The sequence below is a fragment of the Anoplopoma fimbria genome, chromosome 7, assembly GCF_027596085.1.
Source record: "Anoplopoma fimbria isolate UVic2021 breed Golden Eagle Sablefish chromosome 7, Afim_UVic_2022, whole genome shotgun sequence".
Lineage (NCBI taxonomy): Eukaryota > Metazoa > Chordata > Actinopteri > Perciformes > Anoplopomatidae > Anoplopoma > Anoplopoma fimbria.
This window is the reverse complement of record NC_072455.1, coordinates 17,953,519-18,012,529: the sequence shown is the minus strand read 5'-3', so window position 1 is coordinate 18,012,529 and position 59,011 is coordinate 17,953,519. Positions and strand designations below refer to the sequence as shown.

Here is a 59,011-nt window from a genome sequence, read left to right as displayed (position 1 = left end):
TATCTGATAGGAGTAAAATAGATAATCATACTTAATACAGGCTGCAGACATGTCGTGCATACTACAAAACTACTGCCAAAGGGCACTGAATTAATGTAAATTACAAATTGATAATCCATCAATAACAGCATTAGTCAAATATAAGGGCACAAACAACCTACAGTAGATTTGTGCTAAATAAATATGCCCCTTGAGGAATGGAAATAAATCTTTTTTTTTTTCATGTTGACTTTTTGAATAGAGAGATTTTTGGAAGCTGGCGCAGAGGAGAATGAGCTCTCCGGCTCTAACTTCCTGTTTGGATCAGGTGTGTTGTGGAAGTATACAAAAAAAACGAGTGGCTTGATATTCAGTTCTCTGATTGTTAAAGCTGGTGTTGGCAGCATTGGATAAATCAGCAAGAGTAAGCACAGTTTTTAAAGTATCCCACCAAAAACAACCCAGACCAGGGTTGCCAACTCTTGCCAAAGAAAGTCCAACTCCAAAAGTCGCTAAATCTAGCGAGAATGTCGCCAAGTCAGCAACAAACATGGCTATTGTTAGTTCTCACAATGTCAAGCTCACAGCTTTTAGCAGACTCCAATGATGCGCAAGGAGTTTGTGCAGGTAGGAAGGCAGACAGGCCGGTTTAAGAAAAAGACATAATACATTGTGTTGTTCTTTGCAGGCCTTGACAAAGGGAAGAGTTTGGAATTGCTGTTAATGGGGAGAAATTGCATTCAATTGGAGATCTAAAAATGATAGAAACAATGGGTAAGTAATCTCTTTTTTATTGTTTTATGGCATCTAGATATAATGTATTGAGTCAGAGTGTTATTCATTATGATTTAAATTACTAAATAATAAATTACGTTAAGCTTACTTAACGTAAAAAATGTCAAGAAGGCTTGGGCAATATCGGTTTTTCATAACTGATAATATTTTCTGAGCTCAGCTGCCTGTTAATACATAATAATACACCACATAACTACAGCACCATAGAAAATGGAGTGTCTGTATTTATGACCGTATTGAAAGTCATACGGTTGGGATTTCTTAATACCCTGGTGTACTGAATACCACACGACTGTTGTTTAGCAAAGTTTTTATGTGTATGGCTAAGTATCCATTGTATCAAATGTTCTTTTTCCTCACCTTCCTCTATCTCTTATTTAACAGGCCAATCTTTTGTGTCTCCATTTCCAAATACTCAGCTTATTTAAGATTCATTGGTACCATAATGAACAAGACAAACATGAAATATTGCCTCCACACACTCACTGTGCCTTTTTCATTTGAATCTTCATTTCTAAAATAAGCTTTTTCTTGTAGAGGGGTTTGGTTAAGTCAATTGGGTGTCCGTCTTTGCTGGCTCTGGATCCGTATTTGGCTTCTGCTGTGAGTTTCTCTCAACCAGAGTAAGAGGCACTGGATTCAGTTCAAGGCGTGGGGACTGCCAATGTTGCCATATCTGATCATGTTGCCATATACTTGATTGTTTGTTTGTCCCCATAGAGATTTATGTGTCCAACTGTCAAACGTGGAGCCAAATTGGTTCTGCCAGCTTCTTTTGTTTAAAGCTGCAATCAGTGGTCACTCTCAAGACTGGAATGTTGACCATATAATTACTGTATGTCCTATCTACAGTAGTGTGCCGGTTGGGGCAATGGGGAATGATATATCAGTCTGCGTAGTATGCAAATTGGGGCTTAAAGTCACAGTAAATAGTGATAAAATCTTCTTGAGCTTCTGTACTGTGAAACGGTTATAAAATATTTGAGCGGTGTACAGTTAGAAGAAGGATTTATATCAAATTATTTGCAATTGATTAAACTACTGCAAAGTGAGCGGACTTGGAATGTAGCACGATACGGAGAGAGTAGAGAGGACTGTGACTTCACATAGGGCTGGGCAATAATTCAATATGATAATTATCCACTTCCAATGAAATTGCATCGTGATGAAACACATATCCAGATACTGTGATACACAATTACGTTGTCTAAACTGATATTAATAATCACATACTAAAAAATCTGATAAAACTCAGTTCAAGCTACATATTTCCTTAATCTGATTTCAATGTATTTCTCTTCTTGCATATAAACAGTCAGTTTATTGCTGGAAATATTCATTTATTTTTATATTTCTCTAAAATTGAATTATAGTAGTATAGTTATATTTATTAAATTGCTAATTTAATGAGAATATATATATTTAGTAGTTTTCATTTGTCAAGCATTTCATTCACACATTTCATTCACACAATCTAAAATGTGTTTTACCTGAAAACATGATACATTGTGACAGATACCTTTATCAAGGTATGAAATCACCTATGTGGTGATAGCGGGTTTGGGCCATATCGCCAAGCCCTTGCTCCACACATACATTTTTTCATTAAATCTCGACTTAAAGTTATTTCTATTCAATTTTTTCCTCATACTTAAAATAAACTGTATCTGGAAGTACAGAATTGAATATCAAATGTGATATTTTATCAATTACTAAAACTAGGAATCCAATTTTGATAATGTCATCCTTATGCTCTGCTTCAGGACCACACTGTCTTTTAGAACACACGCAAATGCAAACAGATGGACTCACACATACATGCCACACTCCGGGGGGGGGCGACTCCTCATTATGCTAACTAAGGTGGGAGCAATGAAAATTATAGAGTAACCTGCAAAGGACAAGTGGCGAACAGAAAAAAACCTTGCTTGGACCCCTCGGTTATTGGCTTGTTTACAACCTTTGTTCAAACAACAAAGCTTCTAAGTGCAAAAAGTGCTTTGGACTTGTGCACGCTCTATTAGGTGTTAGTCACAGTTGGTGAGCTTTCGGGAATTGCTTTATATTTTGTCCACATGAGGTTGGGCTGGCCCATCCGCACTAACAAGCCACTCTGGAGTTGTGGGGCTTTTGCAGGGTCCAGCAGCCAAACGTTGGAGGGCCTGGTTCTTTTATCTTTTCCTCCCAATACACATTCAACGCTCCTGTGAAACCCACCATTGACCCTCAAGGCAAAAAAGGAAACATTACTGATAAAGGCAAATAGTGGATTATTTTTTTTGCTTATTTACATGTCATTGTAAACATAAAGACCTAAGTTAAATACATATGGCGTTATGGAATTTGGTATATTTTTAAAAACTATATCCTTTAAAGTCAATGAAATTTAAATGAATACATTCAGCTATGTCCAAACACCCTTCCCGGTCTCACTATCTGTGCCCATGAACTGATAAAGCCTCTCTCCTCATCACCTCTATCTCTACCACGCCTGCTTCTCTCTGCATCCACTCCTTTCAATCCGGGCCCGGTGCTGTCACTGAAATATGCGATGGCTTGCAGATACACAGCGTGCCTTGCAGGCGGTGGAGCGTCTCCAGGCAAAACTGAAGGAGCGGGGGAGGTGCCCACCGAGGAGAAGCTCAGCCTGCTTAAGTCAGTGCTCCAGAGCCCCCTCTTCCACCAGATCCTGGCCTTGCAGAAGTCTGTCCAGCATCTCAGAGACCAGGTAAACTGAAAATGTTGTCATGCTAACCGCTTTTTGTTATTGGTACTTGTAGGTGCAGGTATTCATAATAATACAATAAGCGTAACTACAGGACTATTTTATCCATTAGAAGTTTTAATTTTCATGTAAACAATGCAGTATTAGCATTATTGTAAGCCTAACAGGGCCTTTGAGACTAAATTAGAATGAAAAAATGCTGCATACAAATGAGTGATGCTGGGTTCCTAGGGTGCTAAGGCCCAATGGAAGGTTACAAGGTTATGGTCATTTAGAGTTCTGCATCATTAGCATATGAGTATATGAGTATAAACGACCATCATACTGCGGTAGCACAGAAGTTATTTAAACAGAAGTGGTCATGTTTAATGAGAAATAAGAGCGTGTTTGTCTTTTTTTTATGATCATGATGTTGGATGAGGGTAATATAAAGTGCCAGTCACAGTGTGTTATTGTAGAGAAGAGCTGGAATCTTGCACACAATGTAAACATTAGACACCATTGCATTACCTGTATTATTTACAATATTTTCCATATCCTTTACAATTGCCACTGCCTTTATCTTTCCTGTTCCCCGGTTGACCTCACTGATTCTGTTTTTGGTCTCATCCCCACCCCCCTTAAATCCCCATCCCCAATAGTGTTGCTGCTGTGGCCAAATTGCTGTCAGGGGTTCACACGAGCCAGAAATAATGTGGGTAGAAGAGCAGAGATAGTTCGTCTAAGTCAGGGACTCTTTTTCAAGCTGATTCTCTCCATTGAGAATAGAACATTTGAGTGGAGGGAAAGAGCCTCTTAAGTCACAGTGGAAAGGGGCCAGGGTAAGCGTTTGAGAAATAGAGACGAAAATATGTGAGCTATGCAGTGGGAGGCAGGGATGCTCGAGCTTTTTACCCCTTGTGGAATTTAGATAATAAAAAACCCCTGCTGGCATTTTTGTGTGCTGGTGATTTAGCTTATTTCAAAAGAGGTACATACTGCCTACTGTGTGTGTGTGTGTGTGTGTGTGTGTGTGTGTGTGTGTGTGTGTGTGTGTGTGTGTGTGTGTGTGTGTGTTGTGTGTGTGTTTGTGTTTGCATGTGTTTGTTTTACTAAGCAAAATTTATCAAGCAGCCATTCATCACAAATTCCCTTCAGATTCTGAAACGGACCAAGCCCATGTTGTAAAAACGATAAAGAGATATATTTCAGAATTTGCAACAAATCTTTCTTTTGAAGCTTCCAAACCTAACTGCACTTGTCTGGCCCCCTTAAGCAGAACCAATTTGGAGAGAGGGTGTGTTTTGTTGTGAGACAAGAGCCAGACGCATAAACACACACACACACTCTGTCAGTCTTCTGGCTCTGCTAGTTAGGCCTTGCACAGCCCATGTCGCTATGGCGACAAGGCCCCCACTCTCCAATGAGAAAGAGGCCACTGCATGAAGTGGGGCAGAAACAATTTCTTAAATGTGCAAGAACCAAACTGGAACTTTAATCCTCTTAGCCAGGCCCCAGCTAACAAAGCTCATGCATGAGGACAGCAACTTAGAGGCATGCTACGCTAGGTTAGCCCAGTCCATAGGGTTTTGTTTGCAGTTTGCCGCACTAATGTGTCCTGTCCAATGCAGTTTTGTTTCTCAGGACTAATCTGGGACTGTGTTTAAAGGAGGCGTAACTTACAGTACATGCTTCCTACGCTGAAAGTTGTCCAGTCAACTTCCCAAAATGTCACAAGGACAGCTTTAGCTTGGCAATGCCATATGCCAAATGGGTTGTTTATGAAATTATTGCTGTGTGTTATATCCGTCCTTTTAAATCCAGTTCAGATGGCCATAAACATTATGCCCTTTGGCTAATGGAATTGGAAAAACCCTGTTTTATATAGTTGTCTCGTTCATGTAATTCATCTGTCACACAAGTAAAGTCATTGCAGTAATTAAAACCAAAGCATAATAAGGCATCCAGATGGCCAGTGATGCATTTCCCCCCACCATGATAGAAATATTGTATTTGGAGCCTACTAGTCATTGTTGGAACATCAGCTAAGAGCCATTATACCCTGAAGGATTAGGCTGCCATAGATCCAGCTAATCATGGTGGGATAACAAACTATCTGTCATCCCAGTGGTTTCAGACACCCAGACTTTAGGGTTTTGGTGACTAAAATTAAACTTGCTAAATGTTTATGTCCATAGGAGGAATGAATCATGATGATTTTTGTCGGAACTTTAATTGTCTTTGGCTGGATATTGCCAGTAATTGCTGCTCTCTGCAGGTGCATTTTGCAGAAATTTAAAGCTGTTCTGTAGCCGCAAACTGGAAACCTAACAGACAGCTGCATTTATATTTAGATATTTAGTTGAAAATTCATATTAGAATAATAAGTCACAGCTGCGGTTTTCACTGACACACTAAATGTTTATTTGTCTATTTTTTTCAGGAGAGTGTCCCAGTGTCGAGTGGGAGTGACCTCAGCGATAATGTTGCAGCAGTCAAACCCAACGGCGGCCATGTTCCCTACTCAGACACATCAGCTTCTACACTCATCAATGGCAAGACATCGTGTGAAGAATTTGAACACCTCATTAACTCCATGGCGCAGGTGTGGACAACTATAAAGTCAAAGCAATCATTATGCTTTTGGTGCACCACTTTTGTGTTAAATGTCAAATTAATAACATCAACTAGTGAGTCCCAGTAGATGTATTTAACACACACACATACAAATCAGCACCTCACCTGTAAACAGGTAGATTACCTTGATTAGGTCTTTCTTAACTCAAACCAAATATTCGAAGACAGTCAGAGAGGAGAACTACAGGCTGCACACTGTGTTCTTTTCTCTTGAGGCACTTCAAATAGACTTCTTAAGGCAGCCCACAGCTTTGATGCTTCAGTAAATCAGCACAGAGCCAAACTGTATATATATCTGTGTGTGTGTGTGTGTTAATGACCCAGGGGCGCTCTGTGACACACGTGGACCTACAGAAGCCAGTGTCAGGAGGTCTCGGCTTCAGCGTGGTGGGCCTGAAGAGCGAGAACCGAGGAGAGCTCGGAATCTTCATCCAGGAAATTCAACCAGGAAGTGTGGCTGACTGGTATGTAAGACTCAACATGACATTCTTCAAAGATTAGAGTCGGATCATAACAAAGTCAACATTCCAGAAAATGTTTCAACATTTGGACGTTTGTTGAAGAATTAAAGATTTGAGAAGTCCATTACAGACAGTCAGGGAGTTATACAGATTTTCTGGACTATTACAAATTGGTCTATATTACCAGAAACTTTACTTTTTTGCTTATACTGTGAGATGTTTTCTTCAAATTAAAACATTTCATTACATGACTGCTACTCAAATAGGAACATAATATAATAACTTAATTAGAGAGCAATTTTGCGAAAATACCCGAGGCTTGGACACCATTTAGCGCACCATACCCCTCTCTCTCCCTCACTATGACACTCCATTTCTTTTCTCCCACAGTGATGGGAAGCTCAAAGAAGCTGACCAGATCCTAGCCATCAATGGCCAGCTGCTGGACCAGAGAGTGACCCACCAGCAGGCTATAGGTATCCTGCAAAGTGCGCCAGAGAGGGTGCAGCTCTCGGTGGCTAGAGGTCCAATACCTCAGCTGGCCAGTCCTGCGGTGTCCCGCACGCCCTCGGCTGCCAGTACACTGTCAGCCAGCTCCAGCGCGGTAAAGATACACTCTCACACTAATGTCATTAATGAAAACTTGCATTTATACGCCCACTTGCCAATAATGAAAACAAGAATTGCGCAAACAGATGCCTGCAAGGAATGTGGAATAGGTGCACAATCTGACAAATGTTATTGCGGAAACATACAACAAACTACACACACATGCTTGCTTTGCCAAAGAGTGTAACAAGCATATACACAAAGAGAGACACAACTAAGAATAGACGCAGCTCCTGCAATCCAACATTTCAGTATAATGTGATTACGGCAGACATACAGACCTGTTTCATAGCAGAAAAAAAGCTTTGCTACCACTACTGGCTCAAATTTATTCTTATAATACACTGGACAGCTAAATGTTTTTGTGAAAACAGCATTTGCATTATTCATTCAACAATGTTTATGGATAAATAACAGTATTCCTGTTCAAAAGTTTATTTATTTACTTTGTTGATTTTTTTCTTTTACTTCGCCTAGGTGCAGCACGTGGAAACGATTGAACTGGTCAACGATGGCACTGGACTTGGCTTCGGTATCGTGGGAGGAAAGACCACTGGGGTTATTGTCAAAACCATCCTTCCTGGAGGCATAGCTGATCAGGTAATTGCATTAATGCACACCTACTTTCTTTGGGAATTTGTTTTCAGTGTTGAGCATTGTTAATAGTTGTTTATACAGTGTTTGCCATAAAAGTTTTTTTTTTTTGCTATTTTATGACACTTTCAATGTTCTAGAAAGATGGCTCTTGTCAGTTAGGTATAATGAGAAATGCAAGCGAGCACATAATTAACTGTCACTCTTGTCTTTTGGTTTGGTAGCGATAGTTTCATTATGGGCTCTGCTGAACTTACACAGACTAAGTCAGAAAACATACTTTCTTCTACCGCAGGATGGCCGCCTGCGCAGTGGGGACCACATCCTGAGAATCGGAGACACTGACCTGTACAGCATGGGCAGCGAACAGGTGGCCCAGGTCCTCAGGCAGTGTGGGAACAGGGTGAAGCTGGTGGTTACCAGGGGCCCCGTGGAGGAGAATACCAGTCTCTCTGCTGTCATGCCTGTGGTGCTCCCCACTGTCAATGAACAGGTGAGAGACAAAGTCTTAACAATATGGAAATGTGTCACATTGAAATTGGTTAAATTATTTGGAATATCAGTAAAGCTGTAACTATAACAAATCAAGATGATGATTCAGATCTAAAGTTCAGTTCTATCCTTTCTTACATCAACAGCCCTGAATGAATGGAATTAAGGAAATAAAAGGTCGCCTCTGGCTCACACATTAGATTGCAAATTGTTCTTCACTTGTGTGTAAGAAACCACAGCCAGAATTCTCAAAACTCTAGCCTATTTAAACATGAATGAAATATAGTGACTCACTATAGGAATGACATCATACCTCTTTTATGCACACATTAGCTGTGTTTTTACGGCTACCATGTTCAGAGTGCTGAAAAATGTATTTTGGTGCCCATGTGGTGCAGTCGGATGATTGCAGTGCCATGACTTGCTTTTTCTGCTGTTGGCAAATGTATCATCCTTTAATTTTATTTAGTTATCAGTGGATGTTGACCTCTCCTGACCATTAATCTTTTCACAGGGCTATGAGGAAGAGGAGGATGAAGCATTTGATGTGAGCCTTACCAAGAACAGCCAGGGACTGGGGATCACTATTGCTGGCTATGTTGGAGATAAAAATTCAGGTGAGAAATGGCAGCCTGCCTTTTTTTTAAGAGTAGATGACCATTTCAATTGAAGTTTCATATTGACGTGTATTACTTCTGGGCCTCACTAAATACTCATATAAGTTGCAATGATTAATATTTATTCGATACTACAATCAATGGATCAAGTGTGGAATATGAATATGGTTAGTGGTTGTGATGAACCCGGCATTAACATCCAAGTCTACAGAGTGTTTGAGCATCTTTTAATATCTGATTGTTTTTAGTGAATCTTAGACTTCCAATCAGGTGGACAGAAACACGACTTATATATATATATATATTCCCCTTTTTTATAAAATGTAGCGTTTAGCGATTTTTATTAGCTGCTATATTCTTTGAATCAAATGGAATATAGAATAGCCTTGGCTTAAAAGTCTTTATTTTTCAAGGTTAGCTAAAATGCATTGGGTTCATATCACCATTTTGTAAGAGTTGTGTACTGTAATATTGAAACATGCTCACTAACCCTGACTTTTAACATCAAATTAAAGATTCTGTTTGATTTTCTCCTTTGGTCTTAATGTCAAGATTCATGGCTACGTCCTTCCATCTCTGTAATCTTTTTGTACTTGTTCTGACTCCTCAGAGCCCTCTGGCATTTTCGTTAAGAGCATAACAAAAGACAGTGCCGTAGATCAAGATGGCCGTATTCATGTTGGAGACCAGATAATAGCTGTGAGTATCCAAATTATGCTCTTTGTAGCTATTACTGTTTTCTCTGTCGTCAGTGGCATGAGGTAAAATATGCAGTGAATGTTTAATATAATCTATTATAGTAATCACATTTAGTCAATGGAGGGAAATTCTGAGATGCATAATGAATAATTCACATCAACTGATAGTTCATAAAGTGTTTTTTGTCCTGTGACTGTGAATATAAGACTTGAATTAGCACACTGAGCAATTAAGTTTCTCATTTCATTACTGCAGGACATAAACAATGAAGTTAAACTGTGTAATTTCTTGCATCATTAGAAGCATGAGTTAATGTTGCCCTTTGTTTTCTAAAGTTATCAAAAACTCTTGTTTGTTGTGGTGTGCATGTGTGCCTAATTTAGTTCTGTTCTTAAGCGTCAATGTTAATGTGCTTTGGGAAATTAACAACTGAATTAAACACCTAATTGACTGTGAATTATTTAAAGGTATGCAGTTTTTACCTGTCCATAATGATCTAAATAAATAAAGTTAATGGCTAAAGTAGATGGGAATAGTCATGTGCAGCACTCTGTTCCTATGCCTGCTGGTATTTACAATCACTTTGATTAATGTTGTTTCAATTTCACCTCTATCAAACAAGAATATAAATGTCAAATCACACTCACAATGGCAGCACAAGCTGTTCAGGCCCTTGTTTAATCCTCGGGCTCCCAAATGATCGCCCTCTGCAGGTTGATTGTGTAAACATCCAGGGATACACCAATCAGCAGGCAGTGGAAGTGCTCAGACACACAGGCCAGACAGTCCACCTTAAGCTGATCCGGCGGGGCTTCAGGCCCGAGGAGATCCCCCCTTCGGTGGTCCCCGTTGTCGCCGCCCCATCCCCTTCCACCACCATCCCCACAACCACTGTCGTCATGATGGAGTTAGAGCTGGAGCAGAAAGAGGCTGAGGAAGCTGCTCGAGGTAGGAAGGATGAAGTGAGAGAAATTTAATGAGGACAGAAGAAAACCCATTCCTTGTTACTCGTCACCCTGTCAAAAAAAAGTTGTCATTTGATATGTAAATGTGGCTCAGACAGGGGTTTTTATGATGCAGTAACGAGTGACTCCAAATGGAAATTGCTGTCACTTTCTTATCAATATAGTTAAAATACAGAAACAGAATATTCTCCTGCTGAATATAAAAACACTGACTTGAGTTATACTGAAATGCAGTCCAAATTGATGTCAACATTGTGATTTATTATAGAATGAGAAAGATCGCCCTCTACTGAATGTGTAGCAGGTGTCTTTATTCTTTTACAGAGCAATTCATTTTTTTATATTTTGATTAAATATTTGACACCACTCTTAATACAGAGAAAAAATGATTACGTTTTGCCTCTTAGAGGGCTCCTCCTTATAATTGCAATAGAATGAGTACGCCCACATTACTGGCCATCTTCCCTTCATAAGAAAGCAAAATGCACTCATTATTAATTATCACTGAGAAAGGCCAAGAGGACAAAACTATTTTCTTCAACAATTCCTGTCTGATTATTTACCCTTCTCATTGTTATATTGCTCTGACTGGACTGACCAAACAACCACATTTCTAAAGACAGAACCCAAAGCTTTCCATCATGTTGGGTAGACCTTGAACTATATCCAATAATAAATCAGCATGCGATGCCCAACATTTTAACATCCACACAGCTAAGACATTGACGATTGAGCTACAACTGAGGTATGGGTGTGTGTGCTAGTATCCACCGTGTACCTCCATGTTTTTTAAAAGACTTTTTCCCATTTCCTCTTGCATTTTTCTATGACGTTTACATCAGACAAGATAGACAGAGAGTAAACAGAAGTCCTGACAGGACCTCCAGGCCACTACAGAAGCAGGAAAATAAACTTGCACAAGTTGCCAATAGTGATAGACGGAGCTTGAAAGTGATTTGATCTGGCAACCGGATGTTCTAGCCCAAAAACCTGCAGAAAAACTAGCAGCCTGAAGTCGACAGAGATGGCCAGTATTTTCTTGGCTGCTGTGAAACCTGCACTTTTGAATATTACAGATAATAAAAAGGACTATATAGGTGCATCCCCATATTATACAATGTTATTTCCCTTGAGCTCCCTTGTTGTAAACACAGAATAATTTGGTGAGTAAGAATATATTTTAGCTAATTTACTGGGCATGATATCACGAGTTTGATGTACAAAGTTGTAATGGGTCATTTAATGGTTGGGATTAAGTAAGAAATGAACTACTCACTTTAAATTGTTGTCAAGTCAGTGTTAAGGTTGATGAGCTCCTTCCTGCATACCAGGAGCTAGCATTAGTTTTTATGTTAGCACTTAAAAGGTGCAGATGAACACTGTAGACCATGGCTTTCCCCGGCGCATGGCTAGTCATTTCATGGGCGACCACTTTGGTGCCCTGTGGAACTCCAAAGACATAAACCGCGGCATTAAGTTGTAAAAACCGGACCAGGGTCATTAAACAGATATTTGAGGTACTTTGAATGTTTAGAGTCTGCCATTATGGATAACATCAGCAAGGACATGTATATTCTTTTAAGACCAATCAGGAAATTAGATAGGTGTGTCCTTTGACTAAAGTGATCGCCGTTATTAAAGAGTAGGAGATGCTCAAACTATTTTGGAAGAATAAAGTAGTGGAGTATCAAATAAAAAGAATATGTTCAACATCGGTGTATATTTATGTCTTTTTGGTGTGTGTGCTGCTAGTGGAAAGAAGATGATTTTTCCAAGTGGCTGGGGCTCTACTGTCGTGTGTGTGTGTGTGTGTGTGTGTGTGTGTGTGTGTGTGTGTGTGTGTGTGTGTGTGTGTGTGTGTGTGTGTGTGTGTGTGTGTGTGTGTCACTGCCTACTTATGTCTGTCTCACTATTCATTGTGTGTTTACAGTCACCACAGATGAAAAGCCTCTCCAGACAAAGAGTGAAGGATCTGATGTCAGCCCAGCCGAGGATCAGCTTACAGAAGACAAATATGGTAGGGGCTAGGAGGCAGGGATTCTTCTTTAAGTACACCAGCAGAGATACTGGGCACACAAACTGACAGATAAGGGTCATTGTTGTCAGGAACACACTGACTAGCAAAACACACTGTGAGGTAATATTGAGATGGTAGTTTCACAGACAATGCATACGTTTTAAAGTGTTTAATAAGCACAGATAAAAGTTTTTGTCTTAGAAGGTCTGATCTTGAAGAAAAAAAGAATTACTTTGCAAATAGCTGGCTTATGAATAGTTTATGGCAAACTTACCTTTTATGTTGTTTTGTGTATTCATACTTTTGTCTTGCTATCTAAGGGATGGAGCTAACACCCTTTGAAGAGGAAGATCTAATGAAGAAGTGGCAAGAAATTCTGGGTCCTAGTAATGAAGTTGTAGTAAGTTTCGTTTTTCAAAGTGAATTCCTTTCTCTCATGCATCAAAATGTACTTACCAGAACTTGGTTCCTGGGCATTTGCTTCTAAACTGGTATCTTGAAAACAATGATGACTTTAGTCGTCAAACAAAACGGATTGAGTCATAATTACAATTTGTATCATATGCTATCTGAAATGTGATTTTGTTTCCATAAAAGGTGGCTCAGGTGGAGAAGTTCAGTGAGAACAGTGGGCTGGGCATCAGTCTGGAAGCCAACAGTGGGCATCATTACATCCGCTCTGTTCTACCCGAGGGACCTGTTGGTCGCTGTGGCAAGCTGTTCAGTGGAGATGAACTGCTTGAGGTGTGCCGCACTTAAATGAAAGAGAGCATATAATTATCAACAGTGTAGACATTTTCATATCTCATTTGCCATTTTTGCCATTAACACTTCTAAGTTACTTTGATATACTACATATACCCATACCAGAGCTAAAAGGTGGCCAGAGACATGACTCAACGAGAATGCTAATGTTGCTCAGTGCCTGCTGGATGTGTAAATAGGCAATGGCAAAGACAAAACAAAAAAAATCAATTAACGTTGCTTTTAACCATAGCTACTTGATTAGTTTTTAATGAAGCTAATATTAGCCTCTCCTTTTGTAGGTCAATGGTTTATCCCTGATTGGTGAAACCCACAAGGAAGTAGTCAGAATCTTGAAGGAGCTTCCACTTTGCGTGAACATGACATGCTGTAGGCCCGCCCCTCACCTGCAGACTGACATGGATGATGTCCAACCAGAATCAGAGACTTTGTCAACAACTTCAACATTAAAGGTACCGTACTTACACTGCTGAAGTATAGAACATTTACTCCTATGTATTATTTTTTAAATGTACATTTTTGTAGTGTTACGTTAAGAAAGAAACTTTGAGCAAGGGACTGAATGAACTCAAGGCTATAATGTTCAGGGTATTGCAGCATAACATGCATAAAGGTAGGGTTGGAAACTCCCTGCATCCCCCTCAAAATGCAGTAATGTGAATCATGGCATATTAACAAGGGGATATGATTTGGGAGCAATACTCCTAAAGTCCTCCTCTGTTATTACCCATCAACTGTTATTAGCTTAGCTAATAGCTGTCAATCGCTTCATTGGCTTTCCACATTGTCAGTGATGATGGATAAAGACTTAACAATACACAGGGGAGGCTGAAAGTTTATTAAGACCAATTCTAGTGAAACCTCAGCAGCAGCCAGCAACATTTGCTAGAGATATGAGACTTCAAAAGCAGCTTCCCTTTGGGGGACGGGGTTTTCATCTTTCCAGCTTTATCTGTGATAGGCCCTCGCATCCCAAAGATATTTCCCTTTTATCTACTGCCAGTAACCTGAGCCAGAGACACAACTAGAGGGTAGCAGTCTATGCTGTTGGGAGTTAAAGTGACGAAGGCGTGCTGTTACATAGAGATTTTGGGCTTTTGCTCTGCAGAAACAAATAGACCTGAGCGGCGTACCGGTTGCTGAACACTCAGAGGTGAATGTAGCGGCGGCGACACAGGATAATGTGACAGAGGACGTGATAGGATCTCCTTTGGCTATGTGGGAATTGGAGATCCAGAACATCGAGCTTGAAAAGGGAGAAGGGGGATTGGGATTCAGCATTCTGGACTATCAGGTGGGAAATCTTTGTAATTTTCATTTTTTTTTATCCCCCGACATATTTGTACTTTTAGAGACTTTGTATTTGTTACTATTTTACACCAACATATTTGTACTTTTATAGATTTTGTATTGGTTACTTTTGTACAACAACATATTTGTACTTGTCTGCATTTTTTCCATCATAAACATATGAGGCAGTAACTTCCATCACAAGGAAAGCAATACTGAACATTTAAAGTCATAATCTGATGACTTTTTTGATATTTTGAAGTATTGTTTTTTTTATCTACAAGTATCTCCACAGAAAAAAAGATCAGTGCATAATGCAAACTTTACTTATTTAGGCCTTTTTATTCCTTGTGGAACATAGGCTCAGTTATAATACCAACCAAATACATAAAATTCCTTGTTATTTCCATATAAGTCTAAGGCTGTGATACTTTACCTCTTGACATCTTCTAAATTAACTTTACTGGAACCGGCTTGCCACAGGACCCACTGGACCCCGCCAAGACGGTGATCGTGATTCGCTCTCTGGTTCCCGGCGGTGTGGCCGAACAAGATGGCCGACTGTTGCCAGGAGACCGACTCATGTATGTTAACACCACAGACCTAGAGAACGCCAGTCTGGAGGACGCGGTCCAGGCCCTGAAGGGAGCCAACCTTGGCAAGGTCCAGATAGGAGTTGCCAAACCACTGCCTGTAAGCATTAATTATAATATTTTGACTTTGTATGCATATCTGTTGGGGTTACTACAAGTTTTATACATATTGCTTTTGGGTTTGTTTGTTTTTTGGTAAATGTTTAAGCATGTCAGGGATTTTTCAATGTGTGTATGAGACGTTGTGAGTCCGGTTGCCTCTATATCATATAACTTAGGATCCAGTCATGAGGGTTCAGCTTACGAGGGCTTGAATTTTTCATGCAGGAAAAAGGGTGGAGGTTGGCCGCATGGTGTAGCATTGCACCCGCTGCTCATTCACAGGAGGCGGCCAGCCTCAAATGATCTGCGCCCCTTTTGTTTCATATATAATGTTATTGAATTTTCCAAGAGCACATACCCTCTTGTACATTCAAACACACCAGGGCACCTGTCAAAATATTGGGTCGGTCCAACGGCACGTTCATCGCTCCAGGCACCTGTGCTCTTTTTACGTGATGTTTTCTCTCTGCAAAACTGCTTGCATTTTTCTAGCTTTAGAGCTACATTTCTCTTGTATTGAATCTGCCGTTGGATTACACAGTGAGACATCTGGGCTGCCAAGGTTAGCTGGATTACAGAGCTGTAGGAAGCCTCTGTGGAATAATCCAACCCTCCTGCAGGACGTGGAATGTACCTCTGAGGGGTATTTTGTGCTATTGAGTCTGACAGTATGCATTCTTGGTTTTCTTATATCTGCCTGACCGCCTGCTTTACAAAATCAATATCAAGAGCTACGAAAAAAACCACATTTCTTTTAAGAATTAATTCAAAGAGAGTCATGAACGTGCCGTTTTGAGCTTTTTCTCTGTTTGAAAACTTGTGCAGCAAGTTCAAAATTAAACAATGAAAAAAGTGTATACAAATCTTAGTAATTTCTAACATCTAACATCATTTTCACTCCATACTAATTAATTTGTACTTGATTAAGTCACAAAAAAATAAATAATCAAAAAATCAGCTGGAGACACTGAAAGAATTTCTCCACTTTCCTAGGGAATATGTGGATATTCCCAATCTCCACACCCATATGGTGAACAGGAATTTACTTCATCATCCACCATCCATTCATTTGACTTCAAAAATATTTGGGTTGAAGAAGGAGAGGAAGAAGGACTGACTGAGGGCGTCGTTTACCGAGCAGAGCCTGCATTGGTTAGTTAGCTTTTGGGGGGGAAAAATGAAAAATCATCCTGAAATATGGCAGATTTTACTTAAACTGTAATATTCGCTTCTGCCTAATTTTACCAAGAGAGGTCTGTTTGTTTGTAGTCATGCATAGAGTTAGCTTATATAAAAATGATCCTGACAAATAGATTAAGGGATTAAATTAAGGGATACATATATATGTTGTATTTTGTAGTTAGAGAAGTTGTCTGTGATTAGATAGTCCACCAAATTGATCAACAATTAAGGCCAGTTCAGTGTCCCGGTTGGTTACGTTACTTCCGTTCATTATCACAGATTGACACCTGCGAAGTGGACCTGTCTGATGAAAAGGTGTTAGACCTTACTTACTCTGGGATGGAGGACGACACTTTCCAGGCATCCATGATTGCTCTTCATGGCAGCAGCTGTAGTGCAGACCTGGATTTCCTGCACTCGTCCACGCCCAAGGTAAGCAGCCATTTTTTTAAAGACAGCACAGGAAATCCACAACTGAAACCAAAAGCACAGCTTTAAGTCATACTTTTATTTCATTAGATGGTACCGGCACAGTAATTGTTCTTTTTGAACATAACCATACACTACAACATGTAGTAAATATTATTTTTTTGCTATCGAGAGTCAAAATGTCATTTTTTTTCTTTGTTATGGCAGAAACAACATTATTATTTGTTATATGGGGTTTGTAGCTTCGGCTGCTTTTGTTGTTCTGACTGCCCAAGAGCAGCAGCGACTCCCCAAATAGATATTAAAGTATTAAAGAGAATAAACAAAGAAGAGCAAAGGGGCACACAAAGTGTTTCCCCAAAAGCTCACAGCTGACCTCAATTTTAGGGCCTTCCAAAGAAATGTATATTATAATAGGGCAGCCTAGAGGGACAGACATGGAAAGTGCGGGGCATTTTTTTGTATTTGGGGGGATTTCAGAAAACAGATTTCAAATGTTTGTATGAGGTCAGACAGCTCAGTCTAAGAAGAATTGTCTTTTCCCTAAAGCTCTAGAGAGAGGCAGCAAGTCTGGTGGACTAGCTTTCTTTCAGACTTGTTTCACAGTATCTAATGTGATATTTTCTGAGGAATATGAATCATTTCTTCTTTCTGGTCCATACCTATAAAGGTCAACTGGGTGTTAAAGATCAAATGAGTGAGTCCACAAAGTCAGCCTCCAAGCCACTGTCAATAAAGTGACAGCTCTTTTTTTTCATGAATGAATAGATTACAGTTGTGCTACTTGGAACTACTTAGAAGAGACTCAACCATTTGCTCATGCATTGGTTCTTCTAGAAACATGTATTTGAAGACTGTGCCCTTTTAAAAACAAAGCTACCAATTAGATACATTTCCCAGACCAATAATATCATTTCCTGCCATGAAATAGTTTAACTTTCAAAGTAATTTAGAGGAAAATCATGGATTTAATAGCATCTTAAGCTTTATCTGGGTACGCCTTGAGTGTGAAAGTTAAAGTTTGAATTGTTTTTATGAGAATGACTTAATGTCATGTGTAATTAATTTTTAGCGATGCTAAAGGGAAACTGGCTGCTTCAGCCCTCAGATACTTGCTGATTTTTTTCTATTTGTATCACTGCCCCTCTCTGAAATCCTCTGCACGCTATAAATTGACTTGTACATACATTAAAGTGATGTGATGTACACATTTAAATGGTTTAAATTTACTATAGATATACCATACACTATATACCTACACTACAATACACTGATCCTAACTTAAACATACAAAAATATACATTTTTCACTCTTGACTATAAATGTCCCTTCTATTTTCATGATTGCTGTACAGGAATAGTTGAATACCTTTAGTTGTCACAGACCAGTTCACCCCAGATTTATAGCACTACCTTATTAAAATGAAACATCCTTCTTCTTGTTCTACTCTACATTTATCCTGTCTGCTTTATGGAGCCCCACTTGTATTACATATTTGCATATTTAAACTTTTTTTATACTTCTCTTCTGGCTCCCATAAGGAAGTGCTCGCTGAGATGCATCACGACTCAATCTGGTTCTAATAAAGTCTTAAATGCTGTTACAATAAAACTAAATTTTGTGCATGGCAAGCTCAAGATCACCAGTAGCTTCCTCTGCTCTCTATTGGCCACTGATGGCTTTTTCTATGGCTCATTACGAGGAGGGCGGGATGGCGACTGAGCAAGATTAATTCCCCCTGTTGGGCAATTGTCTAACTATCACAGCGGAACGCTCACTCAGCTGCTATGCTTTGTTTTATCCCAGCTGACAGCTCGTCTGGACTTGTTGGAGGAGCATCCCCGCTTTGCGACGCCGTCCGGCCTAGCGGACGACACGCGAGCGACCTCCCCTGAGGAGTCTGCCTCTTTCAATCCGCCGAGTTTGAGAGGTCACGACCCGACTTTTAATGCCATATTAAGCGGTTCTAATCAGTTCCTGGCACTGCACTCGACACAAGAAGAACCAGTGGAGAGCTCAAACTCATACAGCCCATTCGCTGAAATAGTGACCGGATCGTCTGTCCCAGATGAACCTGTGGAGTCTCTTTACTATCCGAAGGAGCCACCCATGTCTTTTGAAGACATTGGAGATATAAAGATCTTGATGAAGGTAAAATAATCAGTCTAATAACAAACTATGGATCTGGAGGATTTCATGTATAATAAGCTTGTAGGAAAGAAGAAGCGTAGCAATGAGTATTCTGTTTGACTGATGATCAATTATGACTGAGTATAATTGATCGGCATGCGGTGAACATCACAGATATTTTGAGGTGCATTCCAAACACGACCTAATAATCATCCTTGATCTTCTTTAGAATGTAATTTCTCAAGGTAACATCTAACTTCTCCCCAGTCAGACGTGAGACTCCTTTCAAACGAAATAAAAAGTTCTAAGCTTGTTTGTTTTTTTAATTAATTTCCACTGCCAATCAGCTGCACCTACCTTTTTCTCTAAAACACCCCGGCTTTGTTTGGAATCCGGCGTTACGTTTCCATTTACTTTCATGATTCACTGTGTTGAATTATCACCCTCAAGGGCGAGGAGACTGGTGTGAAAGAATCAGCAGAAGCCGACGACAAGGAAGCACTGACCTCAGGGAGCAATTTTGAAAGGACCATCACAGTTGTCAAGGGCAACTCCAGCCTAGGTTTGTGTTAATTTCTTCACATTCTTTGATTTGTTCTTTTATTTATTTTCTTCTCATCCTTCACATAAGTGTAAATGAGGTTGCTGACTTGAAAGGCGTATTGGCCTTTACTTTTGCGTATTTACTTTATTTTTATTAATGCCTGATTTGAAGCAAAATGATAGAAACAATTTTTTTCCAGTCTGAAAGGGTAATTTCATTGCTATACAGGGTATTTCCATTTCAAAACCCACCCATGGGGCTGCTTCCGGCTCAGAGAATACTAAGTTTTAGCTTCTCCACAAAGGTGTTATGAAGACGCTGTTTATAATTCACAGTGCCTCATTTTGCTTTTTAGTACTCTTTGAAGGTTTCTGTTTCATGCTGAATTCAAAATGTCTACCTAATACATTTGGGTTTTGTATTTCTAATCTTTTTACCACGTGGAATTCAAAACCAAATTCCACTTCTTAATAGAACATGTGATGTTATTTCTTCTGATATTTGCAAAAGAATCCCTCTCCGGTGTGCAATGGAGTTTGAAAGTTTTACATAGGCTGGTCTCCAAAAATATTATGCCACACTCTGAAGTCACTCCACTAAGAATAAATTGAAACCCACATTTGTGAATAATATGACAGTTTCTCGGATTATTAGCTGAGATAAGAGGAAGCTTTCCTGCTTCAGAACTGATAACACTATCGTGAATCAGATTTATTTTTAAGTAAGGGTACCTATTAATTTATAATAGTTAGTCCTTACATGTTTATTGGTGGTATTGTGGTTTTGATCTTAAGTGGCTCATTTATCAGTGAATGTTCTCCCATGTTAGATATTTAAACAGTTTATTAACTGTAATTAAAATCCAAGATTATAAGGGTGTAACAGTTTCTTATAATTTACCTCAAAGGGATGACCGTGAGCGCCATGAAAGATGGTTTGGGAATGCTGATCCGCAGTATAATCCACGGGGGCTCCATTAGCCGTGATGGACGTCTGGGTGTCGGTGATCTCATCCTGGCCATCAACGGAGAGCCCACTGGGCACCTGACCAATGCCCAGGCTCGCTCCATGCTTAGACGACACTCCCTCATTGGACCAGACCTGGGGTAAGAGACTTCAATATGAAACAGCAGAGGCCACACATGTTTACACATACTGTATTGTTGAAAGGAAGTAGATGATTGTGCCACAAATGCCTTGAACAGACTGGTAGTCATTATGACGCATTAAGTTTTTGAAACAATACTAATAGTTTGCTTGGTAAAACATTCCTATAACAACAACCAAAAACTCTGAAATGTTGTGAAATAACTCTGTTCAAATGTGCCTAAATGAATAGTATAACAGTACAACATAGATAAAACTGTGATTTAAAGACATTTACCCATTGATTGTCACTGATCACTCAACTCTGCTGGTCCGATTTCATCATTGTCTTCTGATTCACAGTACTCTGTATAATACATTTCTCTTCACAATGCAGTTGTTTAACACCCTTGCTACAAGGATTCAATATTGTTGTCCATTACATTACATACCAGTTTATATTAGCAATTAGAAATCTGAAAAAAAATAGCAATCTGTGCCAGATTTTAGTGACTGAGTTTTCAATTATCTGTACTGCAAACATAATTTGGTTGGTAGTGAATGAGCAAGGTCTTGTGGAATTGGGATCTGCTTTTGAAAAATGAATGCTGGTAGATACTTAGTGTTAGTATAACTCTAGAAACTGGTAGAGCTGCCCTGTATTTCGCCCATACATTTTTATCTCGAGGTCCAACCTCAAATACATCAGGATTGCTTAAATACATACTAATACATTTGGGTATCTGGGGTGCCCTGCCAACCGAAAAACTGTGAAAATAAGACAAACCCATCAGTTTTATTGTTGGTTGCCTCGATCAGAAAACATATGATTCCAAAAGCTATCCAGTTTTCACTCCCTTTCCTATGTCACATGTAGACTCATTGGAATATCTCCACTCAGGGCTGCCTGGGCTTATTCAGGAGGGCGGCTTAAAGAGACAGGCACTAAAACAAAGCCTTTTTAGACATAGGCGGAATACAGATATATTCAGACAAACGGTATGAGAGAAAATGCGTTTTTTTAACATTAAAGCATGTAAACATGTTCTAGTAGAAACACAAAATACAAGTATGACCCGGAAAATGAGCATCCTATGTCCCCTTTAAATGCAAGCCTTACAAACAATACATGTTGATTTATTACGAGCATATGATGTCATAGTTGAATATGCACACCTATGTTTTTAAAAACTGGATGATGTAAAAGAGGTATGTGTAAGCCGCCATTTAACTAAACCTCGAAAGCTTTTCCAAACTCAAATCAATGGTTGAAATGCAGCCAAAAGTAGTATTCAGTGAAGATTAAGCAAAGTTAATTCTGTGACATAACTGGACTTCTTCATTCCTGCAAAAGTCAAATGTTGCATCAAAGGAGTTACTGTTCCACAAGTAAATTGGATGTGGTGTTTCACAAGTTCTGCTTGATGAACTTAACTTGCCAGTTTGTTAGTCTGGGTGCATAAAAGCCAACTCTCCACATTCTAGATCTGCTTGTGCACCTGAGGACGATCTGTGCCCATTTTATGTGTGAGTATGACTAACTTACACACCGGTGGTGGTGTTTTTTCGTCAAGAAACTGCCATCTTCGGTTTCCTTTCCTCTCATTCTCTCCATCTGCCGTCAGGCTTCATCGCAGTCTGCTAAAGAGCTTCATCCAGACGCAGAATTAAGACAGTCAGTTCCATTTAGAGGAGCGTCAAAACAATGACAACAACGAAGGATAATTGATGAAGATGCGGTGCTAAATATCATTTGCATTGTTTGATTCACATTTTAATATTGTTGAAACACTGCACGGTGTATTAACCAACATTTATTTGAAATCTGTCTAGTGGCAACAACACTTAAAATCACACATATAGTCAAAATAATATCTGGATAAATCTTGATCGGCTGCAACACTAACTCACTTAACTTGCTGTATAACTATTTTTTATTTCGGTGACTAACATTTTCAGTTATTACCTGGATGTTTTCTCTCTTACCATTTATAACTCACTTTTTAACCCACTTTCTTTCTATTAACCATTGGTATTTAACCTCTGCCATGTCACTCACTGCATGCTGTGATGTTGTCACTAAACTGACTCATCTATTTAGTTCTTTTACTGGGGTTGGATTTCCTCTCTGTCTGCATGCCATCATGTTGAAAAACCAAATCAACCCTTCTGTTTAAAAATCTGTCAGCTTCACTAAAATGTTTTTAATGTGTCCTTCAGAATCAACTTCACTCTGAATTGTTTGGAAACAGGACTTTAAATAGGTGTCAGATTTTGTCAGGTATCTTTTGGTTCATTTCTTAACATGAATAAGTTATCTGCCCATGAATTAATGATGGGTATGCCCTTCCGATTTGACACATGTTCATTAAACAGAAGGTGATAGAAGACTAGATTTGCTCAGACATTTATAAAGGTAAGCATCTGTTTTTAACAGTCAGAAAATTTGACTGGTTATAAAGAGAATGCTTTTGAAAAAGCTCACAGGAACATTTGCTGAAGTTGAGAAAAACAAGATTCTGAATGTTAATAGGCAGAGTTAAAATAAGCTCTTTTGTGCAGTGAAAAAGGCGGTAGTTTAGTGCTTTCATACGTGTTTGCACTTGAATGCCAGTTCTTCTCTTTTTTGGTTAAATTACCCTGTGAGTTCAGTGAACAGGGACATAATTGCCACTAAGGAAGGTGATGAAAAGTCTAAAAATGGGGGATGCCAAGTTGTTTGCTTTAAGAAATGTTCGACTCATTTGTGTGCATGTGTGTCTGTGATTGTGTGTGTGTGTGTGTGTGTGTGTGTGTGTGTGTGTGTGTGTGTGTGTGTGTGTGTGTGTTCAGCATTACATATGTTCCAGCAGAGTATCTTGAAGAGTACAAGGCCAGCCGAGAGCAGGCTAAAGAAGATGTCTTCTGTGAAACGGATCCGGTCCCAGTAGCAGATCAAAAGTTTGTCCTCATGTTCAATTACAGTAACTTGTGTCATGTGATTACACTTAGAAACAGGTCAATTTAAATTTCATATTCCTTCTCAACAAACCAATTGTGTTTCCATTCAGTTAGCAAAGCACATTTGGCCCCAAACAGTGTGTACGCACAAACAATGTGCATACCAAGATTTTACGCACAAATTCAGGAATCATCAATATTGTTTTACCTGAATTTGTTTGTACTTTGCGACTAAATTTAGAACTGCCTCAGACCACGCGTACGCACAAAGTGTCGGCTATCTTAGAAAATGTAGAAACACACCTGAAATGCGTAGAATATTAAAGCCTCATTCATTTAAAAAGGCTTTCATAGACAACAATATTGAAAATCATTGATTTATAAAGCATTGGCCAAATGCATTACCAATGAAAGTGACGCCTTTTCAATCTCATCAATTATTGTCATAATTCAAATAAACTATACAAACTGTGGGTCCCACTCCTAGATTACAGTGGAAAACACATCAGAATGTCCATATTGAAATTGAACAGTTTTTGTTTTCATTGTTTTTATTGACTTGGGCTATATATTGGGCTGAGCTACTCCCACCGATTTCAAGTGCCATGAAATGCGCATATGTTCACTCATGAAATCCTTTCTTTCTTCTTTAACTGCTTTCGGGTCTATGCTTCTCTCTTGCAACAACTTCACTGCTTTCTCCATGATACATTTAATGGGGGCGTGGCAGTATGCTGATGACAAATAGCGGGCACTTGCCTGTCAATTTAGGATAATTCGGGTTCAGTAACATACGCATGGTGGTAAGAACCAAATTGGCTCGTGCGCAAGTGTCATGAATCACTACTGTCGTGTGAACACTTATTGAGTGAATGAGGCCCTTTGTTTTTATCCTCGAGGTTTTTCACAAAACACTGCAAAGCCAATTTTTTGACGATGCCATGTTTACATGAAAGTTTGCTAGCTAAGCTTCTTTACGCGTTACCGCTACCACCAGTTGATCAGTGGTATAGCATACAAGTGACCCACTTGTCAAAACATTGCTACATAGCACTACTAGTGGTCAAAACCTCCACAGGGTACCTTTAAGTCATGTTATGGAACAAAATCTATTTTACCAAACTATTTCCTTCCATTTTTGTCTATCTAGAGATATTCCAAGCCTCCCTGAACGGGAAGATGGCGAGGGAGAGGAGAGTGCCGCTTATAACAACTGGAACCAACCTAGGAAGTGAGTACTACTGTATTTAAGCATCTAGTCTAATTTTATGAACATTTCCATGACATACATGGTTTGTAGAACTGTATATGACAGAATGATGGGTCAAGCTTGAAGCATTGACATAAAAAAGAAACTTAAGTAGAATTCTGAAATAAAAAAATCTTATTTTCTGTCAAGCATACAGTAAAGATTACGGTAGAGCTTTGAAGAGAAAACGTTAAATATCTAGCCTCCGTACCTTCCTCAGAGTGGAGCTCTTCCGAGCGCCAGGCAAGTCCTTGGGTATCAGCATTGTCGGGGGCCGAGGGATGGGCAGCCGGCTGAGCAATGGAGAGGTGATGAGGGGCATTTTTATCAAGCACATCCTGGAGGACAGTCCTGCTGGACAGAACGGGACCCTGAAGACTGGAGACAGAATCGTAGAGGTAAAGGGAAAATTTCAGGGCACAGACCAAATAGCCTGAACTAGAAGCTAGAAGTGAGATTTAGATTTTAATCGATCAGAAGGCTTTTTTCAGACAAATTACTTCCAATGTTATTAGTTTAATGTGCAGTTCTTTGAGCGAACCAAAAAACCTGTATGAGGGTTTGAAATCCTTAAAAAAACTAATCATATGGAGTGGAGATTGTGGGTACCTGACAGAGTCTGTTCCCTGATATTTTTTTTGTCAGGTGGATGGAGCAGATCTAAGAGATGCTAGTCACGAGGAGGCAGTGGAGGCTATACGCAGGGCAGGCAACCCTGTGTCCTTCTTGGTCCAGAGTATTATTCACAGGCCCAGGGTAAGTCTGTATAATAGCGTCAAACCAATTGGTAGTAAATAATGTAAAAGTCACAATTTCCTTTTCCATTTCCACTTCATGTAGAGGTTCATCTGCACGGCTCATTTTAGGGCACTTTCAAATATTAAACTGTAAAATTCACAAACCCCTTTAGTAGCCGCTTTGCATTGGATTGTTGAAAGCCGTTTTGAAATCTTCTATGTGAGCAACAACAAACCCTGTGTGGCATATTAAATATATTAGCAAGCTTTAACCTCTAATTGCGACACTCATTGAAACCATATCAACTACATCGTTTGTTGTTTGAAAGTGCCCTCAGGCTTTTAAAGCATGACTAAGTGGTATCCCGCTAGGGCTGCAACTGGTTTAACTCCAGTGTCAGATCTCTCATAGTCAATCACTTGCATTGTCATCTATGAGATATTCCCACTTGCTTTTCCCTAACATTCTGGTTACCTTTATAAGCCTTTTAGCAACTCATAATGTAATGTAGCACATGGAGAGGAAGGACATGAATCATACTGGGGACTCCAAAAATATCTTAAAGCAGATATAATCTATATTTTATCTAATAACAACAACAGGTAGCTATTTTGAAAGGAAAAGCCCTAAAATCCACTGTACGCTAAATGCCCGGCACCAAACTGCAGACAAAGTTAGCAACTAGCGTGTAAAAATAGTATAGAAGTATGCAGCTATTAACTAAGAAGCCAGATGTTTCCAATAGGAGCTAAAAGGAGAGCCAATATTGGACTTGCATTTGCCAGCTCACATAGCATATTAATGCTAATGCAAATTAAGAAATCGGACTGTTATGCTATTAAAGCAATAATTCTATAAAGTTCACTAATTTACATGGTAACACAGCATGTTTTGTTACCTTTGGACAGGCTAGCTGTATCCCCCCATTTACCAGTCTTTATGCTATGTTTAGCTAACCGTCTGCTGGCCATTTAATTCATAGCAAGAAAGCAAATTGGTATATTTCCTTATGTCAAGTGTTCATACTTCAATTTTAACTACAGTGACTACATTATGAGTTGCCTCAAACGTTTACGTTCCTCCGCACTGCTTTCTCAGCCTGAGTCAATATATAACCCAGCTCCATCGCCTGCTGTAGAGAAACACACCACCTCTCTCACATGCATGCCACATCGCACATGTCAGGTAATCCGTCTCTCTCTTTTTGCCCCCTCATTTCTGTTGCATCAGCCATCCATCACAGTTAATCTTTGTTGCATTATCTCTACCTACCCTCTGCTTTCGTTTCCCGTCCCTCACACTGTTGGCTGAGTCTCTCTTTTTAACTGCATCTCTGACTTTGATATACACATAATGTGCGTGTTGACGGAAATAAAGACAAAGTAGAATTGGAGGTTCCTTCTGGGGGGAAATAGAACCATGGGATACGCAGGGATCTTATTTAATTTTCAATCACAGAGTCATCTAATACTACAATCGCACGGCCTACAATTTAGTTTTTAATGAAAAAGGCTGAGCAGATGTTAAAATCTATTTTGTCATGGCAATAGCAAGATTGTTTGAAAACCTCTGTGCTGAAGGTGTGTAATGTTGACATTCAATACACATTCGGACCAGATTCCTAATGCAATCTCACCATGGGGGTTATTGAAATTCCATCGCTATATTTTATAAAGGAACTCATCGAGTAAACAATAGAAAAGCAAATAGGGAAATCATTCATACCTTTGTTGCTAGGCGGCTGTTCAAGACTGCTTCAACCCAACAAATACAGGAAGAAGACTTTTCAATTTACTATAAAGTCACTTAGATCGAGTTGCAGCTCCACTTCATAACGATTGGCATAAACAGATTGAAAAAATATTATTTTGATTGGATGATACCTCTGAGTGCTGTAGGCAGGTCAGTAATAATGTTTTTTAAATGCAGCCACTGGGGTCCACCTAGAGAGTATAATAGCACATCCACGCTGACTCCCTTTAAGTTTCCAATCCTTCTCTTGTAAGCAGTGAATAATCTCAACGTAGCCTGGAGGAATCTTTGAAACATTTTGTTAAAATATTTCAGAGAAAGAGGCTTTGCTCTGATTTTTCTTTTTTGATGTAGAGGAATGGCTGTCCTCAAGGAAGCCGCTTGCTTTAATGGTTACTCATTTAAATAAAAAACCTGAGGTGCCTCTGTCCTCCGAACGCTCCCCTCCCTTTTTTTTTTCCCCCTCTCGGATGGCCTCTGATTCAATTTTGTCACAAAGGCTCAGCCGTCATATTAAATATTCGTCATGTTGTCAGCTTGTTGGTCCTGTGTGTTGCTCTTAGAGGCCGCCCCTGCCCTTTCTGCAGCTAAATAGCCACCGTGGGTCAAGCCTTCGCTGCACTAATCAAACCCACTTAGCACCCGCCCTCCCTCAGGTTAGAAAGCTACACCGTGTCTATGTCTGCCTGCTTGTGTTTGGGTATGTCTTTCACTTGACCTGTACTGTTTGACTTGTTAAAATTGTGTTAACAATGAGCTGCATGATATGAGAGAAGAAGCCTGCATGTGCTTGTGTGGAGTCTTTGGTTAAACATTAAAAATAATTCAGTGTCAGTCTGCATGCAGGTTTACCACCCTCAGGGCATTTTTTTTATTCATTGTCACAACAAACTTTATGTTTATTGTTTCAAATAACAAACTTTTATTTTCCTTTATGGTAAACCATGCAGAAGCCCTTCAAGGCAAGTGAGAAAACAATATCTGGTGATCTGTTTTTTAAGTCTTCTTTAAGTCTTTATGACTTAAGAACAGGTAAACAAAAGGCCAATATATTCTTCCTTACTTTTTTTACATTGGTGAAACAGGTTGCTTTTGCTCAATTTTCATTCTTTAGTTTCAATTTCTCAATGCACTCTAAACACAAGAAAACCGGAATGATTGTATTCTTATTTACGTGGGATAGTGCTGCACTTCAGCCGCTTCAGACAAAATAAGTACCAAAAAAAGAAAGAAAAGAAACCTGCAAAACAACGTTTTCGCCTGTTTTCATAGATGGAAAAAAAGTACCTTAGAAAAAAGATCCTGTCAACACTTTTCACAGATAAAATAAGGGCATAGGGAACTGAAAAAAGACTATACGGCAAAACCTTTTTTCTCATTTTCTTAGAAAAATAATTTGTTTTTCTCATTTTTTACACACTCTACACATTACTGTACTATCCTAAATGTTATGTGTGTATAACTATTTTTAATCTATATTTTTCCCTCATCTGATTGCTTTTGTTGCCTTATTTATCCGTCTCCTTCTGGGCTTTGCTGCGTCCTTCTTTTGCATCAAACACAAAGTAAAACCATAGTCAAAGCCATAAGTGAATTATATATTTATTCTGTCCTCAGCTTATGAAGGTCCAGTTTTTCCATAATTATCCATCAATCATTGTCCCAAGTGTCTCACTGCCAATGTAAAGAAGACAACTTGATAAGACATTATTAAGTCCATATCTTTTTTCAAAATGCCAGACTTTTTGGCAAAGTCCTTTAAGCTCAATCATTGCAGAGAAAATGTTCAAGCTTGGATGGAGTTGGAAAAGCTCTTTCACTCAACGCGTCAATATTTTGGCGTGTTTGTTTGCGTGAGTGATTAAGATTTTGCCAAGCTTTTTTTTTAATTTATTTTTTAAGAAAAAAGTTATTCTTCAAGTCTCTCTTTATTAAAAAAATGTGGCTTTTTCCTCAGTAGAATCATTTCTAAACAGATGGTTTTTCGTGATACAGCATATGGTCCAGATTTTATTCATTCAGAACAACTAATTAGTATTAATGAGATTCAAACATGATACAGTATCCTTTACTGTACGATATTATGAATATGCTCTCCATAATGCGTCTGATGTAGAGTAGAGTGACTTACCTTCATGTCCGTCTTATACACCGCAGTCATCGGTAACAGACTCCAGTGAGGAGAGAGCTGCAGCCAAGACAAGGGACAACAAGGACAAGGTTGGTGTTTTCAATTACCCTCCACTGACAACTTGAATCAGTGTTTTTGTATTTGTCCTTGTTCCGCTGTCAACTTTCGGAAAGTGTTGCTCACCGCGATGGAAAAAACAGGTTTGATTACAACAGCACTTGTGTTCAACTTTTCACCGAGCACTCAAAATGTTGTCAGACCCAACGCTGTCATATGTCTGTCAATAGCTGTAGGAATCTGTCAGAAATGTGCCGTCCTCTAAAGTTGTTGCCCCTTTGTCTCTTCTCCGTAGGAGGGTTACAGTCACAGTAGACTTTTCCTCCGCCTCTCCCCAACTAACCCTTTCACTCCTACCCCGTTTAAGGTTTGTGGGTCCCTGTGTTGTGCTTTCCACTTTCCCCTTTCTGTGTCTACTCGTGCAGATATGTTGATTTAGCATGATAACGTTCATGCAAATCAACAAAATATTCTAACGTGCTGCACACGTATACGCTCTTACATGTCCTAACGTCTCAAGCCGTCTGATTTTGTTTGTGCATTTTTGTGAAATCAGAACATGTTTGTCCTTTTTGTCTTTTGCTGTCTGTTACTTCCTTTAAAAGGACAAAATAATTGGTACTCAACTCAATGAATGACAAAAACAAATTTGTGATTTTTTTTTTTAAGCTTGATATCTTGTTTTTACATAGATTTTATATATATAAAAAAAGTAATCAAGTGTAATTTGTTCTTGTTTTTCAGGTAAGTGAATATATGATTGTTATATTATTTGATTTTAAATACAAATTTGATGATAAGTTAATAAATCTGTAATAATTAAGTAATTAAATGTAGCATTTTTGACTCAGTAAGCACAATTTTAATATAAATTGAGCTATTTTCCAATTAACCTAATTGTGATTTGAGCCTCTGGCATCTATCTGGAACCATATCATATAATTATTTCTCAGCCTGAAACTAAAATCCTGCTAAAAAGTGATAAAGCTTTTGATGTAAACCAAGCAAATGGCTTCTATTGATTACATCAACAGTGCTCGTGCGCCTTCCTACTTCTGTAAAGCTCATATCAAGTTGATTCAAACTTAAAGAGCAAAGACACGACCTTCTTCTCTCTCTTTACCTTTCACTAATAAACCGTTTTTCAACTCCATCTGTGGCGTGACAGCCTGTGAAGCGTGAAGCGGCGAAGGCATCTCCCACCAGCCCTGTCCTCCTCCTGCCAGTGGTGCCCCATGTGGGAGAGACTGATACAGACACGCTGACGGAGATTCCTGGCGGACCTGCTGAGGCAGAGGAGGAGAATGAGGAGGAGGTGGAGGTGGAGGATGAGTTTGGATACAACTGGAGTGAGTTCAGTTTCTGTTTCTCTAAGGTTGAAATTATATTTTCTGTTAGGAATCAACAGTAGATGCATTTATTTTATTACATTTTTGGCAATGCTATTTACATTCACACTGGTTTATTATATATTAATCCTGGTTTGTGTGGATTCTTGGTGTTAATGTGACTGGTGACAAAGGTGCGGCCATAGAGACTTTCATTATAAACCCCAGGAAGTTTCACCGAAATAGAATCCATTAATGTAGACTGAGAGTATATAAATGTACTTACTTTATGCATGCTTTATCACCTGACTGCCACTAGAGGTCCTCCAAGGTTCATTTTGTTGTTGAATTCACCCAGAGTCTGCAATGAAAAGTTCACAAGTTCACGTGCTTTTGGTGGTTGTACCTCAGCAAAACCTGAAGGACTCATTAGCATCCTGCAGACACTCAAATGTCAGCTGTAGGACGAAGTCACCGCTTCAAGGAGGAACAGGTCACACAGTCAGTCCCATTCAACTCAGGCAACCAGCATAAAGAACAGACTTCCAGCCTCCCAAACACCTGGGACTGTGGTGAATGTGTGTGTCTGTGCGTGAGGCGCGTGTTCCCATCCTGCGGGGATAAGATTGATGAGGTTGGGCCCGGGTAGGTTGAGTTGTGGAGATTAGTACAGGACTGATGGTCCAACAGTGGCAGGGAGCCCAGAACAACAGGATCCCATTGGTCTGAACAGAGGCTATCTAACACACCAGAGACAGGAGAGGTGGAGAGAGAAATAAAGGGGGGACTGGAATGAGAAAGGTAAGGATAACAATGGAGACAAGATTGAGACAAAAAGATAGAAACTCAGCAGTCTGACATTTAAAACTTTTACTATTTACATATTGTGCCTTTGCACAAAACCCAATCTCACCCAATCCAAACGCATGCTCCTCTTCCTAAGCAACAAGACATAAACGTATAAGGAAGGCCAGTCTCGAAACAAATCTGGCACTGTTCAGCAGTATTGTCAGCTTACATCTGTCTGCTACGTCTTCACCTGCCTCTTTCAGAGAACATAATCCAGCGCTACGGCAGCCTTCCAGGTGTCCTACACATGATTGAGCTGGAGAAAGGCAAGACAGGCCTGGGCCTCAGCCTGGCGGGGAACAGGGACCGCTCACGCATGAGCGTGTTCGTGGTGGGAATAGACCCCAACGGGGCGGCCGGCAGGGACGGACGTATGGTAGTGGGAGATGAGCTGCTGGAGGTAAGACGTGTGTTGATTGTAGTTCTAAACTGAAGTTGGTTTGTAAACAAATTTTGCAGGATATGTGACCCCTTTAAAGATATATAATCTATTGTAGAACATGTATCAATTTCTGATGTATGGCTTTTAATTGTGATTTATATTGCATAGTTACTCTTGGTGAACAAGTGTCTATAATTATATTTTTGTATCCTGTCAGATCAATGGGCAAGTCCTTTACGGCCACAGTCACCAGAATGCATCCTCCATAATAAAGAGCTCTCCATCCCAAGTCAAAATCATCTTTGTCAGGTATAAAAACACTTTCTTCCTACTAAATCCTACATGAATACATTTCCATGGCAACAGCAACTACAATTTATTTGTCAGACAGCTTATTATGAAAACTGACCTGAAGAAGGTTCAAGTCTATTGTAATGTTATTCAAATTTCTATAGAGGGAGCTATTGTAATTGAAGAGAACGATGCAAATGAAGGCGAAGCGTTAGGATCCATATTCAGTGCTAACTAAAAGAGTCTTCCTCATGCACATATCAAAAAAGAAGAAGCATATTTATTTGCTCAAACAATGTTTCCCTCCAGTAATTTATTAAATGTTTATACAGAGCATATGTCAGCATTTATATAAAAAAATGTTTGAAAGCCTTAAATCAAGGTAACAGCAATGATTTACTAACTGCTTGCTTAGCTCCTGGAACACTTAAACAATGTATTCAAAAACAATATTCAAAAAGAACATCAGAAAAACATATTGCTCTCTTTGTTAGGTGTTGATTGAAGTGTTGTAATATTTCCTGTTAAGATAAAACAGTGAATGCTCGTTGCTTGTACACTAACTGCAAAAACAATACATTATAAAGATTAATGTTTCGTTTGCAGTTAAGTATAAAGTATGGAATAGGAACATTGCAGCTGACACATCGGCACAGAGTCGGACACATTTGACCCTTGACCCTTCCTTAAACACCCCTCTCCAAAATCACACTACTTAACCTTCTGCCTAGCTCACATCCCTTTCCTGACCCTGTGAAAGAGACTGTGATCAGCCCACGTAAATCACGGCTCCACTGTCCCAAAGCAGAGGAGCAGTGATTTATGTTAGTTATGGCTCCCTGCAACAGGAACATGGAGGCGCTGGACCAGATGGCCGTGGGACCCGTGAGAGAACACGAGGGAGACACAGTGGAGCCCCACACTGAGGTAACACTGCGCTCACGGCCACACACATTCCACACGTCACACACATGCACAAACCGCAACAGACAAAGATCATGGAGTAGTTAGGGAGTGGAGTTCCGTCTGCATAACAAGCAATGAAACTCACACACAAAACCATTATAAGTACTTTGATTCTACCCTTCTGCAATTTACTTTTCATGCCAGAATTGTTCTCATGTATGTTTGCACCTAAAAGTCTCTTTGTGTGGTCCTGGAGTTCATTCTCCCAAGCCTGTGTGTAAATCCCAGGACAATCAAAAGCCACGACACACACTCAGTACTGTACTCCCAGCAGCCAACATACATAAACACAAATTGCACCTATTTACTTCATAAGTTTTCAACTACTGCCTACTGTCTCCTCACAGGTAGAAACCACTGCTGCTAATGGGGATGGCGATACTTCAAAATATGTGCATCACAGCATAGACCTGCAGGTGAGAGACACTGGACCCCACATATACACTCTCACAGTCATAAGGCAACCCTGTTCTTTTGGAAAAAAAAACTAAATAAAGACAATAATGGAGAGGAAGCTATAATGAGGAAGGTTACACACAATAAAGGTCAATGGGGTATGACAGAGAAAGAGAGGGTGGAGCATACAGGAGCAGTCAAGTCTGACAAGCTGTCAGCAAAGAGAAGGGAGAAAGATAAAGGGGTGAATAAACAAAACAACAGATGAATGGGAGAAGAGCCGTTCCAATGGGACATAAAAGTTCAGTTTACCCAAATAATAGAAAGGGGAACATATTTTTACCCCTCATGGTGTTTACTTACTAATCATGCAGATATTTCCTGTTTTATTTGACAAGCTATTTAGATGTCAAGCGTCGAAAAACATCCCACTTGAGAAACTCGCAGCAACTTGTCTCTGCAGAAAACAGTTCTCAGAGAAAAATGCTTACAGTGAAGTCTGTGGAGTTTTTTTATTTCATTTTTTCATACTGTGAGCACCACCAATAACAACATCTATTAAGTTTCATTATATAGCAGAAGGGTCACCGAGGATATCTCAACTCATCTTGCCTATTAAACTGAAAACATTTGCACGACTCCATACAAAATGGTAATTGGTAATTTTGACAAACTTGTTTTGTTGTGATCCCAGTGAACTGGCCCTTTAAAAAGAAACCTAACTATAAAGCTAATAATCTCTGTCTGTCTTTCTGTTTGATCTTTGCATATCTCGAGAACTGCTCCTCTGATCTACTTCACATTTTTGTGTTTTGCTGGGGGCCCCATGGAGTAGAATAAGGATAAACTTTGAATAACCAAAAACACATCGCCGTATAGCAACGGGGGTGGATCTTCAGGGCCTTGCAGACCGTCCAGTATTTTGTCCGCAGCTGGCAGTCGACTAACCCTAACCTGAAAGTGTGTTTTCTGGGTCGGATTTAGTGATCTGGGGCCAACAACCCAGGCCAAGCATTCGACCTGGTCTGAATAGGCATGTTTTTAACGGGAACTGCACTAGTGAGTGAAAAAGAGACTTTGATGGGAGTCCCAGTTTGGGACTATCCATATGGTATGTTGGGGGACAGGGAATGACAGTATAAAAGGCAGCAGCATCTGGGCAGCTCATTGATACGAACACACAGATACAAAAAGGCCCCTGCTGGGAACATAAGATCAGAAGTGTGAAGGATGTAAGGGGAAGCTGTGACTAATTATCTTTCTGGAGATAACTGGCATCAGTAATGCTTGTGTTGTTTAGCTGGTGCAGCTCTAATGTGTAGCAAACGTTACAGCTATGCATCAGTCTGCATGCTAAGTTTAGATGTACTCTACTAAATGTTTCAATTAAAGAATCCTATTCACACACTAATGTTTTTCTCCAATAGGAGGATGGAGCAATTGGAATCACATTTGTGGAGGGAAACACTGAGAGTGGAGATGAGAATCAAAGTATATCTGAAGTGAAAGAACACACAGACAAAGTATGTATTACATTACTGCAGCTGATGGTTGAGTGTACATTATACAGTTTATTTCTAATCAAAATTCTGATCTGTTGCTCTCAGGGGGACTGCACGAAGCCAGAGGACAATCTCTTAGCTGTGAATGGTGAATCAGTGCTCGGCTACGCTGTGGAAAAGGTACTGTGGCTGGAAATAAACTCTAATCATCATATTGTATCTCCTGTAAAGGCAAGAATGTTATAAATGTGTTGTGTCCATAAGAATAAGCTAAAAAAAACCAACAGTCATGATGTAAAGATCAAGCCGGATTAGTAATTCCACTTTAAGTAAAAAACAAATGTCCCTTGAAGCTAACCTTCTATACAAATGAGACCCTCTCTTATTTCTCTCTCCAGTCAACATGCCTGGATGGGGATAGCTCGGATGACGTCTGTCCCAGCCTACCCAGCATGCCTAGTGCCAGCACGAGTACCCTTGGTCAACCACAGGCAGAAGCCATCACTAGTGAGTGCGCATGAGGAGTTTGACTTCTTATTCAGGAAGATAAATAATGGATCGATTGACTTACTATATGCTTCTTCTATTTCAGGTCAGAGTCGCTCTTCGACCCCTTCCACTCTGGCCTGTGACCCGACGACCTGTCCCATCATCCCCGGCTGTGAGACCACCATTGACATCTCCAAGGGCCGCACAGGCCTGGGCCTTAGCATTGTGGGAGGCTGTGATACTCTGCTGGTAGGTAACAACAAATATGAAATACAATATGTGAATGAGGCTGTGTCACTTCTACAAAACACTTCATTTTCTATATTTGGCTGAACAACACAAATAGGGTTTATATATATCGACAATCCTGTTAATTTGTAATAACAAACTTAAAAAAGTTACAAGACTGTACTTTTGGATTACCACCCACCATGCCACCCACTTAGAATCTTTGGTGGTGGTATAACCCAGGTTTCAAAATAGCCACGGCGGCTCAGGAATGTAGGAAATGATGTTGTCACAGCCTTCCTCCTCGTCCTCCTCCTCCTCCTCCTCCTGTCGTCCTCTCCTCAGCCCATCTATTCTGTCTGCTCAGTCAGGCTTGGTGGAGCAGCTCTTTGTCTGGCCTCGGCCGCAGCAGACAATATCCAGCCCTGGAATGTAACCTCTGAACCCCAAATGACACACTCACTGGAACGCAGAGAAAACACTCGGAGTCAGAAACATACACATTCAGAATGAGAATTCAAAACAGTGACTGTCTGCTGTCAAATTATAAAACAATACGAAATATTAAATCTTTCTCTCTACCTTCATGGTCTTTGTATAATTACTTTCCCCACTATATACTGTTGTGTATGCCTCATATTTCCTCCAAATAATTAATTCTTGCTCTCCCTTCATCTCCAACTGTTCCTGTTCACCTTCTTCTCCTATTCTACAAACTCATTTGCACTCTTTTTTCCTCTCACTCCAGGGGGCCATCATTATCCACGAAGTTTACGAAGAAGGAGCAGCCTCAAAAGATGGCAGGCTCTGGGCAGGAGACCAAATCCTGGAGGTGCGGTGCCGTATAATGAGCATCACATACTGTATGACCTAGATTAAAAACAGGCTGAAGACATTTCAACAACTTGAGACGCGGCAGCCTGAGGATCTGGAACATAAAAACTAGGATCAAATAGTGTGAAACATTTGTTGATATACATCTGAAATATATTTGAAAGCTGAAGAATTAAGTGATTCTCAGTAAAAAAAAAAATTAGCTGGGGAAAGTACCGAATGTATGTATTACATGCAAAGACGAGTTAAGTATCCCAGCCCAACTTGGATTTGCCCTCCATTTGACCTCCTGCTTTGTCACAGAGGGAGGGCAGGGGTGGAGCTCAGGAGTTTTGTTATGGTAGCTCAATCAGTAGACCTTTATTGAAAAGCACACATGCGTGCACGCACACATAGACACGTACTTAATGACTTAATTGCCCTCCGCTATTCATTTCTGTCCTTTATCCGGGCTGTTGTGTTTAGAAAATAGGGTCGGAGAGGAAAAGTGAAAAGAGTGGTTTCCCAGTCCACAGCAATGCCATTAGCTGCTATGGGGGGAAAAAATCCTTTGCACGTCCATGGCGAAAGCTAATGGGGTATTTCCCCTCTTTAATGTGGTAAAATCAGCTGGACATCAAACTTTAAACTGACCGCTCAAGACTTCTGTGGGAAAGCTGCGTCTGTTAAGTGAAATCTAAGTGTTGTAACATTTTCATATTATGATCCAGTGTTCCAATAGCTCAGCAGTTTGGGTTGCTAAAGAAGAAATGTAACCTCAGCCGTTGAAGGAAAATTCTGTTTAAGCATTCAATTAGGCTGTTAGCACTTTTTACAGCCCTCTGCTGCATTCACATTATATCAGGGATAGAAGAAAAGAGCTCTCATACCGTTTTCGCACATTTCTGTAAATATGAGCATCATTTTTAACACATTAGAGTGTTGAAATTTAACATACAGCAATTATATTTTTCTGTTGCACTTTTAAAAGAGGTCAATGTTTGCTACAATAGGGTGACCCCATGTTGCACACCAGTGCTTACCTCCTTGTCTGTCGTCACAGGTGAACGGTATCGACCTGCGTGAAGCCAGTCACGATGAGGCCATCAACGTGCTGCGGCAGACCCCACAGAGAGTCCGGCTGGCGGTCTTCAGGGATGAGGCCCAGTACAAGGAGGAGGACCTGTGGGACTCGTTCACCGTGGAGCTCCACAAGAAGCCTGGCCAGGGATTGGGCCTGAGCATTGTAGGAAGGAGGTGAGAGAGATGTATTATTAGATCTACTACTACTTTATTTATAAGACCTGAGAGTCATTTTCATATTAATTACATTGTATTTGGCTCATCTCTTGAGTATGAAATCAAAGTCAGAACAGCTAGACTACAACTAAAAATATTATGTAGGTATAGAAATGGTATAAGATAAGATAAGATAAGATAATCCTTTATTAGTCCCGCAGCGGGGAAATTTGCAGACTTACAACAGCATAGAGTTAAAGTGCACACAAGAGACATAGTAAAAGAAAGACAAGATAAAAATAAAAAATGAAAAAATAAAAATAAAAAGCAAGTATTATAAATTGTATGTGTATTGTATTGGTAATATAATGAACATAACTAGCTAGTAGTCAACATCATTTAAAATAACTGTTTGAATTTTCTTTTTACATGCAGAGCACGGGACCAGAGGTAATTGTAAAAAAAAAAAAAAAACCAGTTTATTTAGAAGAAGTGTAGTGTATAGACAGATCACAAACACACCAGGATTCTCAGATTTACCAATACATGATAAACCATAATGTTTTGTAATCTTATTTTATGGTTGAAAAACAGTTTAATATGCCTGGATGGATTGCTGATATGTTAAACACGTGAAATGAGTCAGCAGAATAGGTTTGTGGTTCTCTGCATCACTTCGAACGTTAAATATCTCTAATGAAACCTCTAATGAGGACATGCAGAGCTTCTTATTAGCCCCCGGATCATTTTCAGTGGCACAAGTGATCATCATGATTCCAGTGTTGCTAGAGACAGGGCTAGGGCTATAAACAACCGGTGCTTATATCTGGTTGTTGTTGTTGCTACTTTTGTTTCCATTAGAGCTGTGGAGGAAGCTTTACTGAAGTCTTCCTAGGACTGCCAAATTGTAGACCGTCTTACACATAAACTCCCCTGAGCTTTCTATACTCCCAGTAGCATTTATGGGTAAAGGCATATGACGGAAAAGGAGCTGCTGGTCCACATGCTGACAGTTCTTTACTGTCAGGTGTGTGGAGTGTAATGATTGATCTCCCCTCTGTGATAACACTTAGGAATGGCTTATACAGATCACACATGCACTTCTGGTTATATGTGTGTATAACTCTTTTTATTCTGGATTTGTCCAAGTGTGCACATGTCTGTGCATAACATTTGGTTCTATGTTTAAATCAAAATACAGGACAACTACAGGGGAAAATAACCAAGTTGGGGTCATGGGTTGAACAGCTTGGACAGCAGTAGGAATATCAACTTTAAATGTAGTTTTCAATCTTTGCCTCTGTCACAGTGGTTTTGCTACACAAGGGGAAAAACAACTAAAATGCTCAGCAGGATGGAAAAGGCAACAACGTAACAGACAACCTAAAACCCTCAGCTAAAATGGAAAAAAGTGCAAGCTAGCAGTTAGTGGTGAGGACTTGTGACAGCCAAGTATCTCTGGCACTTGGGATGTATGATCAAGTTGCCTTGCTTCACAGCTTCGGTTTGTGTTAGTTTTAATCCACGTGGAGATCTGTGCTTCAGATATGCAAAGTCACAAGCCACAATTTTCCCTGCAGTTAACTTAATTTCCCAGAGGTCAGTGCTCAGAGCAAGCACATTCTGTGACTATGCTCATCTTTGGTTTTAGGTTTTAGAGAATATACAGCATGTTCTCAAACAACAACATACTGTATTTTCCTGAGACAAAACCAACTGGTTTGTCAAAGGATGTCTTCAAGCTCGCATTCTGGATACCACTCAGACACACAGATGGCAATCATGACAGATGACTTTGATAGGTGTAAACACCTGTCAATCATTCAATGAAGCGACAAGACATGCTTAATATCTCTTAAACAGATCATTGGTGAAGGAGCATTCTAAGAACTGTCAAAAATGCATATATAAAAGGAAATGAAATAACTAAGTTTGTCATTAAATCATATGTGATAGCTTCTCACTGTTTGTGCTTGACTGCAATATGTCCACAGTAAGCATTATGCAGGATTCAAGATGGCTTACACATTTATTGAGGTCACAGTTGGAGGGTAAACACGCTCTTTGCTGTTAAATATTCTACCCTACCAGCAGTCCGCTGCTTCCCAAGGAGCCTAAGCCACATTTGTGCAAAGGTCCATAGGAAAAAATTTGGAATTGCTGGATCAATATTGTATTATCCATTACACGCTCGACAAGAGTCAGCAGTGTGATACGGTTAAGGTCTACTAGTAGAGGAGAATACAGAACCACTCTTACAGTAATATTATCTCACCGTCTTTCAACCTTTCCCTACCAGGAATGACACGGGAGTGTTTGTGTCCGATATTGTGAAAGGAGGCTTGGTGGACACCGACGGCCGCCTGATGCAGGGCGACCAGATCATGTCAGTCAATGGTGAGGATGTCAGGTCGACCACTCAGGAGGCCGTGGCTGCACTACTCAAGGTACATAGGTGCTTAAAGACACACCTAATTTAAACTGTGTCGGATGACTGTATTAAAAATATCGTGCCTTGTGTTATAGTGCTGTGTGGGGCCAATAACCATGGAAGTAGGGAGGTTTAAGGCGGGCCCTTTTCACTCAGAGAGAAGACTGTCTCAAAGCAGTCAGGTATTGTATTTTCATATCTTTCAAGGATAACATTTTAATGTTGAATAGAAATTGTTCTTACAAAACAGCAAAATAAAAGGACGCAACAGCGCTGAATACCTTTCTTGTTTCAGATGAGTGAAACGGGGAGCAACAAGGCGGCCTCTCAGTCATGTCCCGACTCTGGGAACCTTCCCGGTGACATTGACAAACTAAGTCAGAGTTTGGATTGTAAGTAACCTGAGTCATTTTAGGCAGCCATGAAAAGAAAAGAAAATGCAGACAAGGCATTCTAACATCTTGCTTCCCTCACAGATCCAGAGCATCAGGACACCAGAACAGTCGAGTTCATTAAAATCCCCAATGATTCTCTGGGTATCAGTATAGCGGGGGGTGTGGGCAGCCCCCTAGGCGATATCCCCATCTTCATCGCCATGATGAATCCCGTCGGCCTGGCTGCTCAGACACAGAAGCTTAAGGTACGACATTTACACCTCCCTCTCAGTAACCTTTATGCGGCTTCCAGCTGAATACAAAACTAAGAATTTGCATGCCAGTAATTCTTGTGTGGGATTTAATGTGAATCTTAATTATGAACAGCGAGCTCATTCCCACTCACTTTACTCAGTTTGTGACTCCCAATTTTCAAGAGCAACAGCCTTTAGCAGTGACCTTTGCAGTTAAGTGACAGAGAAACTGACAATCGTAGCTCTGTGTGACAAATACCGGAGGAGGACAATAGCCATTGCTAACACAGATAATAAATCTCCCACTCCTGCATTCAGATCGTAAAGCCAACAGAAGGACTCATTGAAATGAATGGGGGGGGATATTGAATGGTATATTTATGCTGCTTTATCCTCGCAGCCAGAATGCCAGACGAGAACGCCACATAATGAAATTACTCAGCCGAACACAAGCAGTTTTGCTTTTGTGTGGCGTGATGAATTACATTTTTCAAATAGTGTTAGCCACATCCTGTTATCACGCAGAGTTATCCAGACTTTTGTCAACTAACAGCACTGACTTACTCTTTAAAAAGTGGCACCTCTGTGGGGATCCATATGCATTCTGGATTTAGGGAGTAAGGGAAACATCCGAGAGTGTTCGTTACAGAAAAAAAGGTCACAGAGATGTTGTCATCATCGTTTCCAACCCAAACACTGATGTGCCTGCTTCGCTGCTCAATTTGCCAATTTTCTTTTTCTCTTATGTGTCCTTTTGTGTTGTACTAAACTTTCACTTTTCCAGATCGGGGACCGCATTGTCAGTATCTGTGGAACCTCTGCTGAAGGCATGACCCACTCACAGGCTGTCACTCTGCTCAAGAACGCCACAGGCACAATACAGCTGCAGGTCTCAAAGCGCACACATCCACACACACATACACTTCTTCTATCACCCTCTCTGTTCCAATCAGATGAACCTGCAGATACAGTTAGATAACCTGTAGTTAAATATGTTCTGTATTCTTTACTTTATCTGTGTCCAAAGTTTTCACCTGAAAAGAACAGTCGAAGGCTCCCAGCGGCAGCCTTTGAAGTACCATAAAACCTGTCTCCCTCGTCCAGCACTACCACCATGCTATCAGTCTTTGCGTTTCAAGTCTACCATACCATAAAAGGGTGTGGTTGAACGTGTGTGTGTGTGTGTTTTGGTTCACCTGTAGGTGGTAGCGGGAGGTGACACCACCGTGACAGGTCCCTCTCAGGAGCAGGCAGTCGGGGGTCTCACGCCCAGCTGCATCTTCCAGGATGACCTTGGGTATGAACTGTTTATTACACAGAAAGAACATTTTACTGTGTTGTAACATCCATCTTACTCCTATAATGTCGGTCTGTCTAAGGGACTGTCTGAAGGGAATGCAGTCAGTATAATAGGCCCTAACTGTCTCTGTCTTTCCATCAGCCCACCTCAGTATAAGACCATCAACCTTGAGAGGGGACCAGATGGACTGGGGTTCAGTATAGTCGGAGGACACGGCAGCCCCCATGGAGACTTGCCGATCTACGTTAAAACTGTTTTCGGAAAGGTACGTAGCACATTTCTCCGTTTTATTTTTAGCAGAATTAACAAATCGTGTGTTATTAAGCAAAACTCAACTTGTACGTGTGTGTGTGTGTGTGTGTGTGTGCTTAGGGGGCGGCAGCGGAGGACGGCCGCCTGAAGAGAGGAGACCAGATAATGGCCGTTAACGGGCAGACTCTGGAGGGCGTCACTCATGAAGAAGCCGTTGGCATCCTGAAAAGGACCAAAGGAACTGTCACGCTCACTGTGCTGTCATAGACACACATATGCAATAACCCACAAACACACATACACACACTATCTTCACAACTTTTCTTACACTTCTTATCACACCCGATGTTAATCCACATCTATAGAGACGGAAACTTTTAAATAGCAGCACACCTCGCAGGTGTGATGTCGTGTCTAGCTGTAGAAGAACTCAAACCTGCAAATATTTCACGACTGCAAGATTCTGCTAAAATCACCAGATATTCACCTGTGAAAATATGCACACTGAAATATGAATAACATTTTCTATATAATCATGAAGGAGCTTAATGTAGCTTTGAACACTGTGATCCACGTAAGCCTACAGCAAGTAGACTTATGTTTGTCTCATAATAAAACTGCTTTTATCGCTGAAACAGTCACCCAAAATAGTCCGTAAAGCAAACACATGAATTCATAAATAGTTTGCCATGCAGTGTTTTAATTAGTTGTATAAATCTCAAAGAGGTTGTAAATAGTATTAGAACAGCCCAGCTCTGTTACATTCCGTGGCTCTGGATTGAAGTATTCACTGAACATAGTGGCTCAAGTATTTTATTGTTTCCTGTATAGAAATGAATGCTATGTGAGATCATTATTTTACAACAGAGAGCACCCGAGGGCAAAATCTGAATATTTCTATAGAGAAGAAGCCTATTTTTCAAGGTTTTTAAACTGTCTACTTATAGGGGTCACCTCCCACTAAATTAAGAGCATGAAACAGCATGAAAAGGCCCATGAGATATAAACAGATAAGCAGAATCTAGCCCATGGCTGTATTAGCTGATGACAGCATTACATGTCTTTTTACATTGCACTGCTGTTGGCAATTCATCGTGCTGATTTTCCTGAAAGGCTCATGCTGCTGTAACTGGTTTTAATCACATTGTTTTAGAAAAAGTGGCCAATAGAGCATTTTTAAGTGCTGATGGCTCGAAGTCTGACATTGTAAATAAACAGAAATATGTGAAATCCTTAAAACTAAGAAGCGTGGTTGGATTACACATTTGACACGATGAGGAATTGTGCGTGTGTGTGTGTGTATGTATGACCTACTCACTGAAATATAGTGCTGCTAAAGCCGATGTATAAGGTATTATCTCAGTATTTAGATTTTTTTTTAAAGTATTAATTCATGTTCTCTTCATGAAAGTGCGAAAGTAGAGAAAATGACCTGCTCTCTAGGCTTGAGTGGACGTGTTTAATTTCTCAAATTGTTATATAATGGACCTGTGCTCATTTTGACTTTATTGTTTACCCAAAACAAAGTCATCTAGTGTGTAGCTCCTGAAGTTAGTAGGCTTGTGTTGTGTGGTCTAGTTTATAAGAAAGTTGTCTGTTCTCCGTCTTATTACCTTATATAATGTCTCTCTAGCACTGTCAATATGACAGTATTGAATTTATTCACACTGAATTAAATAAAAGTGACCTTTGGATTCAATCGATGTATTCCACTTTTGCATTTTCTTGTGCCTTGCATGCCTAAAGCAGACAGCATTCTTATTTCAGCAATAATAATTGAAGAACACAATCGAATAACAAGCTTGTTAAATCTCAGCAGAGTGACTATAAACTTAAATATGAAAAAATAATGTTCTTAAATAAATAATAGTCGAGCATAGTGAAACGCTGGGGAAGTTTCCAAGTGCACCAGCTGTTACTCAATCTAACTGCTCCTTACTGAATGCTTCGATTATTGTACAGTAAACATCACATTTTCCATCAGTCACATGCATACATTTTCTATCCAGGAGATTAAAGCAATCTACCAACGCAGTAGGTCACATTTAAATGAAAGGCAAATGGTTTGAAGTCAAATTAAAACGCCTCTTAGTTAAATACACATGAATAAAGATTTATAGATATGGGATAATATGGCCGTGTGAAACAGCACGTGTGGATTAGCTTGAATAGACTTCCTGTTGTCACTTGAGACTTAATACAGTCTGGTTAGAGAGAGACAGAGTTCCCCATTAAAACATGGCATCCCATCTGACAAGCACAGCTGCTTCACAGCCAGGCTGTCAGGTGGTTTCTGTTGAGTCCTATGCATGAAGTCCTTTCCTTAAGTCGGTTTACAGCAAACATGGGGGGGGGCCACCAATTAATCACGCGAGTCGCGCAGGACCTTTGAAGCCCTGTGACTAATAAGGTCCGGCAGTTTGTTCAGATTCAGTGGGCTGTTAGAAAAGGGACTCTTTAAAAGTCGAAGTACACATGCTCAACTGCTGGGCGACCCGCTCACCCTGAGGTCAATGCTCGACACAGCTACCTGCAGCTGCTGCTAGCTGAACCACAAGCTAACTACCGCCTGCACTCAACAGCTGAGCTTTCCTCAAGCACCTGTTGTTTTAATGGCCTCCAGTGGGTTTAGAGATTACCCAGCCTCCCTCCAGGTTTCTGGAGACGCTGGTTGGTTTACACACCAGACATGTCTGCACAGGCCTTTTAGATGTGAGATCAGATGTTACCACTGCGTCATGCTTGGCTTGAATGTGGGCGAACGGTGTTAAGTTCCAAGTCAACGGCGCCAAAGCTAAATCACTTTAAAAGACTGCATTATCAAGATGTCAATCAGGCCTCTATGTACACGGTCATGGGATTTTACCAGGAAGAAGACGTCTTTCTTAACATCCTCAATGATAGTTGTAACAAAGACACTTTTCTTCTGTTCGGCTGCATGTAAAATGTTGGCTCCGAAACTAAAGCGTTTGACTCGGCAGCTTTAGATGCAGCCTGTGAGATAACTTTGTTGCTGCCCATTCAAGCATTTCAAAGCTCAGACTCATGCATGACTCATGCTAGCTCCACACTGACTATCAAGAGGTTAAGCAAGCAGAAACCTGGTTGATGATTGGGACATCATGCCGGTTAAACTGCTAAAAGGGGGGTTTTGCTCAAGTGTTTCGATTATCAGCGGGCAAATAGGGACAAGGCAGTGGAAGAAATTTGAATCAAGACAATGACAAAGCGAGTTTTGTTTAAGCTTGAAGGCAGGGGATTTTTGAAGTGTGGAATTAATTACGTTTTCACCTGAGAATAGTGGCCATGAACATGCATCAATGAGATGCTCAAATGTGATGTCTGTTAACTGTTATCTGTCATTGTGTCAGCAAGCATGGTGTAACTAATAAATTGATAAAAGGTTTAAATTCATCATCAACATAAATAGAGCAGAGTGTCTGTCAGTTTACAAGTTAACATCACCATTGCTGCCATGCTTGCATTAACATCTAGCTGTTCCTAAGCACAGGCTCCCAGAGCCACCAGCATGGCTTTAGATTGTAGTCTTGTCAGTAGACTCAAAGAGGAAAGTTGTCACATGACAGTATGAGGAAAGTGAGTTGTTTTTTTTCGTTTTTTTTTAATTGTTTTTCTAACTAAGTGTTGAAATAATTTTGCCATCCTTAAAACAGCCCTGACATATCAAACTGTCACTAAGAACACACGCAACTTTGAGCACACACACTTGGTTAAACAACATCATTCATCACCCGACTACCTGATCCGCCTCGTGGACTCTTCAACGTCACGGAAAAGACTCACACATAATCAGACATCTCCTTTACGCGATGACTGACTTTTTTTGTCTCGGAGAAGAGGTCTTAAAGGGTCGTCTTTCCGAGCCTGCCTTCACAAAGACGCGCCCTTGCATAAACAAACAAACAAACAAACATAATTAAATTTCCACTGTGGCAGTGGCATTAAAATTGATGCTTGGTGAACACACTGCTCTACAAGACAACACTCTCCCTTCACCAGCTTTGAAGGAGAGACGTACTCAGTAAAAACCTGTCTGCACCATGACTCTGTGGCCTCAAGTCTTTACTTATTAGCTGTCAAAAAGATTAGCACATCACAGGGTCACACAGTCCTCTGCATTGTTCGAGTCAGCACATACTAGTTGCTCTTTAACAGTCCCTCCTCCCACTGTGGTGTTACTGCTTGACAAATTGGGTGGAGATTGCTGGTGAAAACAGAATCTTTCCGCTGGTGACAAACAAGTCAGCTGAGCATTGCTTTCCTAAATAGACATATTGAAAAACAGTATCATTACATGACTAATAAACATTGGAATGTGAGGAAGTTTATAAGATTGTGTGTGTGAATAAACTTTATTGGAGTAGGATTAATGAAAACCACAGACAATGGGAGTCTAAACATTCAGGGAAACATTTTCCTAAAACTGATGCAACAAGTCTTTAAACTCAAACAAAGAATGAGTAATTATTGCTAGTAGAATGAAAAGGGAGCTAGAACAAAACTTTTGCATGTCAAATTTGATCGAGCCCTGTTTATATGGCGATTTAATTTGTTTACTCTGGTTTTACATATCTCTCTCTGCCGTCTAGTTTCCAGAACAAACAAAAATATATTTAACTACCCTCCTTTAGTTAGATGCTAACAATTATGTTTTTTTCTGAATGAACAGTCCAGATACAAACAAACACATACTTCCCTCCTTCCACATAACCCGAAATTATGCAAGGGTCATACTTTGCAAGCAAGAATGTTATCATGATTTACATTGACCCCATCAAAAGGATGGCGGCAGCTCAGCACACACTCTTGCGTGCTGGTTGAAATAAAGCTGGGAGTTAACCAAAGCAGCAATGACATCATGCCAGATCGGATTTCCTCCTCACCTTTAGCGTGTTTGCACAAAGTGGAGTGTGAGTGTGCCGAGGGTCGTGTTTACACAGACAACAGAGCACATGTTCAACGAGGGCATTAAATGTTTGGTGTTTAACCCCTAACTGCAGTTATTACATGTTAGCAATCCAAACAGTCTACTCAGCTCAGACTCTTAACAACACTGCACACAAGACAGTTTTTAATGACCCATCTCAGTCAACCAGACTCTGTCACTGATAACAGGAAGCTGCCTCACCATTTAGCCCACCGCTTGCCTTAAACACACCTTGCGTGTTTCTCTTAGTATGTTTGCATTTCTGTTACAGCTTCAAATTACATCACCGCGGCTGAGGCCTGATAAGGCAGAGTGTGTAATCATCCTGTTTTATGAGCTGTGTGTAATGTAATACGATGACACATCCACTTGGAAATGTTTGCAGAACCGAGGGTGGAAGAATCACCTTTGTTTGCCCGTGAGAGCTGCACATGTCTGACCTTGTAGCACATGGCTGTGGAACCAGCTTTCATGGACAGAAAACCCTAACAAAAGTTTCAGTCAGGGCTAAAGATGGATGTGGCCTTAGTTTAGCATACTAGCATGCTTACATTTCCTGTTAGCATAAAACACAAAAACCTTTCTGATTAGCCTAAAACATGAACCAGGGCTATGTTATTAGTTTCTAATAACTAAGTATTTGGTCATAAACCAACATTTTGAACCAGTTAAAATTTTGACCTGCTGGTGGCGCTAGAGAGAAAGTCAGGGGATCACCTATTTTTTTGCAATTCTATCTGTATGTAACCAAAATTTGTATTTTATGGTTATCCATCCGATATTAGTAGAGACTATTCACTCAAAATCACAACTAACATCCTCATGGTGGTGCTAAAAAAAAAGAAATTAGGAAACATTGTGGGAACCATGAACATCTGTACCAAAATATAGCGTGGATCCATCAAGCATATGTTGAGATATTTCACTTGACAAGTGACTATTGAACATGTTTGTGGTGATACATCCAAAATCAGGGGATCAGTAAGTTTATTAGAAATCTGTATCAGATCCATCCAATAGTTTTCGTTTAAAAACAAAAACTTCATAGGAGGAACTAGAGGAAAAGTCTGGGGATCACCAATGACAGTAGGCCTCTGAGGACCATGAATGTATGTACAAAACGTTAAGGCAATCCATCAAATAGTTATCGAGATATATCAGTGTGGAACCAAAGTGATGGACAAAACCGACTAGCTGCGAGCTTTGGCACTAGTTAAGCTAAAGAAACACAGCACTGTAACATAACTAGAGGTCTAGCAAACACACTGCCATGTGCTTGTTCCACATGTGTTAACTGTCTGTGTTATTGACCCCAATCTCTCATTGCTGGTGTAAAAACAAAGGCATCCTATTGATTTTAAGGCCGGATGGAAAAATGAGCCAGTGATGAAAGTCCATTTACGCCTCCGGCCCTTCGCTGTTATTTGAGCCCATTTTCTGTCATCGCTCAGCAAACCCGGCATGCGCCATTAAATTGGAGCAAGTGCCAATTTAAATGACTACCCATAAATAGCCTTTTTTTCTAAAAGTGGTACTTGCTCAGGCTTTGACTTGAATGTCAAACTTTTGATTCATGCCGAGCTCCCTTTTTTTGTTTTATTCTGAGCATCTGACATTTTTAGAGCCTGTTATCAATCCCACATTTACAACCCAGGCTTTAACCTCTATTTAAGACTGGTTTACAATTATTGTGAATTTTAATGTGTGGTGTGGGATTGGGAGATATACTCTGGAGCTGTAAAATGTCATATTCAAGCCTGTTGTCCTAGAGAGCTTTCTACAGTCTTAGTTCTGGCATCTTACCAGGTCATTACATGCATCACACAACCCATTATCTCACCTTAACCTATAATTGTTGTTTAACTGTAACAAAGGCTTGATAGAATCATAACATTCCTCCTGTGTGGAGTTATACGGTAACTTTTTGATCCGAAGCCTAAAATATATATTTTGCCTCATCATCTTTATCTGTTGAGAAGTGCCTCAGTGATGGCTTAAAGATGCCAAAAATCTACTGGTGAAGTGTAATGTTGGGATTTTGAGGATATTCTTGCAAGGTTGCATTCTCAGACCAACCCATAAATAGTGAAAAAAGGGGTCAAACCGTCACGTTCCCACAGTTGAAGTGAGCCCTGAACGTGCTTATTTGAATCAAGTTGTGACATTTAATTTTAAAAGAGTATTAGTTATGGAGCTCAGTAAAGGTCTACATTCAAAAGGAGACTTTAAACAATATGTTTTTCTATCTAACAGCAGCTATAAACAAACCTGTGTGGCCACTGCTGTGTCTCAGCTAAAAATCTAACTCCTGCTCCCTCTGCTTGATTTATGAGGTCTTCGAGTTGCCTCTAAACGAGACCACAACATGCTGAACGCAGACCTCAGCAGTGCTTTAAAACCTGTTTACCTGGCCCCCGACCAGGTGATGTGGTTCATGTCTGTTTGTACTGTTAAAGTGTTTGCACATTGTTGCGTTTCCTAGAGATCCCAGATGCCAGATAGTTCTGTTGGCTTTTTACTTCCTGAGTGGATTCCAAGCTTTAAAAAAACAGGTGTAACCATGTCCTCTGGTCATTGTAAAATCAGTCAAAGAGGGAACAGAAACTTGTTCCCCCTTCATCGACTTTCATCTACAGTACACTGCTGCCATTACGTCAATGCAAACTGAAAGGGTGACAGCTAAAGAAGCACCCATGGTTCATCTCAGACTGGATTCCATTGATGGCTATCTGTAGCACTTCTGTCACATAAGTTATCTAGAAAGAAATGCAACTGGGTGACAATTCTGCCTGTCATTTAAAGATAAAGAGACACCTGCCTGAGTCTGGCTTATTCTGCAAATGCACCTCAGGGATAACAATTTTTAAAAGAGCTCCTAAAGGAATCCGTTTATGCATAGCAAGAGGGGCAATGATTGGAATTAAAACACTTCTCACACCTAAAAAAAGCACAATATCAAACGCAAAGCATAATGTGTGTATACAGGATCATACATGTACTGCTATTTTGCAACGTCGTAAAATGCAAATATAAAATATCTACATATGAGTTCCCCTCAAAACAAGATATCCTTTCTCAACAACGAATACACTTCAGCTTCTTATGTAGCACTCTATGTTGTTTGATTAAGAGCAGATTCACTCGGCGTCGGCCTGAGAAGATGTCAAAAACAAAAAAAGAGAGCACACAAATGTCAGCAGCCTACAAGGAATCCTTCAGCACCGAAGCTGTAGGGTATTTAAGGAAAAACTTTCCATCAAACTTGCATGGACATGTTATTTGCAAGGAGCCAAACTGATTTATGCGCTCTTGATATTTAGCTGTGTACATTTAGTTTCCTACAGGCATATCAAACCACAGAGGCGTCAACATCCATCAACACCTATGACAATGAAATTGGATTAATTTCGCTTAATTGCTACGTCGCTCGGAGGAGTTATTTAATGACTTCTAGGACAAACAGAGACATCGGCTGAATCAGTGTTGATTTGAAAGTAAGAAAGTCAGCACTTTGCGGTTTGTCGATAGGCACAGAGCATGAGCAGCCAACAGACATGGCTGCAGGGCCTCACTGACACATGACATCATGAGAGGACACATGCATATGACAGGTTTCATTTATTCAAAATGTGAACAATGTTCGCATTGTCAGGGATATGCTTTTATTTTTCTATCCTTTGAAGGACAGCGGACCGATTTCCAGAGAACACATCGTGTCCTAAAGAAAAAGGGAACAAGATGAATCAGATGACATCCAAAGAGTAAACACCCTGTATGTGAAGAAATTATCATTCTTCTTAGCAAGTGTTGCAATTCACATAATAATACGTCTTAATTGTGTCTACAGATCTGTAAAGCTCATCTCATCAAGTAAATGCAAACGCCTTCATTTTTCAAACCATTTAACTCCAATTCAATTACCATTCAAAACACAGCTTTTATTCAAGTACTATGAATGTTGAGTTACAAATTTGCGACAAGTTGACAAATGCACTTAGTTACCTAAATGTAAGAAATGTTTTGATCTATAAAACTTGAACACAAATAATCCTTTCCAAACATGTAGTGCTTCAAAATGTTATCATCCGAAGATAGAATGTCAGCATCCCCACAACAAAAGAGTGCATCTATCCTCTCATTGTTGTGTGAAGTGGGCTGTACTGGAATCCCTGCTATGCTGCATTACTTGCCAAGATCAAGAAATTCCCCATGAATTCCATTTCCAAACACTTCATAAAGAAATAGCTAATAGCTGCAATTTATGTTCATGCTACTTATATATTCTCTGAAGCAAATTTAGCGACAAAACGACACGTCCAATTCCTTGTAAGCCTCGAGAAAATTTCAGAAAGGAACATACAGCGGCAATGTACAGCATGCTAAATGATGAAATAAGCTTTTATTTTGTAGATATTTCTCTATATTACTTTCAGGTTAAAACCCTCAAGAATTAAACTAAATGTGGACTAAACATTCAATTTCAATGTCATGCAGTGAAAAATTGGAGCTTGAGCATGCACGTTCATTTTGACCTTTGGGAACAAACATTTGTGAGGTTCACTTGCTGGCTTTTCAAGGGATTTTGACCAGACTTAACAGCTGTCCCTAATTTGATTCCAATTCCTGGGAACCTGTTTCCCCCCATGTTTCTAGTCTCTCACCTGCTGTCACTTTTGAATAAATGCCAAAATACCACAAACCTAATAAATTAATCAAAAAAAGGTGGGCATATCCACCGTTCAGAGACAAAACTCCCCACCCTTGAGCACCTGTTACAATCTACCCCCTTTATATATGAACTAAGTAGTAGAGAAACAGAAAAGCTAGTGAGCAAACCTCAAGTGAATAATATTTAAAGCCACAAAATTAAGCAGTTTGTAAATGGAAGTCATGGTTGTACAATTTATCAATCAACTTTTTTTTTGTCATCAGTCATTTCCTGGATCTCTGTGAGTTTATAATGCAGTAAAATGCATAAAGCTTTTTCCCATTAAGGTGTGAATATATAAGGGAAATGTCCCTGAAAGCCATTAACAGAATTCACAACTGAATGCATTCACTTTCAAAGGCCAGGAAATGTACCGTGCTCTTCCAGCACTTTTACCCTCTCTGCAATCTGTCATTTGTCTTCATTAGTCTCAAGTACAACGTCCTCACCTATGTGTACACTCAGGGAAGGTGTGTGTGTGTGTGTGTGTGTGTGTGTGTGTGTGTGTGTGTGTGTGTGTGTGTGTGTGTGTGTTTTGTGTGTGTGTGTGGGGGGGGGCATCACGCCATCTGACTACATGAGCAGACAAGTTGTCAGCGAGTGTTGCCCCAGTGATTGAAATGATGATCTGTGCAGAGGCAATCATTAACGCAAACTGCCAGCGGGCTGAACACTGTTAGGTCAGTTACTGTACTCTGCAGTCATACAGTGTGCTCTGAAACGGGTGCACTGTGCTATTGACCCTGCATTTGAGAACATTCACAAATACAAAAGTCCACCGAAGCTGTATCATAAAAAAGATCTACACCACGTGAAACAGTAGGTAAACGACGTCACTGGGTTACACTGCTGCAGCCCCTCCCCGACAGCAGTGAGTCCTATCAGTAACAGCCTGCTAAGAGGCTTTGCCCCCCCCCCCCCCCCCCAGCACAAAGAGCTGTCTGTTAGGCCAAGGAGGCATCCCAGGAGTCGGCCGAGACAGGTGGCTATCCCCACAGGGTATGTTTGTGGGGGCTGGGAAGCTGAACGCTGGAGTAATCAGAGACAAGTCAAGACAAAAGCATGGTGTTATTTCAGCGGGTGGGTTTCCTACTGTTGAATGTCTGGGTTAAATGTTTGGTGGACAGCAACACCACAGCAAAGGATGAAAAATAAGTTACGTATTTTTGCGCCTTCCCGTGTAAAATTTAACGCAAGAAAAAAACCGCTACAGATCAAAGGGGGCTTTAGTGCGTACAGTAGGTCACGGTGTGCAGGGAGGATATTGCCATTTTGAGAAACAAATAATACACTGGATCCTTAATGATATAACTGATAAAACATAATCTATACCAACAGTCTTTTCCACTTTCACAAAAAGGGGAACAAAAGTTAAATGTGTCAATAAGTTAGTCAATATAATTAATTATAGTTCAGCATGACACACTGGGTAGACTTCACTCAATTGTTGGCAGTTATTACTGTTTGGTGGGAGCTGGTTCTTTGAAAAATAGAGTGACTAGAATATTCACCATTTTCTTATGTTACCCATTCTTTTGACAGTTGGTAACTATTTTTAATCTACGATTGCATGGTGTTTACGAAATATTGGTCCATCAGGATATTATTGTTTAAAATGGGGAACATCGTAACATCTTAATTCTTTTGAGGTATAGCCTCTTTCAGTTTTTCATAAAATGGGTTGAACCCATTCAATGTTTTGAATTGGGTTGTACCGTGTCTCTTAATTCACTCTCATGTTTACTCACATATTGTCAAAGAAATGGACGTGAAGGCTAAATAATATGAGACTGAGCAGAGACGTGGGCTTGCATTGAGCTGTATTTATTTTTTGAGTCAAGGGAGAGTCAAAACAAATCCAACATAATGTTCTGCCCCCTCCCCACCTGAATACTTTCCATGGAGTCCCTAACAAAGATATATGTGTTCATAAACATTTACAAATCAATTGATTGATTGTTTTTGTCTCCATAAAAGGAGATCACAAATGTGGATTTGTAAATGAAATATCAAATGATTGCTAAATCAACCGGGGTAAACTCTATCCAACTGTTGCTCCACTATTACAACCCGACTCTGAATCTTCTTTTTTTGCATGCTAAATTTCAGGTAGATGGGGCCTGACGGTAATCCAAACCCTTCAAAAACACTTCCGCGGTGGAGACCAGCCAAATCCTGCTCAAGCAGCAGAGGTTTTCGCTGAAGCTCTGGGTTTGAATGAGGGGGCTTTAAGAGGGTGCCAAGGAAACCACGCCAGTTTTGCATCCTAATCCCTGCAGATATTAGGAGATCCTTTACCTCTCAAACCAAAGCACTTGAGCTAGATCTTCCAGGTCCTGTTACACCAGTTTTGAGATGCAGAGAAGGGGTTTTAGTAGCAAGGTTTGAGGTTTGAACTTGGATGACCCTGGGAATCAGTGCAACCAGACAGAAGAAAGAGGATTTTTCTTTGGGTCAACATCACAACTGAAGAGGGAATCCCAATTTGTGCCACATTTTTCCACATCAGGGTGGAAGGGACTGACAAGAATGGCTCTGTCTGTTTGTCAGCGTGGAATCAAACTGTCGCTGCTGACACACATATCATGCTGATCAATTAGATTAATTTACAAGACTGTGAACGAGCAAAAATACACTGAACACAAATAGAAATCAGGATTATAAAACAACTGTGGATGCTATAAAATTGGCACAACAATTTTAGCATTTGATTACTAACCGATTTCAAGGATATTAAAAAATACATTTCTCAACAGAACATCAGACAACAGCACTGCCTACTACAGTGCCGTGAGATGACCATGGGAGTGTCTCTTGCCTCGCAGGACAGTTGTGAGAGAGTGCACTATTTGTTCCTTTCCCAAGAGGATCACATCTCTTTCCCAGGAAGGATGACAGTTTATGAGAGGGTGAAGACATACAGAACGATTGAGAAAATGGAATCCCATAGTGACAAGTAAGCTGTGATACTCTTGTGTACAGTAATGAGAATAGAAGAGCAAATAAAGGAAGGCAGAAAATAACAGATTTGAAGGCAAGAATAGCTTGAGGCAACAGAAGAAGAATTTTTCATGAGTCTTGACAAAAGGAAGAAAAATACTTTGGAGTAAACACAACAAACATGACCTATGACAATCGTTTTTTTTCTGTCTTTCACTTGAAATCGTATGTGTTTCTTTGATCAAAACAAAACTGGCTCACATGTGGACAAATGCAAATGTGCATCAGTTAGTATGATAAAATAACAACATCATGAAAACAACTCCTGGCAGAAGAACATTAACATGATCTATTATCTCGCAGACTGATAGAATATCCAAACGACTTTACCAAAAAGTCATCAGATCATTGTTTCTTGACCTCTTTGGGTCAATCAATTGTAATGCTTTCCTGTTGACCCCAAACTGCCCTCATTTGACTGAATCAGTGTGTGGGAATTAGAAAGCAGTCATCCACTGGGAAGCATTTTGGTCAACCATGTTTGCCGACCAAGGAGTAGCCCCAGCTCCCTTAACGACACAGGGTCATATTGTTGCCAGGAAACACTTGAAAAGACTTTTGACCTTTCGGCTTCATGTTGCCTGTTTGCAATGTTGCTGGGAGGGTTTCTCATGCTCATGCAGTTAAAACCAGTGTGGAAATAATCAATGTCAGACTACCTTTGAGGGTTGTTTGTGTCCATTTTTGATTGCATGTCTGTCTTGTTCCATAACTCATCAAATCAAGGCTTAACCCAAAGACAAAAGTGCGGACTACAGTGGTTATACTGTAACTTCCGTAAGCCTCAGAGCAACCATGATAACATATATTTCTCTTTTATGACTCACAACTTGGTTATCAAAGAGCAAAGCAAAAGTTCAAAAGCTGTGGCCGGGTCAGTGGCTTCTGTAGAAGTCCCTTTGATTCCTAATATAGTCACGGAAAAGCTTCCTGGCCCGGATAGAAAGGGAAGAAGGGAGTGAAAAAAGGGGGGATCAAATGGGATAGAGGTTTGTTTTGTTCTCTCCTCTCTGTCCGTTGAAGGTTCCTGGCTGATGTAGCCTGCTGTTTAATCTCAGCCAGCTCAACTGGCTCGGCCCGCGTTAGTGATGTCGGGGAAAAACGGCACCCAATGCAGAGAGCCATCACACACTGCTTGGGAGTGAGAGGGTGGCTCAAAAGATACATGTTTTAAAAGAGCAATAAATGAAAGACAGGTTGAGAGAATCCTGGAGATACTGAACTGAATCTGAACTATTGGATCAGGATGGCTTATATGTACTATTTATTATATCTACTTTTATGAGGGGACCTACTGTACAACTGCTCATGAATTATCAGCAGTTCATATATTCACTGTGGTGCCCTTTACCTGCACTGTTCAGCCTATGCAAAACGTGATATCTTAAACTTTTCTGGCTGTAAGTACAGTGAACATTAAATTCACTGATCTTCAGCATAAAGGTTAGACTCTTTTGGTGACTAATGATGACGAATTGGCCAATCCTTAGTTCCTAGTGAAAATGGGAACACATCATAATAGGTGGTTAATGTGTTGACATTGGTGGTGGTCACATTGCGTAACTGGTTCCACCAGTTTTTGCTTTCAATAGAACCAAATTTCACAACCATCACAGCCACTGATTGCATCTGAATCAAAGCACAATTAAATTCTATTTTTGCCTTCAAGGCCGAGAACAGTTTCTTGTTTTGTCCTTCTTTCTTAAATCAGCATTGAATTGCTCGAGATGTTTGTAAATCAGTTACTTTTTTGTGTGTCCTAAATTTTCAGGATAAGCTAAGAACAACAGCATATACATTTTACATACATCCACATTTGTTTCAGAGGTAATTTGGTGGTTACTTAGTGGTCATTCAGTTAAGGATAACTAGGAAATATCAGACTATGCTAACCTAAGCAACTCTATTTGGTAATGTATGCTAATTGTATTGCCATGTTGTTTGGTGATTTGAGGTAAATGATAATATTTTTGTGAAATGTGGTTTCAAACCTACAGCTCACATCATTATCAAAAGTGCTCAACACAAAAGTATCTATTTATTGCCTCCATGCGGCGTCCCGAGACGCCAGAGCAGCTAACGATGCTAACAGTGCAAACAACGGCAATAGTGCTGACATAGCTAACTGTGTTAACTGAAGGGGGAACCCTAGGGTGGGTGCTACGCTTCTTAAAGGACCCTGTCGGCTGGGACGGTGTTAGCAGGTTTACCCGCTGTATTAGTTTAGTGCAGAGCTGCAGCCGCGAGCTGGCCAGTGGGGCTCACTCTCATGCACCAGCACGCACTAAATGACATGCACGGCTAGCCCGGTTATGTCAACAAGGCAAGGGGAACCCGACTAACAACACACAGAGGTAGAGGTACCTTTAAACAACATTTTGAAACTACTTACATTCATTGTCTGGTTGTTAGGTTTACTATACGACTGACCTGCTGCCCTTTGCAGTCACTAATAGCCAATAATGTCTGGTAAAAAAGGGATTAAAAGTTAAAGTGTGACGCTGAAATATAAACAAACCTAAGGTTCACTGAGTCGGTACAACAATTAAGACTGTAGCGATTCATTCCCAAGCACTGGAGGAAAAATGTCCCGGGAAATAAGTCCCATGGGGTGATTTGTAATCTTTACGGCTGTAACTACATCTGATAAATAATCAAAAACTCTTTGTGTATATGCCAATTAAAAATAACCCCATGAGCTATGAATGGAATGCAGCCTGACCAGCCTGAAGGAGTGATACGTTCTCAGGCTCGGTTTGTCTGTGTAATGTTTACAGGAGCATCCAAAGGGTGCTCTTTCTGAATCCCAGCTGAGCTAATTTATGAGAGCAGTGGCAGCCATTGTTAATGTTTAATATTTGCACTGACGTTAACAGTGTCGCGTCTCCTCTGCTGCGTTTGGGAACAGTGGCTCCCATGAGCACAGAAAATTAACAAGGCTCCCAAGAAGTGACTCATAGATCCACAGCTTGGCAGAATGCCAGCTGAGAGCTCCGTAAAGACTTTATTCCCCAAAACTGATGTTTCCCTAATATATACGGTAGACATGTATGACTTCCTCTTATGTAATAATCCAATCAGAATGAGGTATATGCTTGGTCTGAAGTTGAACATTATCATCGCATTGGAAGTGCGGAAAAATCTCATGTGAGGCACAACATTAGGGTTGTGGCTAACCTTGACGTTCATTAAGTATTTTTCCTAGACGAAACAAGATATTCATGCTATGGGACGGGCCTTATTAAGTTTTCCACGGCTTCATAAATCTCCCAACATGGAGCTCCTCGCGTCTGGGAATGTAATAAGGCCGTCGTAGGGGATCTAATGTGCTGCATCCATCACAAGCATTAGCATGTCTGCATAGCATGCAGGGCAATCCAAAACTTGTTCTTAAGTCAACCTTGTTATGCCCAAGACTTGCACTCTCTTTAATTCAACTGTGATGTTTATAGAGCTGTTGGAACACTAACAGAACTGCGAACCAAACCAGAGTCCCAAAGAAAGACAAGCTAATGAAACCAGAATAAAGTACCTTGACAATTGCGTATATTTACTAGCTATCTGTGGCCTCCTGTCTGAGGGGTCCACTGTGTCTCTTTTGACCCCCCCTGCCCAAAACCAACCAGTAATCCATATCCTGTATCCTCATTTGGTAGTATGGTGACAGTCTCCCAGATACCAGACGGTATTGGTTTCCCTTCATC

The 59,011-nt window shown here is 40.2% G+C and overlaps 1 protein-coding gene across 1 annotated transcript; it reads left to right on the top strand.

Annotated features, from left to right (window-relative positions):
- Window positions 1–737: 737 nt before the first annotated feature.
- On the top strand, window positions 738–44,343 carry LOC129093093 (multiple PDZ domain protein-like). The gene is given in 47 exon segments (XM_054601003.1): window positions 738–753; window positions 3,337–3,393; window positions 3,396–3,502; window positions 5,922–6,083; window positions 6,440–6,579; window positions 6,967–7,180; window positions 7,663–7,785; window positions 8,075–8,272; window positions 8,786–8,888; window positions 9,499–9,587; window positions 10,301–10,535; window positions 12,483–12,569; window positions 12,890–12,969; window positions 13,167–13,313; window positions 13,616–13,786; window positions 14,443–14,628; window positions 15,108–15,317; window positions 16,313–16,471; window positions 16,781–16,933; window positions 18,737–19,081; window positions 19,511–19,622; window positions 20,512–20,710; window positions 22,176–22,217; window positions 23,523–23,630; window positions 24,781–24,861; window positions 25,100–25,277; window positions 25,525–25,635; window positions 29,527–29,589; window positions 30,726–30,906; window positions 31,938–32,134; window positions 32,334–32,425; window positions 33,256–33,334; window positions 33,721–33,789; window positions 35,197–35,292; window positions 35,377–35,451; window positions 35,670–35,778; window positions 35,864–36,009; window positions 36,737–36,820; window positions 37,865–38,058; window positions 40,340–40,487; window positions 40,567–40,653; window positions 40,767–40,863; window positions 40,948–41,111; window positions 41,884–41,988; window positions 42,302–42,396; window positions 42,541–42,664; window positions 42,772–44,343. Coding segments are annotated over 47 exon segments (6,165 nt in total). The 3' UTR covers window positions 42,919–44,343.
- The last annotated feature ends 14,668 nt before the right edge of the window (window positions 44,344–59,011 follow it).